This window comes from Entelurus aequoreus, linkage group LG05, assembly GCF_033978785.1.
Source record: "Entelurus aequoreus isolate RoL-2023_Sb linkage group LG05, RoL_Eaeq_v1.1, whole genome shotgun sequence".
In the NCBI taxonomy this organism is placed as follows: domain Eukaryota; kingdom Metazoa; phylum Chordata; class Actinopteri; order Syngnathiformes; family Syngnathidae; genus Entelurus; species Entelurus aequoreus.
Genome location: NC_084735.1, coordinates 19,971,076 through 20,043,164, shown reverse-complemented (window position 1 = coordinate 20,043,164; position 72,089 = coordinate 19,971,076). Strand labels below are relative to the sequence as shown.

At 41.5% G+C, this 72,089-nt stretch overlaps 2 protein-coding genes and 1 long non-coding RNA gene across 9 annotated transcripts in view; 2 read left to right on the top strand and 1 right to left on the bottom strand.

The window, feature by feature from the left end:
• Window positions 1-36,842: 36,842 nt before the first annotated feature.
• LOC133649644 (uncharacterized) lies at window positions 36,843-38,216 on the bottom strand. The gene is made up of 5 exons (XR_009826105.1): window positions 38,054-38,216; window positions 37,552-37,715; window positions 37,311-37,407; window positions 37,118-37,199; window positions 36,843-36,946 (listed from the first exon to the last, which is right to left on the bottom strand). It is a non-coding gene; the product is annotated as an uncharacterized LOC133649644 (long non-coding RNA).
• Window positions 38,217-38,293: 77 nt separating this feature from the next.
• Window positions 38,294-59,913, top strand: dpy19l3 (dpy-19 like C-mannosyltransferase 3). 2 transcript variants are annotated; one of them, XM_062047322.1, is made up of 20 exons: window positions 38,294-38,697; window positions 42,220-42,330; window positions 45,318-45,425; window positions 45,748-45,872; window positions 45,926-46,016; window positions 46,092-46,213; window positions 48,340-48,485; window positions 48,560-48,683; window positions 48,746-48,880; window positions 48,945-49,076; window positions 53,332-53,433; window positions 53,501-53,574; window positions 53,642-53,800; window positions 57,392-57,511; window positions 57,586-57,706; window positions 57,775-57,831; window positions 57,905-57,987; window positions 58,056-58,188; window positions 58,803-58,961; window positions 59,032-59,913. In XM_062047322.1, exons 1-20 carry the CDS (start codon window positions 38,622-38,624, stop codon window positions 59,194-59,196), a joined length of 2,343 nt encoding a protein of 780 aa, XP_061903306.1. In that variant the 5' UTR covers window positions 38,294-38,621; the 3' UTR covers window positions 59,197-59,913. The 2 variants fall into 2 exon arrangements, with proteins under 2 accessions (XP_061903306.1, XP_061903307.1); XM_062047323.1 differs by lacking the exon at window positions 42,220-42,330.
• A 4,133-nt stretch (window positions 59,914-64,046) lies between these two features.
• ints8 (integrator complex subunit 8) overlaps window positions 64,047-72,089 on the top strand; it is a 37,918-nt gene continuing 29,875 nt past the window's right edge. Inside the window, exons 1-6 of one of the 6 annotated variants that reach the window (XM_062046275.1) lie at window positions 64,047-64,114; window positions 70,599-70,740; window positions 70,808-70,982; window positions 71,051-71,191; window positions 71,261-71,332; window positions 71,407-71,458. In XM_062046275.1, coding sequence (XP_061902259.1) covers window positions 64,091-64,114; window positions 70,599-70,740; window positions 70,808-70,982; window positions 71,051-71,191; window positions 71,261-71,332; window positions 71,407-71,458 — 606 coding nt within the window. In that variant the 5' untranslated portion in view covers window positions 64,047-64,090. Of the gene's footprint in view, window positions 64,216-70,598; window positions 70,741-70,807; window positions 70,983-71,050; window positions 71,192-71,260; window positions 71,333-71,406; window positions 71,459-72,089 lie in introns of all 6 variants that reach the window. The other 5 variants (XM_062046279.1, XM_062046280.1, XM_062046276.1 and 2 more) reach the window with 5 other exon arrangements.

The window sequence follows — 72,089 nt, the reverse complement described above, 5'->3', positions numbered from 1 at the left end:
AGGTCTAGGGTCTGGTACTCCTCCCTCAAACCAGTGACAGCGTATGGTATCCGCTTCCTGAGGGGGGCGGGGGCTAGGGCTGGTAGCTGTGCAAGTGAGGAGGCACAGCTGCGCCCAGCCAGACTGCTACCTCCTGGAAGGGCTATGCTACAAGTGAGTCACCATGAAAACAAGAAAGTTTGATCATATTACGCCTATACTGGCTCAGCTGCACTGGCTTCCTGTGCACTTAAGATGCGACTTTAAGGTTTTACTACTTACGTATAAAATACTACACGGTTTAGCTCCAGCCTATCTCGCCGATTGTATTGTACCATATGTCCCGACAAGAAATCTGCGTTCAAAGAACTCCGGCTTATTAGTGATTCCCAGAGCCAAAAAAAAGTCTGCGGGCTATAGAGCGTTTTCTATTCGGGCTCCAGTACTCTGGAATGCCCTCCCTGTAACAGTTAGAGATGCTACCTCAGTAGAAGCATTTAAGTCCCATCTTAAAACTCATTTGTATAATCTAGCCTTTAAATAGACCCCCCTTTTTTAGACCAGTTGATCTGCCGTTTCTTTTCTTCTCTCTTCTCCCCTGTCCCTTGCGAGGGGGAGTTGCATAGGTCCGGTGGCCATGGATGAAGTGCTGGCTGTCCAGAGTCGGGACCCCGGGTGGACCACTAGCCTGTGCATCGGTTGGGGACATCTCTGCGCTGCTGACCCGTCTCCGCTCGGGATGGTTTCCTGCTGGCCCCGCTGTGGACTGGACTCTCGCTGATGTGTTGGATCCACTGTGGACTGGACTTTCACAATGTTATGTCAGACCCACTCGACATCCATTGCTTTCGGTCTCCCCTAGAGGGGGGGGGGGTTACCCACATATGCGGTCCTCTCCAAGGTTTCTCATAGTCATTCACCGACGTCCCACTGGGGTGAGTTTTTCCTTGCCCGTATGTGGGCTCTGTACCGAGGATGTCGTTGTGGCTTGTGCAGCCCTTTGAGACACTTGTGATTTAGGGCTATATAAATAAACATTGATTGATTGATTGATTGATGAGATTTCTATGACTCAGCGGCTTGAAAGAATTTTGGCACTGGGGGCTACAGCGAAGCGTTGTTCAGCCCCAGCGTCGCCGCCCCTTCTGCCCTGGAGTTGCCTCCGCCATACCATGCTGTCCTCCTGCCAACTGCTGCTCCAGCTCTGCAGACGCCAACGGTGCAGCCGCTATCTGCTGCTCCTGCTGTGCTGCCGCCATCTGCTGCTCCTGCTATGCAGACGCCTACGGTGCAACCGCCATCTGCTGCTTCTGCTCTGCAGACGCCCACAGTGCAGCCGCCAACTGCTGTCCTTGCTCTGCAGACGCCAACGGTGCAGCCGCCATCTTTGTCTTCAGCGGGTCCGTCCACGATGGCGCCGCCATATTTGTCTTCAGCGGGTCCTTCCACGCCACCATCTGACTCTTCTCCGCTGGTTGCGAGGGCATATGGCCAGGCAACCCTCCGCCTAGTCCTCCCTACGCCCTCCCGTGACTTTGGACCTTTTTGTTTTTCTAGAATGTCTGGTATCCGTTTTGTGGGGGGCGGGATTCTGTCACGGCTGGTTACACCAGGCCGTGCCTTTATATTGGGTTTTGTTAGTGTACTCCGGTGTATTGTGTTAGTTCCTGTCCTGTGCTTTAATTTTGACGGCTCTTCCGGTTTGGTTGTTTTCCCATGGCTGCTTCACTTCTGACCGAGAGCATTTGACCTAAACCGTTTTCTGTTTGCAATCAAGACTATTTAGGGTTAATCCTTTTTCTACCTTTGTTGTCAGGACATTGAGGTAGTTATCTGTTCACTGGACTACAGAGGAGCGTTTTGATGTTATGCCTAATACGCACTACTTCGTGGACGCAGTCTGCTCCACATTTCCCGTGGGTGTTTTGTTTTGTTTTTCTTCATAGTCTATTCGGGCAGAGTACTTCTTGTTGCTCTCGCTTTTTACTCGTTTATCAATAAATACCCCTTTTTACCTCACGCTCCTACCTTGTTCATCTGCATCCTCAAAATCACTAAACAACCTCCAGCGTCTCCCATGACGCACCCTTTATCATCGCTTGACAACACAATGAAGCAGCAAGGGGTAGAGCTTTGTAATCTTCCCTGACAGGCAAGCAGACCGCTGGGCTGAAGGTCTAGCTGACTGCAGAGCCAGAGACGAGGCAGGAAGTGGCGTTGTGGGAAAACCCGCTTGGGACAAGGCAGGAAATGGCGTTGTAGGAAGATCCACTTGAGACGAGGCAGGCAGCGGCGTCGGAAGACTAGTTGAAGACGATGATGGCGGCGTCGTGGAAATACCCGCTAAAGATGATGATGGCGGAGTCGTGGAAAAACCCGCTGGAGACGAGCATGGCGGCGGCGTGGAAAGACCTGCTGGAGACGAGCACGGCGGCATCGTGGAAAGACCCGCTGGAAACGAGCATGGTGGTGTCGTGGAAAGCCCCGATGGAGACGATGACGGCGGCGTCGTGGAAAGACCCGATGAAGAAGATAATGGCGGCGTCGTGGAAAGATCAGCTGAAGACGATGGCGGCGTCGTGGATATACCCTATGAAGACGATGATGGCGGCGCTGTAGAAAGACCCGCTGGAAACGCGCATAGTGGCGTCATGGAAAGACCCGCTGGAGACAATGATGGCGGCGTTGTGGAAACACCCGCTGAAGACGATGATGGCGGCGTCGTGGAAAGACCCGCAGAAGACGATGATGGCGGCGTCGTGGGAAGACTTGCTGAAGACGATGATGGCGGCGTCGTGGAAAGACCCTCTGAAGACGATGACGGCGACGTTGTGGAAAAACCTGCTGAAGACGACGATGGCGTAGTCATGGAAATAACAGCTGTAGACAAGCATGGAGGCGTCGCGGAAAGACCGGCTTGAGACGAGCATGGCAGCGTCGTGGAAAGACCCGATGGAGACAAGCAAGGCTGTGCCATGGAAAGAACCTCTGGAGACGAGCAGGGCGGCTGGACTGTCGGCATGTCTAGAGCTGGAGCAGCAGGCGGCTGGACTGTCGGTGTGTCTAGAGTTGGAGCAGCAGGCGGCTGGAAAGTTGGTGTGTCTAAAGCTGGAGGCGAGGCTGAACCTGACGGCAGAGCTGAGACATGCGCCAAAGCTGGAGTGAGCTTGGCTGGAGCGAGTGGCGAAGCTGGAGAGAGCTAGGCTGGAGCGGGCACCAAAGCTGGAGCAAGCGACGAAGCTAGAGCAAGCTTGGCGGGAGCGGGCGTCGTCACACAAAGCTGATCCTCCTTTTCCAGCTTAATCAACACCTTCGGTACCACTCATCCATCCATGCCGTTCTGTACGTGGCTGGACAGGCGTCATGGCTGCTCGGCCAAGCTCTGCTTGAGCGGGCGTGGCTGATTAGGCAAGCTCAGCTAAAGCGAGCGTCGGACCTTGCCTATGGGGAGGCATGGACTGGCTAGCTGCATTAGCCTTATGAAAAATGTCCCAATTGTCAGCAGCCTTGAGTTAATGTCCTCAAGTGAAGGCTGCCTGGCAGACAAGATTGAGGAAAAAGTTACTGAATGACTTGTGAGGTCATTAAAGCGCACCTATGGCGTGGTGTCATTGCACTGTGACTGGTTAGAGTCCTGGATAACAGCCCACAACATGGACAGCTTGGGAACATGATTAATGGGGTTACCAAGCTGCGAAGGAGAGGGGGCAGAGGCTATCCGTACCACACTTGGATCCGTGGAAGGAATTGGTGCAGTCTGCGCGTCTGGCTTGCGAGGCGAAGCCGCTGAGGAGGGCTTCCGCCTCCGTCGACCCGCACGAGATTGCGATGGGTTGTGGTCCCCGGGACAAACGTATCATCGGGACCCCACATCAATGTCTCGTTCTCCTCTGGAGAATGACGAAGGCTTTCCACCTCCATCGTACCAATGATTGTCACACACACACTAGGTGTGGTGAAATTAACCTCTGCATTTGACCCATCCCCTTCTTCACCCCATGGGAGTTGAGGGGAGTAGTGAGCAGCACCGGTGGCCGCGTCCGTGAATATTTTAAAGAGAAAAGTGTGTGTAATAAACATGTATTTGGCCGGAAGTACTTCAAAGAGGTAACAACCTGTGAACTCTTGCTCACACACCAACATTATTATAGTTTATTATGGTTATTATCTAGAAAAATATTTTATGTATTTTATTTGTAATAATATTGTTTCTATTCATTATTTTAATAATTTCTCCTCACATTGTTCGCCTGTTAGCTGCTGATGATTTCATGACTCCTGACAAGGCTGTCCTGTCCTGTCCTGGTCTCACCAAACTCTCTCTCATCACTGTCAATCTTGAGTAGCACACACCACGTGATATTCCCCCAAGGGGGCGCCAGAGAGAGTCAATTAGTAAGTTTCCATGCACTGATATAGTCGGATTTCTCAAATAACAAGATTTCTTTTATTTTCACATGTAAAGTTCTAGTTTCCAAGCTTTATCTCTAATATGACTGTTGGCTATTTGCAGTGCACCTTTTGTACACTAGGGGGCAATTGTGGTCATATAACCGGCACATTTCCTTTACTTACTGTTATATTAATTTCACCTCATTGAAGCAGCCTTTTAAGATTGTTTTGTAAAGGTTTGTGTCGTAGAATTTCTGACCTTTTGACCTATATTTCTTGTCTTTTAAGAATGTCCGCTCATTTTCAATCCTCTTGTATTTTGTGCCATTGAATGGACCAGTTGTGGGACAAAAGTGAATATTAAGTTGTGCCAACCTGTCTACAGAATGTCTACAGAATGTGTTGACTGTCTAAAGGATTCGAGTTGTTATGGAACAGATAGGGAAAACAACAAGACATTGACGCATTTAGATAACAAACAATGACGCACAAGAGACATATAAAAAATGGCAGAACACCGGAACTGGACAGTGATTTTGGCTTGTGTGTGTCTTGTTTGCTCCGGAGTAACATGTGGTCTGTCTGCACGGCCAACTTAATTCAACCTGCACTTCTGATAATGGGTAAATAAATTTGTTGTACTAAACTACTTTTGTTGCCTGTTTAAGCTTCGGACAATCCACTACACAAATTGGCGTCACGAACAGGATGGTTTAGAAGCTACAGGTCGACAGCCGCTCCCGCTCTCTCTGTCAGGCAGACAGTGTGCTGCACGTGCGCATAACAAGGTAAGCGTTTTGCTTAAAGTGTAAACATTTTCTGCCTGGAGAGAGCCGGATCGATAAGACTAATTGCTGAATCTATTTTTGATAAAAGATAGGTTTAGTCAGGTTCTCCAAAAACAACCTGGAATGGGGTAAATTATGGTTGGATTGAGTTGTTTTATATGTGATCATTTGTCTGTGTGTTTGTTGAAAACTTGTGATCTCTTGTTTTTAACATAAGGGGATTGTTATTAGAATTTTGGTGGTTTGGAGTGTAGAAGCATAGACGATGTGAGACGAAAAATTTCTTTTAACCTCTTCATCCTCTGTCGTTGTTGGCAGAGGATGCTTTTTTCTGCAAGTACATTAGGTTAGCCGGAGTTAGACACAGCGAAATTTAAGGCAAGGTTGGCTAACTGGTGTGACATTTGGCCCACACAAATTTATGACGTCTATGAAGGTCCTACGTATCTGTCTATGTGGAAACTGCAGCCGGGTAAAAAGCCTGATATAAGGTGATCGTTCAGTGACTCCGGTAAAGGAGATCAACTGAGCCAAGTTGTCACGAATTTGGAAATTTGCTGCAGTATAGATGGATAGAGTTAAGGGCTCCATATGGTAGAGCCTTGGTGAAACTATATGGACTGACCAGACACGATGTACTGTAAGATTGGGGGGTGATTCCTGGTGATTCTACAGCGCCTTAGGCTGGTTATCCGTGTTGGTCAGGAAGGAAAAGCAGGGTTTGCTCCGCTAAACGGGTTAATCGCCGTTATATGAGTAAGAATGACCTGCGTGTGTTTGTTAATGAGACGGCCGATTCCACAAAAGCACGCGTGCATTAGTTGTTTATATTGGTCCGGACCAGGGGGGCGTGGTTTGTGGGATAAAAATGTGTGTTCTTTTTTATTTATATATATATATCTGCGTATTGTAATAACATTTGTGTAGCACCTGGTTTCTTATCTGTTTTAATTCCCCTCTGAAAAAATCAACCTCTCCCGTCACGCTTTTTTCGCACCCACGCTGATCTGCAAGAGCTGGGAAATTGTCCAAAATGTGTGTGTTTGTGACGAAATAGACAAAGTTATGTACAGAAAACATATGAGTGAATGATCCATCCATACAATTATCTTCTTCCGCTTATCAAGAGGTTGGATCGCAGAGGCAGCAGCCTAAGCAGGGAAGCTCCCCCTCTTTGGCGCTGCGAGCGAATTCCAGTCATTTGAATTTGTTTTAAACTATACTGGTGATTGTGACTGTGCGATATTACAGTTGTTTTACACACTGAGATTTTGAGTACGGGAAAAAAGGCTCTTGCTCGCTGGTAAATTCTCTGTGTGAGTGACTGTGTGACGCATATAAAGAAAAAGGAGTCTCAGCTGGGAGACATTTTGAGATAAGAGTGTGTCAGAAGTGGCGAGGCTGTGTGAGTGTCAGCTGTACGAGGCATTGGTTCGAAGAGGTGTGACACTGTTAGCATAGCATTGAGCTAGTTTAGCATTGAGCTAGGTTTAAAGAATAAATAAATAAATAAATAAAAAACTATATATATATATAGTGGACAGCTGTACTCAATCTGAAGAGAAGGCTGACAGGTTGGTTTTGATAATAGGAAAAATAAAATATACTGTATATGAATAAATAAACATTTAAATATCAATACATACATTTGGACTGGGACATTGAAGCATTGTTAAATTCATTAGTCATTAATTATGTGTGTAATATACTGTATTGAACAGCCTTGCTGCTTATCTGATCCATCCAGTTCCTGGGTGGAAGTTGAGACAAACACACACACACGCACATCATAGATTAGGACACATTGTAACTTTGAATTAATAGTTATACAACAAATAAATTAATAATATTGAATTTAAATTTGATACAGATAAATTGATTATACATTGACATTTTAATTTTTTTTTAGGAATAAACACACAATAAAATAAAAGATACATTTATATTCTAAAACATCTAAGGGCATCTGTGCAAACTGTGAAACATGTAGTCTGAAGAAGTACAGATAAGAGCCACTCAGCGCCATTGTCAAAACAAAACGTAGAGAAGCGTTAAACAAATTCTAATCAGAAGGAAGACAGACCAAAATATGAGAACTTAAGTAAACAGACAGCAAGTAAACCAGAAATAATAATGTAAATAAATAACAAAGAAAGCAAATTTCTATGTGACATTGGTGCATGTAGAATTACAAATAGAGAATAAAACTAAATGGAAATAACTGTCTGCAAGATGAGCATGACGTCATGAATTGTGCTCGGGTTAGTAATAGATAGATAGATAGACAGATAACACGTTATTGATTCCTTCAGGAGAGTTCCCTCAGGAAGAAGAAGTAAAAAGTAAACAGTAACTAATAAGGGTATAAATGGAAACAAAATAGAAAAATATTACAAGGAGTTCTAAAAATAGAACAGTGCAAAAATATTTAGTTGTTCTGGTGTCTTCAGGAGACATGGAAATGTACAACTGTGTGAGGCGTGTATGAGAAAAGGCAAAAACAGTGTCACGCCTTAGCTAATTGCTGACCTTTAATGTGCCTCATCTACATAGTTGATGACACGCCCTTTAGTGAATTGGTTGGTATGCTACTGGTTCCCTTAATAAATCTAGTTTGGCCCGACAGAATCCTTATTTAGCGTTAAGATCACACTGGGGAAGGTGGCAACCAGACTAGGAAGTGAGTGTGTCCATTTAGAGGAGGGGGCGGGACTTGATTGATGGATAAAAGACAACCAATGTTGCAGTCAAAAAATGTTTACAGTACATGTGTAGTGTCTGTTGCATGTTTTATGCCCCATTACAGACCAGAGACACAACACATGTGTCTTTGCTGTTGGTTGTGTCAAACACGTACATGTCGTTGTGTAACTCTCCTACTCCTAAACCACTGCACTCAAAACATTTGGCAAAACATGCAAACCGACTGGATTGCATTTGCTATTATGTTAGTGCTTGTTGTTTAGCCGGTAACTCAGTACACACCTTTCGTGCACTGGCAAACACAGGAGTGTAAAATTTGCGCAAAACTGGTTAAAAACCATGGCAGAGAGGCACAAAATGAGACATTTGGGAAATAGTTTTAGTTTACGTGTGGCATTTATTTTCACACAAAGTGCTTTGCAGACTTAAAAACAATTCCCAGATGATCCACCTCCCTTCATGTCTGCACCAGGTCGTCACTAGACCACGGCCACCTGGATGCTGACACAAAGTCCCCCCACAAACATGGCCGATATAATCCCCGATGCAGAAGGTTCCCGCTGAGGAACGATGGAAATTAAAAACAATAAAACCTTTACAAATGGTAAAAAACATTAGAATTAAGGATCAAATATGAAATTATGAAGATACAAATATATTCACAGTAAATATATAATAAATAAACAGAACTGAATAAAAAGTTAAGTATGCATAAATAAATAAAATAAATGTTAAATAAAAAAAACAAATAAGAAGAAGGGTTAAGCCTGCTGTTAAAAACATGAAGCTGTTCCATAGACGGGGGCCATAATTCGTCCCTTTTCCACCGCAGGAACTTTTACAGAAACTTTCCCCATTTACCCAAGTAAATCAATTTCCCCCTTTGTTTCCACCAAAAACTACCCGGGTAGATTTAGGCCTAACCCCAATGTTCCCCCTCACCCACTACCACTAGCCCACACCCACTGCCACTACACCCTCGAAATGCAGCAACAAGGGGTAGAGCTTTGTAATCTTCCCTAGGAATTGGGACACCACTTGCTACGTCACTGCATAGTTAACGTTTGGCCACGTAAGCAACTACGTCGTTACGTTTGCACGTATGTCCCACCTAGGTTTGTCCCCATACCGATGTTTTGGTACCAGTACCAATATTTTGGTACCAAAATGTATATTGATATGTATTTCGATACTTTTTGATTCTTCTCAAAATAAAGGGGGCGGCAAAAAATGTCATTATTGTCTTCATTTTAACATAAAATCTTATGATGAAACTCATGATTAAACATACAATTTTTATAGCACTCAAAAACACTTTACAACATTTCATATTACATAATGCCTGCCATAATCTGGATTGAGGTCAGAATAGAGTAGGAAGTTTTGTTGACATTGTATTAAATGCTTCATGATTTGCTACCAATTTTAAACTGAGTTTTAAGACAAATACAATGATTAGTAAAAGTACACAGATAAAAAGACATGTAGCAGGTAAAACACACATTGTTAAAGATAAAACACAAATGAAATATTTGTGACGAAATTCAGTCAATTCACTTGCATTAGTTTACGATATCACTCTTCCTTTCGACACTGTTTCTCCTTGTATGCGATGTGTGTGTGTGCGTTTTGACACATGAATGAGCCTCGGTGCAACAACGTCACCGCCGCACGGCATATTATGTTGATTGAAAAAAAAAAAAAAACAGTATTTTCCAAAGGCAGTCTTAACCTTTTTAATACATTAGTACCGCAGTACCTTGTTAGTAGCAGTACCGTACAACCCTGGTCCCAACAAATAAGACGGAGAAGAAGCCGCCATCGACGACTGTTGTCTCTTTTGAATTTTTAAAAGGTGTGTTATGTTAATGTTTAGCTTTACATTAGCTAGCGTGGCTAGCTGACTAACGTTACAAACTAATATGTATTATTTAGACTTAGACTTAGACTTAGACAAACTTTAATGATCCACAAGGGAAATTGTTCAACACAGTAGCTCAGTTACAATGATGGAAAGGACAATGCAGGTATAAATAGACTAATATAAAAATAAAAAAAATCTAACATATATACGAATATATACATATGTGTACAGAGTAATTTATATACAGATATATTATATTATGTCTAACATATATACAATATAAACCAATGACCATGTACAATATTACAGTATATACAGTCTATATGACAGCAGCAGCATAAAATAGAGAGTAGGTCCAGCAGGAAATAGAAAATAGACATTATAAACAAAGAGAAGTAGCTAACATGTCAGGTGTCAGGTAATAGGCAGATCATCTATTGCTGTATGGCGAGTGATTATACAGCTGGATGGAGTGTGGAATGAAGGAGTTCTTGAATCGCACAGTGCGGGAAGGAAGTTGAAGGAGCCTGTTGGAGTATGAACTCCGCTGTCCCTTAATTGTCAGGTGGAGTGGATGGGCAGGATTGTCCATGATGGCCAGCAGTTTGTCCAGTGACCTCCTGTCCCTCACTGACACAAACGCCTCCAATTGCGTGCCAATAGTTTGGCCGGCTTTCCGGATCAGATTATCAATCCGGTTTGAGTCCCTTTTGCTGGTGCTGCTCCCCCAACAAACCACTGCAAAGTACAGTGCACTGGCCACAACAGACTGATAAAATATCTCCAACAGCTTGCTGCACACATTGAATGACCTAAGCTTTCTCAGGAAAAAGAGTCTGCTCATGCCCTTCTTGTAAACAGCTTTGCAGTTGTCCTTCCAGTCCAGTCTGCTGTTCAAGTGGACTCCCAGGTACTTGTACTGCTCCACTACTGCCACCTCCCGGCCCTGGATCTTGATGGGCTCCACCGGGGTCACTTTCTTCCTGAAGTCGATGACCAGCTCCTTAGTCTTGTCCACATTAAGGACCAGATGGTTCGCCTGAGACCACTCCACAAAGTCAGCGATCAGTGTCCTGTACTCCAATTCCCGTCCCTCTCCGATACACCCGACCACAGCAGAGTCGTCAGAGTATTTCTGCAGGTGGCAGGACCTGGAACTATACTGGAAGTCTGAGGTGAACAGGAAAGGAGACAGGACGGTCCCCTGTGGAGCACCTACACCACTGACCACAGTATCCGACAGGGAGCTCCCCAGTCGCACAAACTGGGGCCTGTCAGACAAGTAATCAGTGATCCAGGAGACAATGGATGAACTGACACCCATCCTGAGCAACTTGTCACTCATCAGAATTGGCTGAATGGTGTTAAAGGCACTGGAGAAATCAAAAAACATGATCCTCACAGTGCCCTTCCCACCATCCAGGTGAGAGTGAGCATGATGCAGCAGGTAGATAACAGCATCGTCCACTCCTACATGGGGCTGATATGCAAACTGTAGAGGATCCAGGGAAGGAGCCACCAGTGGCCTCAGCTGATCCAGCACAAGTCTCTCGAGGACCTTCATGACCTGGGACGTCAGGGCTACAGGTCTGAAGTCATTTGAGCTCGATGGGATGGGCTTCTTGGGCACCGGCACAATGCAGGATGTTTTCCATAGCACTGGTATCCGTTCTAGCTTCTTACTCAGGTTGAAGATGGAGTGCAGGATCCCAGTTAGTTGAGCAGCGCAGGTCTTCAGGACCCAGGGGTTGACTCGGTCAGGGCCTGCTGACTTGGCTGGATTGACTTTCTCCAGCTGCCGTCTTACAAGTCCAGGTGTCAGACACACCGGGCTGGCTTCCTCAGTGGGGGAGGGGAGAGGGGGGGAAAAACGGCTGTGGCAGGTAAAAGAGAAGGAAGGGGATGTAGAGGTGTGAGAACAGGAGTAGTGGGGGGAGGGCCAGTAAGGGGTGCGTTGCTAAATCTGTTGAAAAACAAATTCAGCTCGTTGGCTCTATCTGCACCCCCATCCAGCAGTTTGGCTTTATTGTTGAAGCCTGCGATGGCCTTCATACCCTTCCAAACCTCACGAGTGTTGTTTTGTTGGAGTTTAACTTCAAGCTTCCTTCTATAGGCATCTTTCCCTTCTTCAAGATTAACTTTGAGCTGCCACTGAATCCTCTTCAACTCGTCCCGATCACCGGATCTGAAGGCTCGCTTCTTTTTATTTAGCAGCACCTTTAGCTGGCTGGTGATCCAGGGCTTGTTATTTGGGTAACAGTGGACAGTTTTTGTCGGGATGATGGAGTCCTCACAGAAATTGATGTAGTCAGTGATGCAGTCTGTGATTTTGTTGATATCTGTCCCATGAGGCTTACACAGTACTTCCCAGTCTGTAGTCTCAAAGCAGTCTTGTAAGGCTATGCCTGCCTCAATACTTCTCATTTGCACTGATTTAGTTGAGATGGGCTGCCTCCTCACAGCAGGAACGTAATGAGGTGTTAAAAGCACCAGATTGTGATCAGACCGTCCTAGGGGGTCAGGGCAGTGGCTCTGTATGCATCTTTTGAATTAGCATACAGTAGGTCCAGAGTTTTATTTTCCCGTGTTGCACAGTGTACATATTGATGGAAAGTGGGTAAAATAGAGTCCAGAGAAACATGATTAAAGTCACCCGAAATGAGAATGAGGGCATCGGGATGTTTGGTCTGTTGCTTAGCAACAGCGGCGTGAATGGTGTCACAAGCAGCAGTTTCGTCAGCAGAAGGAGGAACATACACTCCAATGAAGATTACAGAAGTAAATTCCCTTGGCAAATAATATGGCCGAATTCCAACAGCCAGAAGTTCAATGTCCGGCGTACAAACACACTCATTTACAGTAATATGAGCAGGATTACACCACCTCTCGTTCACCAAGATGGTAATCCCTCCGCCTTTTTTCTTACCGCTCAGGAGTGTGCTTCTATCCGCCCGTGAGGTTGTGAAGCCGGGTAGAGACGCGCTGTGGTCCGGGAAGTCCGCGTGTAGCCAAGTCTCCGTAAAGCACATGATGCTGCACACAGCGTACTCCTTTTGAGTTCGGACGAGCCCAAACAATTCGTCCATTTTATTCGCCAAAGACCGCACGTTCCCCATGAGGACAGAGGGGATGGCAGGCTTAAATTTCCTTCTGCGCTCCTTCATCTTTATGCCGGCACGGCGTCCCCTGCGCTTTTTCCGTACTTCCACGGGAAGGTCCGGCCGCGTTCCCCATAGCGCTGGTAAGGAGAGCGCAAACAGCTCCTCGCGGGTGTAAACAAAAGGTCTACTGCTCCGCTGATAAAAGCCAAACACAAAACGGCCCGAAAAGAAAAAGAAAAGTAACGAAAACACACAAAAGCGCCCAAGAACCATAATTAGTGGTTTATGGAAGGTAAGAGATTAAAAAAAGGCAAGAAAAGTTAATAATAATACCAAAAATAAAGTAAAATGGAAGGAATTCAAAGGAGCTACTGTGATGTGCTGCCACTCTTCCAGGCGCACTCAAAGCAATTGAGGAATTGGGGAATTTTCTCTGGCCCTACATGGGCGAGTCAGCATCTGAAATCCCTCACAGGACTAGATTCATACACCCTACCCCTCGTTATGCCCACGGCCCTTACATGCAAACAGTAATTGTAGGGATAGGACTAAAAAGTAGGGCGAGGGGGGTGTATTGGGACTATGCCTTAGTTCTTCAGGAACTTTTCACAGTTCCTGCCTGCTTGGTAGGACTTTTGGAAGGTTCCTGGAACCTTATCAGGTGCAGGCTGGGCTTTCCAACGCTGATTGCTTGAACACAGTTGGTGGCGTTCCTAAAACGTCCTTTTTGAACACAACAGCCACCATTACAGAATGTTAGACGACTTGTTTATTTCCCATTTCTTGTGTATTTCTACTTCAACAAACTTGACAACAGAGAGAAAGAAGAACGATCTTGCAATGTTTTTTGTTTTTTTTCACTCAGCTGTAGTACATTACAACCTGTGAACTCCCACTCACTCACCAACATTATTATATTTTATTATAGTTAGTATTTGGAATAATATTTGATGTATTTCACTCAGCTGTAGTACATTACAACCTGTGAACTCCCACTCACACACCAACATTATTATATTTTATTATAGTTAGTATTTGGAATAATATTTGATGTATTTCATTTGTTGAGGTGGCGACTTGTCCAGGGTGTACCCCGCCTACCGCCCAAATGCAGCTGAGATAGGCTCCAGCACCCCCCGCGACCCAGAAAGGGACAAGCGGTAGAAAATGGATGGATGAATGGATGTATTTCGTTTGTAAGAATATTGTTTTTATTATCTATTATTTTAATAATTTCTCCTCACATTGTTCGCCTGTTAGCTGCTGATGATGTCATGACTCCTGACAAGGGTGTCCTGTCCTGTCCTGTCCTGTCCTGTCCTGTCCTGTCCTGTCCTGTCCTGTCCTGGTCTCACCAAACTCCCTCTCGTCACTGGCAATCTTGAGTAGCACGCACCACATGATCTTCCCCCAAGGGGGCGCCAGAGATAGTCAATTAGTAGATTTCCATGCACTGATATAGTCTGATTTCTCAAATAACAAGGTTTCTTCTATTTTCACATGTAAAGTTCTAGTTTCCAAGCTCTATCTCTAATGCAGCGTTTCTCAAAGTGTGGGGCGCGCCCCACTGGTGGGGAATAGAGACATGACAGGTGGGGCGTGAGGAACGGGAGGAAATTTCACTTTAATTTTTTTATTTTTTTTAATTATATTTTTAGATTTTTTTTTTACTATGCTTTCATTTTCTATACACACTGTAAATCACTTTGTGATTCTGTCTGTGAAATCCGCTATATAAATAAATGTAAATTACTTATTTTTCCTGTAGGTTTAAAATTCTAGGTAGGAGCGCAAGTTTAACAGACATAGCAACAGTAACTAATGGGGGCGGGGCTAAGCGGAAGCTTTGTGAATGGCGAGTCACTGTGCGAGGATTTGCTGTTTTGGAAATACATAAAAAATAGAGCCACTGCTGATGAGCTGTTCAAGATAATGGACAGTTTCCTCAAAGAACACGACCTTAAATGGGAAAACTGTGTGGGTTTTTGCTCTGATGGCGCAGTTTTGGAAAAAATAAGTAATGGAGTATTGTTATTAGTTGCTTTCCCCAAAAAGCAATTGAATTGCTATCAGGAAAGGTAACTTTCATGCTACTTTTTTAGAAAAATCTTAAAATGTGTGTCGTGTGTAGTGTTTTGTATCACAGGGTACTACTGTATGTACTACTTGAAGAGAAAAAATGCCATCTGTGCAATGGTAGACAAACACGGTTGTATTAAAAATGTCAAAGTCAAGTTGTGTGGCACTTGTTGAAAGAGAACCACTGTTCTAGATGTTAGTTATGTTAATGTCCCATTCTATACTGTCCGTCAATTAAAAGTCTTCCAGAGAGAGAAAGCTTTTTTTTGTTTGCAAGGATAATGTCAAAATGAGACATCGGGGGAAATAGTTTTAGTTCAACGACTCATCAAATCAAACGTTATTTTTAAAGCACTTTTCATATGTAAAAGAAATGCAACACAAAGTGCTTTGCGGACTTCAAAACAATTCCCCATGACCCACCTCCCTCCATCATCAGACACACACTCACATTGTTGACTGCATGGCTGAGTACAGAGGAGCCAGGTGAAGAAACAAGAAAAAAAAATATTATGAAGATAAAATACAAACCCCGTTTCCATATGAGTTGGGAAATTGTGTTGGATGTAAATATATACGGAATACAATGATTTGCAAATTCTTTTCAACCCATATTCAATTGAATGCACTACTAAGACAAGATATTTGATGTTCAAACTCATAAACTTTATTTTTTGTTTGCAAATAATAATTAACTTAGAATTTCCTGGCTGCAACACGTGCCAAAGTAGTTGGGAAAGGGCATGTTCACCACTGTGTTACATGGCCTTTCCTTTTAACAACACTCAGTAAACGTTTGGGAACTGAGGAGACACATTTTTGAAGCTTCTCAGGTGGAATTCTTTCCCATTCTTGCTTGATGTACAGCTTAAGTTGTTCAACAGTCCGGGGGTCTCCGTTGTGCTATTTTAGGCTTCATAATGCGCCACACATTTTCAATGGGAGACAGGTCTGGACTACAGGCAGGCCAGTCTAGTACCCGCACTCTTTTACTATGAAGCCACGTTGATGTAACACATGGCTTGGCATTGTCTTACTGAAATAAGCAAGGGCGTCCATGGTAACGTTGCTTGGATGGCAGCATATGTTGCTCCAAAACCTGTATGTACCTTTCAGCATTAATGGCACCTTCACAGATGTGTAAGTTACCCATGTCTTGGGCACTAATACACCCCCATACCATCACAGATGCTGGCTTTTCAACTTTGCGCCTATAACAATCCGGATGGTTCTTTTCCTCTTTGGTCCGGAGGACACGACGTCCACAGTTTCCAAAAAACAATTTGAAATGTGGACTCGTCAGACCACAGAACACTTTTCCACTTTGTATCAGTCCATCTTAGATGAGCTCAGGCCCAGCGAAGCCGACGGTGTTTCTGGGTGTTGTTGATAAACGGTTTTTGCCTTGCATAGGAGAGTTTTAACTTGCACTTACAGATGTAGCGACCAACTGTAGTTACTGACAGTGGGTTTCTGAAGTGTTCCTGAGCCCATGTGGTGATATCCTTTACACACTGATGTCGCTTGTTGATGCAGTACAGCCTGAGGGATCGAAGGTCACGGGCTTAGCTGCTTACGTGCAGTGATTTCTCCAGATCCTCTGAACTCTTTGATGATATTACGGACCGTAGATGGTGAAATCCCTAAATTCCTTGCAATAGCTGGTTGAGAAAGGTTTTTCTTAAACTGTACAACAATTTGCTCACGCATTTGTTGACAAAGTGGTGACCCTCGCCCATCCTTGATTGTGGATGACTGAGCATTTTATAGAATCTACTTTTATACCCAATCATGGCACCCACCTGTTCCCAATTTGCCTGTTCACCTGTGGGATGTTCCAAATAAGTCTTTGATGAGCATTCCTCAACTTTATCAGTATTTATTGCCACCTTTCCCAACTTCTTTGTCACGTGTTGCTGGCATCAAATTCTAAAGTTAATGATTATTTGCAAAAAAAATATTTTTTTTATCAGTTTGAACATCATATATGTTGTCTTTGTAGCATATTCAATTGAATATGGGTTGAAAATGATTTGCAAATCATTGTATTCCGTTTATATTTACATCTAACACAATTTCCCAACTCATATGGAAACGGGGTTTGTATATCTTCACAGTAAATCAGTGGCGGATGCTGGTCTCTCAATGGGGCAGTGGCGTGCAGTCACTAGAGGCAGGGGAGGCGGGGCCTCACCTGCCATCATGGAAAGAAAAAAAAAAGAAAAACAAAAAAAAATTAATTAAATTGTTATATGTATCCAGTGATTATACTAAAGTTATTTTCCATTTAACTTCACCAGTTTTAGATTATTTTTATTTTTATTTTCACATTTGCCGTTCAAATACTGAGAAGAGACGGTGCCGTGATCAGCAGCCAGTTGAGGCACTTGTGCCTCACCATGGATTGCGACTCGGCTAACTGCTGGCCTGCTGTGCAGTGATACCGTATTGCTATATGAATTATATTATACATTTCCACAGTTTAGTTAGCTGAGGTATATAATGTACAGTGTATTTTGTCAACAACTGTATGTGTGTAACGTATTTTTAGTGCTGAGCGATCATAAATCTGCTGCGGAGACACACTGTGGGAGGCTCGTATCATAACCCCGCCTCCTGGTGCCAAGCACCTCCGCCGCAGAATGCACTGGCCGACGGGAGCACCGCGGCCACACCAACCAAAGCCCACACCCAAACCCTCCACGTGCAAGACCGAATCCACCCAAAAAAAGGCACTTAACAAGAAGCCAAAAAGTGCAAAAACAACAATGCTCGCGCTGCAGGAGCCGCGAACGACCGCAGGGACACAAAATTAGGTACACCTGCACTGCAGGTTCATATGTTTTTAAATTTGACTGTGATGATGCAGTCGTGCCTCACCAGACATTAACCTCACCGCACGCCACCGCCATGAGGGGAAGCTCAATTTCGGCCTACATCGTAAAATGTGTTGGTTTATTCATACGTAAATTCTACCCTCCGTTCCTTTTTAAGAAAGTGATCTGTGACCCAGTCGTACCAAGAAGGAGTCTTTTCCAGGGATTTGACAAGTGTCCTCTCAATAGCCAGCAGAGCTAGGCTGCTTAAACGGCCTTGGCCCATGGTGTTGCGGGTGTAAGATTTGAGCCGCTTTAATCAGGAGAAGCTCCTCTCTACACCTGCAGATGTAGCTCCAATCTAACCACTAATGACAATAGTTTGTACACCTGTGTGCATTATAAATGTGTATTTCTTGCTCAATAAAATCAATAAAACATTAAAATGACCTGCCATTATGTGCAGCTTGCTAGTGCAAAGTGTGTCCGCCTGTGAGTGCTTTGAGATGGTGGAGGGGCTCAGCAGCACCCGCTGCTCGGTAGGGACAGAAACTGCAGAGTGAAAGAAGTCAGTCTCCAAACACAAAAAACACCAGAAATAGAAGCTCTATTTGTCGCTAGTAATTTTTAAGAAAGAAAATGTCGCTAAGAGGATCAGGAAAGTCTCCGGTTCAACTCAGAACAACAGAATGAATGTTGAAAAATGCTCTCACAGAAGTTTACAACACAAGATCGCTGATTCGCTCATTTCGCTGTCAATCAAAAAGGGAATCAGCCTTAGACAGATCATCCGATCATCATGCAGAAGTTGAGCGTCCGGGCCGGCCGAGGCCAGCCCACTGCCCCGCAGACCTCCAGAGACGCTGAGCGTCCGATGGGCGGGACAAAGCCCAGCATTCATCCAATGACTCGTCTCGTTTCGTTGCAGTGTATGAACTCTGTGGACGGCCAGCGTCTACACTGTTTAAAGCACCGTGAAGCTGCTGGAATGAGAAAGAGGAAAGTCGCGTCGTTACCAGTGATAAGAAGCTGATTCTGAACAAAAGAGCGCGTTGTAGCGCATATTTAGTCAATAACATGTACACACACCACTATATATTTAATCACTTATTTTTTGACATTTTAGGGGAAGCTGAGCTTCCCCTGCAGTCTTAGAGCAATCACCACTGCAGTAAATATACAATAGAACAAAATAAAATCTAGCATGAATAATAAAAACAAGTATTAATGTGTTATGCCCATTTGATTGTAGACTCTTACTGACACCTTGTGGCGATAGGAAAGTACTACGCGTGATTTGTTTAGACACTTCCGGGTTGACGATTTCAGGAAGTCAATTTATGAGACAAATGAGAAGCAGACAAGTTGTGTTAGCCCTTACAAGCCTAGGAAAAGATAAGTCTGTAAGTAAACTGTTTAACTTGTTTATATACTTCAATATTAAGGGGGAATCAGTTCAATTTGATAGGAAGATGTTGATGGAAAAACGATTTTAATGGATGTTTTGAGGACATAAAATGGCTGCCAGTCATATATTTCCACCAGTGAAATATTTTCAACACTCAGAAGTATTGTTTGATGATAGTATTGTATATTTGTGTAAAGCTAATATTTACATATTGTGTATTACATTTCAGTATGTTATTTGAATCACATAGCTTATACATTTGTCATTGTGTGCATTTCAGTTTTACAAGTAAAGTGCAAGACAAAAGTAAAGATAAGTACAAGACTAAAGTAGTGTGCAAGATCAACAACAATAAAGAGCCTAAATGGATTAATTTGCTTTGGGACTTTATTGGAACATCTTGGATTGTTAGAGGTCTGCCAAGCTGTAAAACCTCAATACATATAGTGAGGGCAGAATGTAATGACTTCAATACAATTAATAAATGTTAAATAAATGCCAAATCAAAAAGAAGGACTTTAAATCTGCTCTTAAAAACATGTTGTTCCATAGTGAAAAGATGCCATTCTCTGACTTTGTGTCCTGACATCATAATTAAAATAGAAATAATAATTAGGGGACGAGTGCTGGAGGATCCCAGGATCTGCAAGGTTTTGTGGGATAAAAGCAAATCTGAAAGATAAGAAGGCCCAATACCATAAAACATTTATGAAACAAAGGAAGAAGAACTTTAAAATTGAACCTGAAACACAAAAAGATCCAATCTAGTGATTTTAAAACTGGTGTAATGTGGGCCCGCTTTCTGGTCTTCACTAGCACATGTACAGCTGAATTTTGTACTAATTGTAAAGATGCAATAACCTTTTAAAAGGACCAGAAATCAGGCATTACAATAGTCAATACGGCTTGTAATAAAATCATGCATTCACGTCTTTTTGTTGTTATGAGAGAGAATACAGCAAACTCTGGCTATGTTTTTAAGAAGGTAAAAATGTGTCTGGTGTCTTCAGGAGACATGGAAATGTACACTTGTGTGAGGCGTGTATGAGAAAAGGCAAAAACAGTGTCACGCCTTAGCTAATTGCTGACCTTTAATGTGCCTCTTTAACATAATTAATGACACACCCTGTAGTGAATTGGTTGGTATGTCTGTTGTGTGTTTTATGCCCCGATACAGACCACAACACGTGTCTTTGCTGTTGGTTGTGTCAAACACGTACACGCCGTTGTGTAACTCTCCTACTCCTAAACCACTGCACTCAAAACATTTGGCAAAACATGCAAACAGACTGGATTGCCTTTGCTATTATGTTAGTGCTTGTTTTTTAGGCGGTAACTCAGTACACACCTTTCGTGCACTGGTAAACACAGGAGTCTAAAATGTGAGCAAAACTGGTTAACAACCATGGCAGAGGGGCACACAATGAGACATTTGGGAAATAGTTTTAGTTTACGTGTGGCATTTCATTTCACACAAAGTGCTTTGCAGACTTAAAAACAATTCCCCGTTGACCCACCTCCCACCATGTCTGCACCAGGTCGTCACTAGACCACGGTCACCTGGATGCTGACACAAAGTCCCCCCACAAACATGGCCGATATAATCCCCGATGCAGAAGGTTCCTGCTGAAGAACGATGGAAATTAAAAATAATAAAACCTTTACAAATGGTAAAAAACATGAGAATTAAGGATCAAATATGAGTAAAGGAAATCATGAAGATACAATTATCTTCACATTAAATATATAATAAATAAACAGAACTAAATAAAAAGTAAAGTATAAATAAATACATAGAATGAATAAATGTTAAATTAAAAAGAAGGGTTAAGCCTGCTGTTAAAAACATGAAGCTGTTCCATAGACGGGGGCCATAATTTGTCCCTTTTCCACCGCAGGAACTTTTCCAGAAACTTTCCCCATTTACCCAAGTAAATCAATTTCCCCCTTTGTTTCCACCAAAAACTACCCGTGTAGATTTAGGCCTAACCCCAATGTTCCCCCTCACCCACTACCACTAGCCCACACCCACTACCACTACACCCTTGAAATGAAGCAACAAGGGGTAGAGCTTTGTAATCTTCCCTAGGAATTGGGACACCACTTGCTATGTCACTGCATAGTTAACGTTTGGCCACGTAAGCAACTACGTCGTTACGTTTGCACGTATGTCCCACCTAGGTTTGTCCCCATACCGATGTTTTGGTACCAGTACCAATATTTTGGTACCAAAATGTATATTGATATGTATTTCGATACTTTTTGATTCTTCTCAAAATAAAGGGGGCGGCAAAAAATTTCATTATTGTCTTCATTTTAACATAAAATCTTATGATAATCAATCAATCAATCAATCAATCAATGTTTATTTATATAGCCCTAAATCACAAGTGTCTCAGATTAAACATACAATTTTTATAGCACTCAAAAACACTTTACAACATTTCATATTACATAACGCCTGCCATAATCTGGATTGAGGTCAGAATAGAGTAGGAAGTTTTATTGACATTGTATTAAATGCTTCATGATTTGTTACCAATTTTAAACTGAGTTTTAAGACAAATACAATGATTAGTAAAAGTACACAGATAAAAAGACATGTAGCAGGTAAAACACACATTGTTAAAGATAAGACACAAATGAAATATTTGTGACGAAATTCAGTCAATTCACTTGCATTATTTTACGATATCACTCTTCCTTTCGACTCTGTTTCTTCTTGTATGCGATGTGTGTGTGTGCGTTTTGACACATGAATGAGCCTCGGTGCAACAACGTCACCGCCGCATAGCAGCATATGTTGATTGAAAAGAAAAAAAAAATACCAGTATTTTCCAAAGGCAGTATTAACCTTTTTAATTCATTAGTACCGCAGTACCTTGTTAGTAGCAGTACCGTACAACCCTGGTCCCACCATTACACAACAAACCCGACAGCAATTGAGTTGTTTTTTTCATCGTTCCTCATGCTTTGGTTGATGAATAAACAAATAAACAACACAGAGAAGAAGCCGCCATCGACGACTGTTGTCTCTTTTGAATTTTTAGAAGGTGTGTTATGTTAATGTTTAGCCTTATGTTAGCTAGCGTTACAAACTAATATGTATTATTTAACTAATGCAGAAATTGGGGAATTTTCTCTGGCCCTACCTGGGCGAGTCAGCATCTGAAATCCCTCACAGGACTAGATTCATACCCCCTACCCCTCGTTATGCCCACGACCCTTGCATGCAAAGAGTAATTGTAGGGATAGGACTAAAAAGCAGGGCGAGGGGGGTGTATTGGGACTGGGGCTTAGTTCTTCAGGAACTATGCACAGTTCCTGCTTGCTTGGTAGGTTCCTGGAACCTTATCAGGTGCATGCTGGGCTTTCCAACGCTGATTGCTTGAACACAGTTGGTGGCGTTCCTAAAACGTCCTTTTTGAACACAACAGCCACCTTTACAGAATGTTAGATGACTTGTTTATTTCCCATTTCTCGTGTATTTCTACTACAACAAACTTGACAACAGAGAGAAAGAAGAACGATCTTGCAATGTTTTTTGTTTTTTTTCACTCAGCCGTAGTACATTACAACCTGTGAACTCCCACTCACACACCAACATTATTATATTTTATTATAGTTAGTATTTGGAATAATATTTGATGTATTTCATTTGTTGAGGTGGCGACTTGTCCAGGGTGTACCCCGCCTACCGCCCAAATGCAGCTGAGATAGACTCCAGCACCGCCCGCGACCCCGAAAGGGACAAGCGGTAGAAAATGGATGGATGTATTTCATTTGTAAGAATATTGTTTTTATTATCTATTATTTTAATAATTTCTTCTCACATTGTTCGCCTGTTAGCTGCTGATGATGTCATGACTCCTGACAAGGGTGTCCTGTCCTGTCCTGGTCTCACCAAACTCCCTCTCGCCACTGGCAATCTTGAGTACCACGCACCACATGATCTTCCCCCAAGGGGGCGCCAGAGATGGTCAATTAGTAAGTTTCCATGCACTGATCTAGTCGGATTTCTCAAATAACAAGGTTTCTTCTATTTTCACATGGAAAGTTCTAGTTTCCAAGCTCTATCTCTAATGTGACTGTTGGCTATTTGCAGTGCGCCTTTTGTACACTAGGGGGCGATTGTGGTCATTTTACAGGCACATTTCCTTTACTTACTGTTATATTAATTTCACCTCATAGAAGCAGCCTTTTAGGGTTGTTTTGTAATGTTTTGCAAAAATATTTAGTTGTTTATTAATTGTCTCTGTCTAAGGTAACTGCAGTGTCCTAACAAAGTATCGCTGCATGACACTGAACCGGCTTTGTGACTGTTTCCATGCTAGTTAAATAACAATGTCATCACCTTCAAGATATACAGTGTGCGTTCTGCTGCAGATCAATTCTGATGAGATTTTCAGACCGACTCATAAATAATGTTTTAAATGTGACTGGAGAGAAAAATTCACCAGGAAATCATGACAGACAAAAAAAGTAATTTGCAGGTTTTTATTGATTAAAACACCCAGAGTGTAGATGAACAATCAAAAATTGAACATCAAGAGTATGTGAACGAAACCAACGACAAACTCTTTGACTTGTTTATCATCAAGCAAAAATGTAAAAAAAAAACAACAACAGAGCCAAACAAGAAAACAAACACACAAATGTCCTATAAAAAGTAGTTTTTTTTACAGAACTTAGTCGTAGAAATCTTGTTTTTCTGTCTTCCACCGTCACACTGACAAGCGCTGGTCTGCAGACCCCACCCTCCACTCTCTAGCTTCAGAAAATATTTATTTAATAGCAGTAAAGAAGCAAATTTGGGACCGATTAAAAAGCTTATTGGCCAATTTATGGCATGCAGAGTCAGTTTGCTCATGCCTTGTATGATTAAGGGCCGCTGTTGACGTTTACATCTACTTGACGCAAACATATGGCTTGTCGACACTGCAGGCGTTGGTGCCGCACGTTCCAGCTGTGAGAAACCAAAACAACTTGTGAAATCTTCTACCAATCAGATCCAGTGTACAAGTTGTTGTTCTACATACCAGGTCCATCAATGTACGCACAGTCAACACTTGGTGAACTTCCACAGCCCTGCAAGACAATCACGTTTCATTGATTCACTTTAAAAAAAAAGAGACACTACCTTACTTGGAATCTGCACCCATAAAAGAGTGTATGTGTTGTGTTGGCAGCAGTGATGCAGTGCTAGAACATGGGAATGTGTGGACAGTGGTCCCCACTTTTGTGCACACACCCCAAAGACAGACAGAACCACAACCTGGTAGACAGCCCGCAAAAGACCAATGCAGGGACGAGGCAAGGCAAACCCAGAAGACCGTCCCTAGCAGGGCAGCTCAAAGCCCAGAGTGTTGGTGAAAGCAGTCTAGCCAGACCAGATAGCCACAAGTACTCACAGAGTCACAACTGAAAGCCCACCACATAGCAGCTTGACCTCAGACCGCCACCCACCCTTCCCCTTCAGTTGACTTTGCTACTGGTCACACCTGGCTGGCGAGATCTATCGAGGTGTCTACGAAGACATTGCCATTAGCGTCTTCGATCAGATCAACAACGAAATTTTTGTTTGTATCATTGATGATCACCAGTTGAGCACCAAGGCCCCTGCAGTCTTTCTGATGAGACAAAGTACAAAACAGGATCACTCAGTTGAATCCTCTTATTGGCACAGTTTACAACGTGAAATCCATCCATACCTGTGCTTCTTCATAAGACACTGGATTGTCTTTTAAGATGTAACATTCATTGTTAAAGGGTGTCCAGCCAGTAAGACAGCTGCCTGCAACACAATTGTTCTTTGAAAAACAAACAGGAAATATGTGAAAAAAGTGTCTTGCTGTATTAGCTACCAACCAAATACTCCACTGATCCCACACAGGAGGAAGAAGACGCGAAGAGAAAAAGCCATCTGTGCAATGATAGACAAACACTGTTGTATTAAAAATGTCAAAGTAAGTCAAGTTGTGTCGTCTTACCTTTGCAGTGAAGATGTTTGATACTGAGGACAACAACGAGCCATCCTTTTATATGCTAGCTTGACACCGCCCTGGAAAGTTTGGTATGTTATTTACCTGACGATTATCCCCAACAAAACAAACGTTAAAAGTCGGACTTAATTAGGCTTATTAAGTTAAACTATTAAAGTTAAGACAATTAAAATGAAAGCCTAAATTGTTAAGTTGAGGATAAATCGGCGACTTGTGGTGGGGTGTGGCACTAACACCTCCCAAGTTGTTTTTACTTAATGATTATGCTCTAATCATTGTAAATACAGGTTCGGTAAGGTTAGGAGGCAGTTTTGGAAAAAATAAGTAATGGAGTATTGTTATTAGTTGCTTTCCCCAAAAAGCAATTGAATTGCTACCAGGAATGGTAACTTTCATGCTACTTTTTTAGAAAAATCTTAAAATGTGTGTCGTGTGTAGTGTTTTGTATCACAGGGTACTACTGTATGTACTACTTGAAGAGAAAAAATGCCATCTGTGCAATGGTAGACAAACACGGTTGTATTAAAAATGTCAAAGTCAAGTTGTGTGGCACTTGTTGAAAGAGAACCACTGTTCTAGATGTTAGTTATGTTAATGTCCCATTCTATACTGTCCGTCAATTAAAAGTCTTCCAGAGAGAGAAAGCTTTTTTTGTTTGCAAGGATGATGTCAAAATGAGACATCGGGGGAAATAGTTTTAGTTCACCGACTCATCAAATCAAACGTTATTTTTAAAGCACTTTTCATATGTAAAAGAAATGCAACACAAAGTGCTTTGCGGACTTCAAAACAATTCCCCATGACCCACCTCCCTCCATCATCAGACACACACTCACATTGTTGACTGCATGGCTGAGTACAGAGGAGCCAGGTGAAGAAACAAGAAAAAAAAATATTATGAAGATAAAATACAAACCCCGTTTCCATATGAGTTGGGAAATTGTGTTAGATGTAAATATAAACGGAATACAATGATTTGCAAATTCTTTTCAACCCATATTCAATTGAATGCACTACTAAGACAAGATATTTGATGTTCAAACTCATAAACTTTATTTTTTGTTTGCAAATAATAATTAACTTAGAATTTCCTGGCTGCAACACGTGCCAAAGTAGTTGGGAAAGGGCATGTTCACCACTGTGTTACATGGCCTTTCCTTTTAACAACACTCAGTAAACGTTTGGGAACTGAGGAGACACATTTTTGAAGCTTCTCAGGTGGAATTCTTTCCCATTCTTGCTTGATGTACAGCTTAAGTTGTTCAACAGTCCGGGGGTCTCCCTTGTGCTATTTTAGGCTTCATAATGCGCCACACATTTTCAATGGGAGACAGGTCTGGACTACAGGCAGGCCAGTCTAGTACCCGCACTCTTTTACTATGAAGCCACGTTGATGTAACACGTGGCTTGGCATTGTCTTACTGAAATAAGCAGGGGCGTCCATGGTAACGTTGCTTGGATGGCAGCATATGTTGCTCCAAAACCTGTATGTACCTTTCAGCATTAATGGCACCTTCACAGATGTGTAAGTTACCCATGTCTTGGGCACTAATACACCCCCATACCATCACAGATGCTGGCTTTTCAACTTTGCACCTATAACAATCCGGATGGTTCTTTTCCTCTTTGGTCCGGAGGACACGACGTCCACAGTTTCCAAAAAACAATTTGAAATGTGGACTCGTCAGACCACAGAACACTTTTCCAATTTGTATCAGTCCATCTTAGATGAGCTCAGGCCCAGCGAAGCCGACGGTGTTTCTGGGTGTTGTTGATAAACGGTTTTTGCCTTGCATAGGAGAGTTTTAACTTGCACTTACAGATGTAGCGACCAACTGTAGTTACTGACAGTGGGTTTCTGAAGTGTTCCTGAGCCCATGTGGTGATATCCTTTACACACTGATGTCGCTTGTTGATACAGTACAGCCTGAGGGATGGAAGGTCACGGGCTTAGCTGCTTACGTGCAGTGATTTCTCCAGATCCTCTGAACTCTTTGATGATATTACGGAGCGTAGATGGTGAAATCCCTAAATTCCTTGCAATAGCTGGTTGAGAAAGGTTTTTCTTAAACTGTACAACAACTTGCTCACGCATTTGTTGACAAAGTGGTGACCCTCGCCCCATCCTTGATTGTGGATGACTGAGCATTTCATAGAATCTACTTTTATACCCAATCATGGCACCCACCTGTTCCCAATTTGCCTGTTCACCTGTGGGATGTTCCAAATAAGTCTTTGATGAGCATTCCTCAACTTTATCAGTATTTATTGCCACCTTTCCCAACTTCTTTGTCACGTGTTGCTGGCATCAAATTCTAAAGTAAATGATTATTTGCAAAAATAATAATTTTTTTTATCAGTTTGAACATCAAATATGTTGTCTTTGTAGCATATTCAATTGAATATGGGTTGAAAATGATTTGCAAATCATTGTATTCCGTTTATATTTACATCTAACACAATTTCCCAACTCATATGGAAACGGGGTTTGTATATCTTCACAGTAAATCAGTGGCGGATGCTGGTCTCTCAATGAGGGGAAGCTCAATTTCGGCCTACATCGTAAAATGTGTTGGTTTATTCATACGTAAATTCTACCCTCCGTTCCTTTTTAAGAAAGTGATCTGTGACCCAGTCGTACCAAGAAGGAGTCTTTTCCAGGGATTTGACAAGTGTCCTCTCAATGGCCAGCAGAGCTAGGCTGCTTAAACGGCCTTGGCCCATGGTGTTGCGGGTGTAAGATTTGAGCCGCTTTAAACAGGAGAAGCTCCTCTCTACACCTGCAGATGTAGCTCCAATCTAACCACTAATGACAATAGTTTATACTCTTGTGTGCATTATAAATGTATATTTCTCGCTCAATAAAATCAATAAAACATTAAAAAGATCTGCCATTATGTGCAGCTCGCTACCTAGTTGAGCGTCCGGGCCGGCCGAGGCCAGCCCACTGCCCCGTAGACCCCCAGAGACGCTGAGCGTCCGATGGGCGGGACAAAGCCCAGCATTCATCCAATGACTCGTCTCGTTTCTCTGCAGTGTATGAACTCTGTGGACACAACACTATATATTTAACCACTTTTTTTTTTGACATTTTAGGGGAAGTTGAGCTTCCCTTGCAGTCTTAAAGCAATCACCACTGCAGTAAATATATAACAGAACCAAATAAAATCTAGCATGAATAATAAAAACAAGTATTAATGTGTTATGCCCATTTGATTGTAGACTCTTACTGACACTTTGTGGCGATAGGAAAGTACTACGCGTGATTTGTTTAGACACTTCCGGATTGACGATTTCAGGAAGTCAGTTTATGAGACAAATGAGAAGCAGACAAGTTGTGTTAGCCCTTACAAGCCTTGGAAAAGATAAGTCTGTAAGTAAACTGTTTAACTTGTTTATATACTTCAATATTAAGGGGGAATTAGTTCAATTTGATAGGAAGATGTTGATGGAAAAACGATTTTAATGGATGTTTTGAGGACATAAAATGGCTGCCAGTCATATATTTCCACCAGAGAAACATTTTCAACACTCAGAAGTATTGTTTGATGATAGTGTTGTATATTTGTGTAAAGCTAATATTTACATATTGTGTATTACATTTCAGTATGTTATTTGAATCACGTAGCTTATACATTTGTCATTGTGTGCATTTCAGTTTTACAAGTAAAGTGCAAGACAAAAGTAAAGATAAGTACAAGACTAAAGTAGTGTGCAAGATCAACAACAATAAAGAGCCTAAATGGATTAATTTGCTTTGGAACTTTATTGGAACGTATTGGATTGTTAGAGGTCTGCCAAGCTGTAAAACCTCAATACATATAGTGAGGGCAGAATGTAATGACTTCAATAAAATTAATAAATGTTAAATAAAAGCCAAATCAAAAAGAAGGACTTTAAATCTGCTCTTAAAAACATGTTGTTCCATAGTAAAAAGATGCCATTCTCTGACTTTGTATCCTGACATCATCATTAAAAAAGAAATAATAATTAGGAGACGAGTGCTGGAGGATCCCAGGATCTGCAAGGTTTTGTGGGATAAAAGCAAATCTGAAAGATAAGAAGGCCCAATACCATAAAACATTTATGAAACAAAGGAAGAAGAACTTTAAAATTGAACCTGAAACACAAAAAGATCCAATGTAGTGATTTTAAAACTGGTGTAATGTGGGCCCGCTTTCTGGTCTTCACTAGCGCATGTCCAGCTGAATTTTGTACTAATTGTAAAGATGCAATAACCTTTTAAAAGGACCAGAAATCAGGCATTACAATAGTCAATACGGCTTGTAATAAAATCATGCATTCACGTCTTTTTGTTGTTATGAGAGAGAATACAGCAAACTCTGGCTATGTTTTTAAGATGATAAAAATGTGTCTGGTGTCTTCAGGAGACATGGAAATATACACCTGTGTGAGGCGTGTATGAGAAAAGGCAAAAACAGTGTTACGCCTTAGCTAATTGCTGACCTTTAATGTGCCTCTTTAACATAATTAATGACACACCCTGTAGTGAATTGGTTGGTATGTCTGTTGTGTGTCTTATGGCCCGATACAGACCAGAGACACAACACATGTGTCTTTGCTGTTGGTTGTGTCAAACACGTTCACGCCGTTGTGTAACTCTCCTACTCCTAAACCACTGCACTCAAAACATTTGGCAAAACATGCAAACAGACTGGATTGCCTTTGCCATTATGTTATCAAAAAGGGAATCAGCCTTAGACAGATCATCCGATCATCATGCAGAAGTTGAGCGTCCGGGCCGGCCGAGGCCAGCCCACTGCCCCGTAGACCACCAGAGACGCTGAGCGTCCGATGGGCGGGACAAAGCCCAGCATTCATCCAATGACTCGTCTCGTTTTGCTGCAGTGTATGAACTCTGTGGACGGCCAGCGTCTACACTGTTTAAAGCACCGTGAAGCTGCGGGAATGAGAGAGAGGAAAGTCGCGTCGTTACCAGTGATAAGAAGCTGATTCTGAACAAAAGAGCGTGTTGTAGTGCATATTTAGTCAATAACATGTACACACAACACTATATATTTAACCACTTATTTTTTGACATTTTAGGGAAGCTGGGCTTCCCTTGCAGTCTTAGAGCAATCACCACTGCAGTAAATATACAATAGAACAAAATAAAATCTAGCATGAATTATAAAAACAAGTATTAATGTGTTATGCCCATTTGATTGTAGACTCTTACTGACACCTTGTGGCGATAGGAAAGTACTACGCGTGATTTGTTTAGACACTTCCGGGTTGACGATTTCAGGAAGTCAATTTATGAGACAAATGAGAAGCAGACAAGTTGTGTTAGCCCTTACAAGCCTTGGAAAAGATAAGTCTGTAAGTAAACTGTTTAACTTGTTTATATACTTCAATATTAAGGTGGAATCGGTTCAATTTGATAGTAAGATGTTGATGGAAACACGATTTTAATGGATGTTTTGAGGACATAAAATGGCTGCCAGTCATATTTACACCAACTAAATATTTTCAACACTTAGAAGTGTTGTTTGAGGATAGTGTTGTATATTTGTGTAAAGCTAATATTTACATATTGTGTATTACATTTCAGTATGTTATTTGAATCACGTAGCTTATACATTTGTCATTGTGTGCATTTCAGTTTTACAAGTAAAGTGCAAGACAAAAGTAAAGATAAGTACAAGACTAAAGTAGTGTGCAAGATCAACAACAATAAAGAGCCTAAATGGATTAATTTGCTTTGGAACTTTATTGGAACATCTTGGATTGTTAGAGGTCTGCCAAGCTGTAAAACCTTAATACATATAGTGAGGGCAGAATGTAATGACTTCAATAAAATTAATAAATGGTAAATAAAAGCCAAATCAAAAAGAAGGATTTTAAATCTGCTCTTAAAATCATGAAGTTGTTCCATAATGAAAAGATGCCATCCTCTGACTTTGTGTCCTGATATCATTAAAATAGAAATAATAATTAGGGGACGAGTGCTGGAGGATCCCAGGATCTGCAAGGTTTTGTGGGATAAAAGCAAATCTGAAAGATAAGAAGGCCCAATACCATAAAACATTTATGAAACAAAGGAAGAAGAACTTTAAAATTGATCCTGAAACACAAAGAGACTCAATCTAGTGATTTTAAAACTGGTGTAATGTGGGCCCGCTTTCTGGTCTTCACTAGCACATGTCCAGCTGAATTTTGTACTAACTGTAAAGATGCAATAACCTTTTAAAAGGACCAGAAATCAGGCATTACAATAGTCAATACGGCTTGTAATAAAATCATGCATTCACGTCTTTTTGTTGTTATGAGAGAGAATACAGCAAACTCTGGCTATGTTTTTAAGAAGGTAAAAATGTGTCTGGTGTCTTCAGGAGACATGGAAATGTACACTTGTGTGAGGCGTGTATGAGAAAAGGCAAAAACAGTGTCACGCCTTAGCTAATTGCTGACCTTTAATGTGCCTCTTTAACATAATTAATGACACACCCTGTAGTGAATTGGTTGGTATGTCTGTTGTGTGTCTTATGCCCCGATACAGACCAGAGACACAACACATGTGTCTTTGCTGTTGGTTGTGTCAAACACGTACACGCCGTTGTGTAACTCTCCTACTCCTAAACCGCTGCACTCAAAACATTTGGCAAAACATGCAAACAGACTGGATTGCCTTTGCTATTATGTTAGTGCTTGTTTTTTAGGCGGTAACTCAGTACACACCTTTTGTGGCCTGGCAAACACTGGAGTCTAAAATGTGAGCAAAACTGGTTAACAACCGTGGCAGAGGGGCACAAAATTAGACATTTGGGAAATACTTTTAGTTTACGTGTGGCATTTCATACATAAATGAAATGCCACACAAAGTGCTTTGCAGACTTAAAAACAATTCCCCGATGACCCACCTCCCTTCATGCCTGGACCAGGTCGTCACTAGACCACGGCCACCTGGATGCTGACACAAAGTCCCCCCACAAACATGGCCGATATAATCCCCGATGCAGAAGGTTCCCGAAACGTATGTTTCTTGTGTAGACGAAGCAGGGAGAACAACGTTTAACTACTTATCCACTCTTGTTGCTCACACGACACAATTGTCGTGTGCATAGCTCAGACTTACTTCCTGTTCCTGGCCAAAGGGCTTAGCCTTATGGGTAATGCAGTATACAAACATTCACTTCCCCGTTGGCATGTTTTTTTGTATTTATGTAATAGTTACCTAACCAGGGTAAGACAATTGAAAACACATTTTAATTTGTAATGCTGACCTTTCAAAAACGCAGCATTTACATGTTAGAGATGTTGAAGTGTGATGATAATCTCTCATCGCCTCTCATGTACAAACAAAAATTAGCTCTCAACAGTTCACAAATGCTCTTAACGTGCGGGGGTAAATGTGTTAGAACATAAATGAATGTTTAAACTTACTTCAAGTGTAAAACATACACAGAGAATGTCTGCAACTTCTGGACGACAGAGCAGACAGCAGACAATCAGGTTATTTTCTTTATGTTATTAGTTATAATTAAAACATTACAGTAATTGGACAATGATCTCTGAGAATGTAAAATTAAAAAAAAAACAAGAAGTCCTGAATGGACTCATTAATTGTTACTGACGCAATAACGCTAGAACTGCTGTCTGTGTTTTTCAGCAAAGTTAAGAAAAAAAATGATGGCTTATTCGGTGAAGAAATAATGCCCCCTAGTGGTCATGTGGCCCAAAGCAGCCACTTGGTTTGTGTTTTGCAGAAGTGTCCACATTTTTCTTACTGAGGGCCGAAGGATGCGGAGGACACTTTGTTACTGATATTTTCATACATTATAAAAATGTTCTTTAAAAAAAAAAAGTTTGATTATTAATCAAATAAAAAAGGCAGTTTAACTTTTTCTCTTTATATTATATGATTCAAATAATAAAAAAATATTTTAAAAAATTGCCATTATTGGTCTTTTATTTAAAAAGAAAACCACGCAATTGTCATATTTGAACAATTCAATTATTATTTTTTTTCTTTTTACTTTTTTTTTTTTTCCATGATGGCACGTGATACCCCGCCTCGCCTGCCTCCCCTGACTGCACGTCACTGTTGTGGATATATGTTTGTTTAATTAAAAAAATTAAAATCAGTAAGTAATGCGCAAGCGCAGTGGCACACATCGCCCATACCAGCCTGGATTTTACTCCGTATCGGATCGGAAAGAAAATCAGTGGCGGTATTTTAAAACACCACGTGTACAGAATGGCGAGTGTTCTGTATATTCGTCGAATGAAGACAAATAAAAAAATATTGTTTTACTTTATTTATCAAGTTATGGCGACGGCGTAGCTCCTCCTCCCAAGCGTGCACAACTTCCGGGTTGTTGCCACTCGCCTGCTTTGCGACAGCTGTCACGCCAATTTTGTTCCCATTAGAAAAACCTTCCTACCCCCATTTACTTCCGGGGTCATTTCCGCTTACGTCATTTCCTCTTACGTCTTTGACAGCAATCGATAGCACTTCGTTTGACTCTTTTTTATAATACAGCGTTAACAAAACGTCTGTATTAATCGGACAAGTATTAATCTGACAAATTAATTTGAGGATATTCCTGACTGCACATTTGACTCGTGGGCATATGCGGAAATTAATAACAGTGTACAATAAGTTAATTAATTATCAATCAACATTATTAAACTTTATTAAAACTAAATTTATTCGTTAAATTCAGTTTTTTTTTAGTTCTCTGTGTAAGTGAAGTAAATTAAAATGACATTTACGTGCACATATGTACCTCAGTGAAGTCAGATGACCCGTGGTCAGACAAACGACAGTATTTAGAATAAGAACATAATAATAAAGAAAAACCTTGTGTATTTCTTCAAGACTTTAAAATGAGGCAAAAAACTGCAATGTAAAATGTTTTTTTATTGTTTACAAATGTTTTGTTCCAAACATTGCGCGAGCTGCACCTAAAGAATGGGGAACACAGATAAAGGACAAAGCGTCAATTATAATCACAAGTGGTGGTCACCTCAGAAGTAGACATGTTATAGTGAAAAGCTCTTAAACCACATCAAGGTACAAACCAATAAAGGTTTTTAGATTATTATTTTTGAACCAGTTATTTTTCCCCCATCTTACATATTTCTCCAATCATTTTTTTTTATGGAGCAACATAGGTATGCTACAATTTATTCACTTTTGTGTCATGGCATACCAGTACTGTATTCAGTTAATCTTTGATGACGCAGTCGATGGCCTGGACTGAGTTTCTGGATACCCTAAAGACTGGCTGAAGAATGCCCTGCAATAGGCCGCTCACCTTGTCCGTCCAATAACAGAACCTCTGGCCATGCCTTTGGGGAAATTGAAGAAAAGCTCTTCAGATTACAGTTACTAATCCATCCATCCATCCATCCATCCATTTTCTACCGCTTGTCCCTCTTTGGGGTCGTGGGGGGTCGGTGTAGCCTATCTCAGCTGCATTCGGGCGGAAGGCAGGGTACGCCCTGGACAAGTCGCCACCTCATCGCAGGCAGTTACTAATCATGATAAACAATACATCAGATATTTCAAGAAGTTGTCCTACCCTTCAATGCCAAAGCGCTCCATTAGAAGGACACACCACCAACGCCGGATTGACTGCATGTCCAGCTAGAGCAGATATAACAATGAGTTCATTATTTTTACCTCTCAGAGCCGCTTATTTTGAAATCTTTTAAATATCTAAATCCTTACCACACTGTAGTGAAAAGTAGTGTCCGTACAGAGCCAGAGGGAGTACTAAAAATAGAAAATGGTAATTTTTCTGAGCACATGTAATAATGGTGTAATGAAAAAAATATTTCTCTACTTTGTAATAATCTACTAAATTGATGAAAAGAGCCGTCAACATCAATACTGGAAATGTGATAAATAGGAATATCTCTGGAAGCAATAATTGCAACCAAATATTTTTGTAATTTGATACTGTGTTTCACATCATTGTGGGGGAAGTTTAACCTACTCTTCTTCTTTAAAAATGCTCAACTTACCATGAGCATGAAAACACCACAGTCATTCCCCGAGGTCTGGCGTGGGATCTCCTGGTAATACACATTAGCACCATGAAAATGTATACAGCCTTTGGGTTTACTACAAGACATTTATATTTTATAGAGTAAACCTATTACCTGCATGTCTTTTCCAGTGAGCTCACTCCAGCTTCCTGGGATGATGTGCTGCGCAATGCTCCTGCAGTAAAAAAGCCAAATGTGAATAAAATAAAATGCAATAAGCCACTTGGCACATTAAAACATGAAGACAAATTGTAAATAAACAAGTGAAAATTCTATTAGAACACTGCCAAAGCATGAACAAAATCACGTTTCACCAGTACTGGTCCATGACTCTGTGGTTGGGGACCCCTGTTGCACACCACTGGAACATGGCCAGAATGGGAACATAGCCGAAAGAAGAACATGTCTAAAACATGAGCATAGCGGGGAAGGGAAAGATGACTAGAACAGAACCATAGCCAAAACCAGAACATGGCTGGAACAAAAAGTGGCCAAAATGGAACTGTGGCCAGGATTATTATAAAGGGACCTAAAGATGGATCTGTACACCTCATCACCAAAACCAGATGGCCAAAGGGCAAACTGAGAGTCCAGCAAGAGAATTTCTCTCTTTGCCGGCCTCAACACCTATAATGGTCAATTCAGAAAGAGGCATAAATAATGTAATTGCACAAGAATTATAAGATATCTCCAGTATTTTTCTTTTCAACACTTACACAGAGAAGGTAATGCTCTGGCCCGTTGTGCTTGCTCCACGCTGGGAAGAGGAGTGCATCCTTTAGATGTGCATCCCTCTGTAGTAAACATTTATGAATATTTTAGAAAGAAATTTCAGATTAGTGTAGCTATTATCATTCAAATTTCATTGTAATCACTGGAAGGCTTGACATTGGATCGACGTCTTTGTGCTTCCACGTTGGTACAATATACATGTTGGCAATGAAGACATCTTTGCCCTGGAACAGTTTTGAATCCAAAAACATGAGGATATGTGAGGTTTTATATTAACCATTGAATCAGATTTTTTTATGACAAAAAGCAGCCTCTGTTGTGCAGCTCTAAGAAATCATACATGTCTCTGAGCAGCTTCCTGAACCAGCTGGAGGCAAGCATTTCCAATCTGTCATCACATTACAGATGTAACAAAGTTATACATATCCATGGAATAAGCAGTCAAGTGAAACAAACATAACAGTTACGGTACTGACCGTGGAGTCCATGTCTCTGAGACCAAAACTCTTCTCGGGTTAAACACACCCCTCCCTCTTTAACGATCAGCTCCATAGCTGGACGATCGCAGGCCAAAACATACTCGAGCTGTTCATGAGAAAATTTTACATTACTCGACTTGAAGATAACCATGGCCACTTCACAAAGCAATAAATGTATATATTTTTAATATATACTGGCTCCAATGTCAAAATTTTACTCAATTTGAAACCTGCTCACCAGTTGTTTCTGGTCGGGGTGCAGCTCCTTTTTCCAGGGTGATGTGGGGCCAGCAGATGTATGGTCCGTGAAACAGTGACACTGGACATGTGTCAATCATACAAATAGTTAGAAAGCTACATGTATGGACACATAAACACTTTTTTTCTGAAAAAGTATAAATAGGCATATTATGATACAGGGGAGGGATATTAAGATCTCTGAACAAAAATGCCTGTAAACAGCATTCAGTTTGACATACTCGGGCGCAGAGGTTTCAGTGATGCATACGGGGTCATCATATGCTTGGGCTTTCCATCCAGGGTCTCCAGCCTAACCATATTGTTTGGAAGAACCTCCATAACTCTGTAACATCAAGGGAATGAGTCCTGGCTTGGTCATCACCAATATGACAATCATGAAACATTTTACCAGTAACGTTGTGGTTAGAATTCAACATTGCATTCAAGCATGTGAGTACATTCAGACTGAATTACAATCCTAGAGTACAATAGTCAAAGACCACCATTTAGTTACCTCTTTCTTAAATAATCGGTCAGAGTGAGACAATATCTGTTCCCCTTAGACGACTTTTTCACAGGTCCAAAGAGGTCCACACCTAGAGCATGAATTCCAGTTCTCAGTTTAGCAAATATTTGAATTTAGACTGCATGAGTTTTTGTATAGTTGTGCGTGAAAAGGTGAGGGATGTGTGAATAAACCCACTCACCAACCATGTACCAAGGTGATACGACCTTGATGGGCTTCAGCTCAGGCGCCTCGGTCTTTCATTTTTCAAAGCGCTGGCAGTCAGGACATGTGCGCACCTAAAAGCAATAATAAAGGGAAACATATTGTAGATATGATTTGATTCCACAACACTTTGCGACCTACTACTAACTACTAACCTGAGTGTTTCAACTAAAAATAAAAATTAAAAGCAAATATCTTCCTTCTAGGAGCTTGCTTACCCAATCCAATGTGTCCTTTGTGATGGACCGCCAATAAAACCGGGGAGCAATCTTCGCTTGCATCCTCCGTGGTCCAAAATGGCCTGCATGGGCTTCGGTTAACACAGCCACTTTCTCCTCCTCTGTCCAAATGACCCTTCTGTTCCCATGGTACAGGACCTCTTCTACACAGGACAACAGCACACACAATATTGTAGTGAAATGGTTTCAACAATAATGTTGATTTAAAGTACAGACATTTAACATTATTATATATTAATTAATATTAGTGAAATGGTTTCAACAATAATGTTGATTTAAAGTAGTACAGACATTTAACAGTATTATATATTAATTAATATTAGTGAAATGGTTTCAACAATAATGTTGATTTAAAGTACAGACATTTAACATTATTATATATTAATTAATATTAGTGAAATGGTTTCAACAATAATGTTGATTTAAAGTAGTACAGACATTTAACAGTATTATATATTAATTAATATTTTTTGCACGTTACCACGAAGACAGAAGTTCCCAGCAGCGGCCCGAACACTCCGCTTGAAATGTTTCGAAGCATGCTGGTGTTTGACATAAGTCCCCTGGGAAAGATAAAGACGAATATCATTCAGTGACACCACCATTTTCAGGAGATTTGGATATCGATTCTATCGATCGCTGTCAATGACGTAAGAGGAAATGACTATATTATAAAAAAAAATAAAAAAAACCAGCGACGGGCAGTAAGAGGAAATGACGTACGTAAGAGGAAATGACGTAAGCGGAAATTACCCCGGAAGTAAATTGGGCCTAAAAGGTTTTTGTAATGGGAAGAAAATTGGCGTGACACAGCCACTGTACAAGAGTCTCGATAATAGTTGGCGCACGATAAATATAGGTGTTGAAATATGTTGAATTCACTCCAAATACGAAGGGTAGTGTTGTAGTGTTTGGCACTTAAATCGGCTAACAGGGAAGTGTTGACTGACCGGCGTTAGCTAGCCTCCTGCTAGCTAGCATGTTGCCTTTCCAACAACGTCAGATAATAACATTCACTACTTTGTTTTAAGATTTATTTTTAAAGCACCATGGCCGGGTTGCGATGTCGTAAAGTAGATACTTCAGGGGATGGCAAAGAGGAGAACGAGCCCACACAAACCGACGGTAAGTATGGCTTTTAGCTAACAAGAGTTGTTTACTGTTAGCCTCTGCTATCTTATAGATCAGTGTTTTTCAACTAGTGTGCCGTGAGATGATCTAATTTCACCTATTTGGGTTAAAAGTATGTTTTGCAAACCAGTAATTATAGTCTGCAAATGATGTGCTGTCTAGAGCTCGGCAGAGTAACCGTGTAATACTCTTCCATTTCAGTAGGTGGCAGCCTGTAGCTAATTGCTTTGTAGATGTCGGAAACAGCGGTATGCAGGGTGCAGGTAAAAAGGTATCTAATGCTTAAACCAAAAATAAACGAAAGGTGAGTGCCCCTAAGAAAAGGCATCGAAGCTTAGGGAAGACTATGCAGAACGAAACTAAAACTGAACTGGCTGCAAAGTAAATAAAAACAGAACGCTGGACGACAGCAAAGACTTACTGTGGAGCAAAGACGGCGTCCACAATGTACATCCGAACATGACGTGACAATCAACAATGTCCCCACAAAGAATGATAAAAACAACTAAAACTCAACACAACTAAGTCAGTCTAGCCTACTCAGTGGCCTAGTGGTTAGAGTGTCCGCCCTGTAGGTTGTGAGTTCAAACCCCGGCCGAGTCATACCAAAGACTATAAAAATGGGACCCGTTGCCTCCCTGCTTGACACTCAGCATCAAGGGTTGGAATTGGGGGTTAAATCACCAAAAATTATTCCCGGGCGCGGCACCGCTGCTGCCCACTGCTCCCCTCACCTCCCAGGGGGTGATCAAGGGGATGGGTCAAATGCAGAGGACAAACTTCACCACACCTAGTGTGTGTGTGACAATCATTGGTACTTGATTGCTGAAACAAAGCAGATGCGGGAAATATCGCTCAAAGGAAGACATGAAACTGCCACAGGAAAATACCAAAAAACAGGAAAAGCCACCAAAATAGGAGCGCAAGACAAGAACTAAAACACTACACACAGGAAAACAGCAAAAAAGTCAAAATAAGTCAGGGTGCGATGTGACAAGTGGTGACAGTACACCTACTTTGAGACAAGAGCTATATTGATACATGCTTGGTTATGGTTTAAAGTTATATCCAACAATTGCGACAACGACTTTTTACTGCCAACTGAGTTTTGTTTTTTAATGTCTGCTGGTGGTGTGCCTCCTTTTTTGCGTTGAAAAAATGTGCCTTGGCTCGAAAAAGGTTGAAAAACACTGTTATAGATAGTCCAGGGGTGTCCAAAGTGTGGCTTGGGGGCCATTTGTAGCCTGCAGCTCATTTTTAACGGCCCTGCACAAGATAAAATACTAATAAGAAAAGAAAAAAAAGTGAAATAAAATGGCAAACAAATGTAACAATATTGATTGTTTTTTTCTTAATACATGGGATTCCTTTAGCGAAGGATAATGGGTAATTTGGGTGTCATAACCTTGTTTATTCGCCTGCGGCAGCTTATTCGCCTGCAGCATCCATCCATCCATTTTCTACCACTTGTCCCTTTTGAGGTCGCGGGTGGTGCTGGAGCCTATCTCAGCTGCATTCGGGCGGTAGGCTGGGTACACCCTGGACAAGTCGCCACCTCAAAGTAGGGCCAACACAGTTAGACAACATTCACACTCGTATTCACACACTAGGGACTATTTAGTGTCGCCAATCAACCTATCCCCAGGTGCATGTCTTTGGAGGTGGGAGGAAGCCAGAGTACCCACAAGCAGTGACAGGGAGAACATGCAAACTCCTCACAGAAAGATCCCGAGCCCGGGATTGCACTCAGGACCTTCGTATTGTGAGGCACATGCACTAACCCCTGTGCCACCGTGCTTCACCTGCAGCGGTTTTCTTAATATATTTCGTACTTTTGCTTCGACAATGGCGTCAACTTCGGGAAATTTGAAAGAGAACGTGAAAGTTTCCTTACAGACAGACGTCAGATGGGGTTTGCAAAGCCAGGTATTTACAGAAATTGAAGGATATTGACGATAAAGATCCGTATGAGATGGGAAAAGGCGAATGGACTACTGATTTGGAATCTTACCCTATCGTCAACTATTTGGTGAACAATGTAAGTGCCTACACTCTGGATAAGCTCAAGGGCTACAAGTCGCTCGAAGCGTACAATTACTATGTGTGTGGATGGGTACAGGAAATTAATCTGGCTACAAAGGAAGAAAAATGTGTGCTCATCGCTCGTGATGTTACCCAGTCTGGGTGGGTAACATCATAAAGGTCTGCTCTTTTTCCTAATATTTATAAACAACAACTGTGTAAGACTAAAACACATTCAATCACATTATTCAATTACATTATAACAGCCCTTATTGACGTTATTGTCGAAGCAAAAGTACGAAAAATATTTAGAAAACTGCCTCGGGCGGATCAACAAAGTTATGACACACAAGATGCCGGCTGCCGCAAGTTTACCCATAATCCTTCGCTAACAAAAACCCATGTATAGAGAGCCGTGCTTGGTTAAAAGTGTTTGCATAAACGCTTCACTAAGTTTTGACACACAAGATGGCGGACGTCATCGGATGACGTCATCGGGAACCTATCTATAGCAGTCAGTAAGGATGTCAAGGTATGAACATTTCTTACCACGGTTATTGTTACCGAAATTATCACTGTTATCATTATTATCGCAATATTTTTAAATGTGCTAAAATGTTTTATTAACTACTTATCTTGAAAAAAATTTTAAACAACATAACACATTTTAAATGTATGTATGCACCTCAAGTAGAAAATTGAATGTGCTCATGAAAGCAACACAAGCATTATAAACAAAGTAATATGGCAGAAACAAAATAATACTATAAATAAATAGAAATAAATGTAAAAATTGTGCAAGATGGCAACTTATGGACATACGACGTAACTGCACTTTTTCAGCCTAAAATTGTCTTTTTAAAAATTCCATCCATTCATCCACCCATTTTCTACCGCAAAATTGATTCTTAAAAAAAAAGAAGTATTTTTTAGTTGCTTTTTGAAAATTATGAATCGATTTAGAATTTGGTTGAACAACAATCTCGATTCAGATGTGAATCTTTTTTCTTGTGCACCCCAATTATATGACCTTTTTTTAACACTTTTATGAGTGGGGCCTTTTTGGATCCCCAATAATTTTAGTGGGATTCTTATTTTAATCTGCCATCACTCAAAAAATAGTAATGAATTAAAATATTTTTATCCATGAATTATTGACTTATTTAAGGCTCCAATTATTTCACATCAAATATTCCACTTTGAACATTTTTTTGTGGAAAATATTGCATATTTTGTGTTTTTGCCATACAAAATAGGGTTTTGACAAAAAGGGCAAAACAATATCTTTATAGATAGCCATTCAAGCATTGAATAAAAAAATGTACATATTGTATTGGTTCTGAAAATGAAACATTTCAAAATGTCCCCCGCATGCATTGATTTTTCAGTTTGGACACCCCTTCTCTAGTCCATCCAACGAGTTGGGAGTCCGGAAACTTGTTAAACTCTTCGCTCCCTCTCTCTCTGTCTTTCACATCCATCCAATCCATTTAGATGTTAAAGGAGAAGAAGAGGAAGAGTTGAAAGATGACGACGACGACGAAAAAAAACCGGAGGATTCGACCAAGGCTGTGTCAACTGTGAGGAAACCAAAGACTTCTGCTAGTACGTTTGCACGTCAGTCATTTGCAACACCTCTATATTCAACATCAACATGATATGAGCCAGTACTTAAGTATCAAAAGTCCTATCTTCACTTGGAGTGAATGCATACTAACTGTAGATACACTTTGTCCTTAACCTTACAACAGCCATAGAAACTAATAATTCATAGATGATTTATACATTTTCAATCATACTCATTGAGCCAGACGAGCATTGGCAGGACAAGTAAACTCCACATAGCGAATCATTGCAACGGAGATCCAAAACCGAACTGTGAGTCTTTGTGTTTGCATACACGCTCCGCTTAGTTTTGACACACAAGTTGGCAGACGTCATCGGATGACGTAATCGGAAACCTATTTGTTGTTATTTTTGTGCAAAATTGGTCAGACGTGCGTCGTGTGGTGTTGCAGAAACCGCACAAATTCAAGACAAGGAACCACAAAGTACTACGGTATTCCTAAGGTCATTGTAAAGCAGGCAAAAGAAACTAAGCGGCTGTCGACGGCAAGGCGCAACCTGTGGCTGGCTAGAATCAGTGAAGCTGGATTTACTCCTGCTGCAGCAAAATGACACTATAAAGTTTGCTCTGATCATTTTGTAACATGGAATGTGCGTTGAATGATGTTGTTTTACTTGTCGATGATAAAGGCTTTTGTAATGTAATGGAATAATGTGATTGAATGTGTTTATTAGTCTTACACAGTTGTTGTTTATTAATATTCGGAAAAAGAGCAGACTTTTATGATGTTACCCACCCAGACTGGGTAACATCACGAGCGATGAGCACACATTTATCTTCCTTTATAGCCAGATTGTTTGTTCATGTATAGATGTATTTATAGTCAAAATATTAATTAAGATTATTTTTTATCAATATTGAAATCACGATTATTAATCCTGATAATTACTTATGTTAGGTAAAACAGTGTTTGGGTTGGGTGTGAACGCAATGCCATCATGTAATTTGTAATATCTATTAAAAAAGCTATAGTTAAACGTTATCCATATGTTTAAAGACAATTATTTGTTTTTGTTCATTAATAGTATCAACCTGTCAGCTTTTTCTCATTACACGATTCCTTTATCTCTATTTTTACATTTTGATAGAGAGAGATCTTTTTTTAAAAGTTATATACATTAACATGCACTAATGTATGTACATGTGTATGCTGTATCGGGACAGATACATTAAGAGTTTGAGCAGGAATCTGTCGTATTGGTATTAATTATACACCATTAAACATTAACAAAATGCTATGTTACATGAATCGTTTTTAAAGTAATAACTTTGTAATGAAAAAAACAAGTAATTTAACACAACATAGTGTTTACTTTTTGATATCCATATAAAACACAAAGCAGTTTGGCTAATGAAGATGAAGTCTAATAAACAAGCTTTGTTCTTCTCCAACAACACCATGTGGTTCAGTGCAACAGTTTGGCCAACAAAAATAAACAGGAGCGATACCTCCCACTTCTAATACACAATCTTTGTGCCTCACTGACAACAGCTTGCGTTCATCAAATATTTTTCTCCTCCAAGGTATACTTTTAGTGTGGGACAAATGCGGTTGTCTCCAATATTGTTCACACCTGTCGTCATCTAATAACAGCAGTGTGCTCTTAAACGCACGCCGAGACTCAGTGGAAGTCGAAGCGGGTGAAAGGAAGCAATCGGCTCCGTTTACTCGAAGGGAACATCTCCAGAAATAAGTCTGTGTAGTTGCCGGCATGTTTTCTTGAGCTTAACAGCACTAGTGCTCATAGGCTGACGCTGCGTCATTTCAGTTTCCAGGAAGTGAGCAGTGTTGCCTAAAATGCATTAATAAATGAAGTTTTTTCGGTAATTAAAAATTTAAACCATATTATTAACCGCCTGGAATTCTACCACGGTTTATCATTATACCATTTACCGTTACATCCCTAGTAGTCAGTGCTCAAAAACATAACAATGAATCCAAATCAATGTTGTCATGAATTATTGACCTAATTAAGGCTCCAAAATTCCACTTTGAAATATTTTTGGGGGCAGAATATTGCTTTCCATATAAAAATATGTTTTCTTTGAGCAAAAGTGCATAAAAGAAACATGAAAAAATAGTATTGTATGTATATATATATATATATATATATATATATATATATATATATATATATATATATATATATATATATATATATATATATATATATATATATATATATATATATATATATACACAGTATATATTAAATATACATTAGTATAGTAGTAATGGTTTAAATGAAAATGTTTCAAAACATGTTACAGGTTAGAAAAGCTCCTTCTGGTTGCATGGACACAGCCTAAAAATGTCTGTTTAAAAATTCCATCCATCCACCCATTTTCTACCGCAAAATTGATTCTTAAAAAAAAAGAAAAAAATGTTTTATTTTATTTCTTTTTTTTGTCGCTTTTTGAAAATTATGAATCGATCTAGAATTTAGATGAACAACAATCTCGATTCAGATTCAAATTTTTTTGTGCACTACAATTATGTGACCTTTTTTTTTTTACACTTTTATGAGTGGGGCCTTTGTGGATCACCAAGAATTTTAGTGGGATTTTTTTTTTAATCTATCATCGCTCAAAAAATAATAATTAATTAAAATAATTTTTTCCATGAATTATTGACCTATTTAAGGCTCCAATTTTTCCACTTTAAACATTTTGTTGTGAAAAATACTGCATATTTGGTGTTTTTGCCAAAAAAAAAACGGTTTTGACAGAAAGGGCAACACAAATATTTTTTTATAGATAAATAGCCATTCAAGCATTGAATTAAAAAAATTGTACTTATTGTATTGGTTCTGAAAATGAAACATTTCAAAATGTCCCCCGCATGCATTGATTTTTCAGTTTGGACACCGTTTCTCTAATCCAGCCAATGAGTCGGGATTCGGGAAACTTGTTAAACTCTTCGCTCCCTCTCTCTCTGTCTTTCACATCCATCCAATCCATTTAGATGTTAAAGGAGAAGAAGAGGAAGAATTGAAAGATGACGACGACGAAAAAAAAACGGAGGCTTCGACCAAGCCTGTGTTGACTGTGAGGAAACGAAAGACATCTGCTAGTACGTTTGCACGTCAGACATTTACAATTATTATTTGCTTATTCAACATCAACATGATTTGAGCCAGTACTTAAGTATCAAAACTCATATCTTCAGTTGGAGTGAATGCATACTAACTGTAGATACACTTTGTCCTTAACCTTACAACAGCCATGGAAACTAATAATTCATAGATGATTTATACATTTTCAATCATACTCATTGACCCAGACAAGCATTGGCAGGACATGTAAACTCCACATAGCGAATCATTGCAACGGAGATCCAAAATCGAACTGTGAGGAATTTTTGATTAATTTAACTTTTTATTTACTGTCTCCAGTGAGTGTATTCCAGCGTGTGCTGAGGAATATCTTTGGATGCCTGGCGGCGGTGGCGTGCGGCATGCTGTACGCCATCTACCTCTCGGCCTTCCACGAGAGGAAGTTCTGGTTTTCCACGAGACAGGTGAGTGACAGCCGCTCTCTTCCCATGCCACGTCCTCACGTGTTGTCTCTCAGGAGCTGGAGCGGGAAATCACCTTCCAAGGAGGCAGCGGCGTTTACTATTACTACTACAAGCACATGCTGGCGGCAACGTCTTTCGAAAAAGGTCATCCTTTTCCTTCCCGGTGAATACAAAACGAGGAGGTCAACAGACCTGATGGTGCTGTTTTGTGCGGAACAGGCTTCTACGAGCTGATGACTGACGACGGCACGCTTGCAGGACAAACCATCAACGCTGTGGAGCGTCTGTCTCTGTATCCCGAAATGATCACAAGCTACCTTTTCAGACTTGTAGGCAGCCAGGTCAGTATCATGGAGATCGTTCAGAACGTTGACTGATGCTTTGTCGACTAAGGGCGTACTCATGTGAGGCCAATCGGACCGTGTCATGGCCCACTTAATACAGAAAGCACGGAACTGATCCACGTCAAAGCATGTCACACTTTTCCTCATTTGGCAAAATTAGATGAGGAGGGCATGCAATGCACATGTGCAACGTCACTGAGTCATAGCGTGACTGTAAGTTACTGTAAGTTCTCAATGACAACCTTAATCACATAATTCATGATAGAGATCGACTGATGTGTTTTTTTCAGGGCCAATACCAATTGTTAGTAGTCGATGAGGCCGATAATTGATATTTAAGCCTATATTCATCTGCAGTGAACGTTTTTTAAACATGAATATTTTAAGTCAGTAAACGGCTGGACAAGGCTTTAAGTTGTTGAGTTTTTTTTAATTTTAGGAAACCTGTGACCAGTAGCGACATGATTATTTCTGCGGCGGTAATGTTGCAGACAGACAACTATTTTTACCGACCAGTAGCAACTCGAGATGTCCGATAATGGCTTTTTTGCCGATTACTGATATTCCGATATTGTCCAACTCTTAATTACCAATTCCGATATCAACCGATACCGATATATACAGTCGTGGAATTAACACATCGTTATGCCTAATTTTGTTGTGATGCCCCGCTGGATGCATTAAACAATGTAACAAGGTTTTCCAAAATAAATCAACTTAAGTTATGGGAAAAAAATGCCAACATGGCACTGCCATATTTATTATTGAAGTCACAAAGTGCATTATTTTTTTTAACATGCCTCAAAACAGCAGCTTGGAATTTGGGACACGCTCTCCCTGAGAGAGCATGAGGAGGTTGAGGTGGGTGGGGTTGGGGGGGCGGGTTGAGGGGGTCGGGGGGGTAGCGGGGGCGGGTATATTGTAGCATTCCGGAAGAGTTAGTGCTGCAAGGGGTTCTGGGTATTTGTTCTGTTGTGTTTATGTTGTATTACGGTGTGGATGTTCTACCGAAATGTGTTTGTCATTCTTGTTTGGTTCACAGTGTGGCTCATATTTGTAACAGTGTTAAAGTTGTTTATACGGCCACCCTCAGTGTGACTTGTATGGCTGTTGACCAAGTATGCATTGCATTCACTTGTGTATGCGAAAAGCCGTAGATATTATGTGATTGGGCCGGCACGCAAAGGCAGTGCCTTTAAGGTTTATTGGCGCCCTGTACTTCTCCCTACGTCCGTGTACCACTCCGTACAGCGGCGTTTTAAAAAGTCATTCATTTTACTTTTTGAAACCAATACCGATAATTTCCGATTATTACATTTTAAAGCATTTATCGGACATCTCTAGTAGCAACATAATGTTTTCTGCGGCGGTAATGTTGCAGACAGACATTTCTTTTTACCAGTTCAAATCGCTGTACAGACAGGTCGAAATAACTAATCCCAGACCAAGCCATCAAGCCACTGTGCCTACATTTAACTCACCACAGAAGAGGCTACACAGTTTAAACCAATCAGAAACCACGTAAGGCGGGTCTTGGCGTTTTTTCTTTCTCACGCATAAGCTGTACGTTGTTTCTGATTGGTTTTAATTGTGTGGCGTCTTTCGTACACGGATCTGAATACTCAGATTGAAATACAAACAAACCAATTAGTGCATACACGCGCGAATTGGATTACACACGCACAGATTGAGATACATGGCGGCATGGCGTAGTGGGTAGAGCGCCCGTGTCAGAAACCTGAGGGTTGCAGGTTCGCTCCCCGCCTCTTACCATGCCGTTGTGTCCTTGGGCAGGACACTTCACCCTTGCCCCCGGTGCCGCTCACACCGGTGAATGAATGTTGAATGAATGATAGGTGGTGGTCGGAGGGGCCGTAGGCGCAAATTGGCAGCCACGCTTCCGTCAGTCTACCCCAGGGCAGCTGTGGCTACGAAAGTAGCTTACCACCACCAGGTGTGAATGAATGATGGGTTTTTAACATGTAAAGCGACTTTGGGTACTTAGAAAAGCGCTATACAAATCCCAGGTATTATTATGTTTGCAAATAATTTTGCTACAATAATACTTCTATCTTAGAGTGGTACGCCCTGACTTAGACTTGGATGTTCCTCTGTTCATGCAGGATTCGATGGAACCCATCTTATTCTACGTGGCCTTGCTGTTCGCCCTCCAGGCGGTGTACGCCACGGCGCTCTTCGTGTGCAGCTGGGTAATGAGCGGCACCTGGGTGGCCGGCGTGCTGGCGGTGGCCTGGTATGTCATCAGCAGGTCAGTCCTGTTCATGGTAAGATGTGGAGGTTTGATATATGAACGTGACGGGAGCGCGTGTCCATGCCGCTTAGAACCGACGTCACCAGAGTGGACCAGGCGGTTCCTCTGCGGGAACACTGGGCTCTGCCGTTCTACTCCTGTCAGGTGGCGGCGCTGACCGGCTTCCTGTGCCACAACATCCGCTCAACCGCTGAGGTGGGACTTTGAGAAATGCACCTTCGGACTTAAGTGACGGCTGACAGACGTCTTCCTTCCAGATGTGGTGCTATCTGACCATGAGCGCCACCACCTTCTCCTTCCTGCTGCTATGGGAACACAGCCACTACGTGCTCTTCGTCCAAGCCGTCTCGCTCTTTCTACTCGACTCATTCGACCTAGTGCCGCCTCGTAAGGTGAGCACGCATTTTTTAATTTTTCCCCTGGTGCACCATTCACCTTCTCTCCCTTCTTTGGCAGATGTCCGACATTCACAAAGTCTACATCAGCTCCTTGCTGCTGGCCTACTTATTTCGCTTTCACAACACGTCGTTGCTCGCCTCGCCTCTGCTCAGCCTCCTGATTGGCTCCGTGCTTGTGAGGTACCTCCAGGTAGTGTAGCTGGCCCCCATCAGCTCACCTTTATCGCCTTTTATCCAGAATAGCATAATCCAGGGGTGTCTAAAGTGCGGCCTGCGGGTAATTTTCATTGTTTTTTATTGGCCACCTGCATATTCTTAAAATATAATACTTCTTTATTAACCCTTGGGGATTCCCCAAATGTGGTTAATGTTATAGGCCCGGGGACCCAAAAGGGTTTCAGCCATAAAAGTCTGAAAAGTAAGTCATATATTTTTTTTTTTTACTTTCAAGATCTATCCACCCATACAAAGTTTTTTTAATGTTTTTTTGTTTTTTCTTTAATGCTAGGGGTGTCAAACTCGTTTTCACTGAGGGCCGCATCGCAGTAATGGCTGCCCTCAGGAAACCGCTTGTAACATTAAATAATACGACTATAAAGGATTGATCAAGCTATAATTACCCAATTGTCTATGCATTTACCGTACATATATTTTTTTACATACATCGTAAAAAAAACTTTTTAGATTTTACGGTAAAGAAACTGGCCAGAATTTCACCGTAAAATTTACGGGGGTTTTATAGAATAGTAAAGTAAATGGAGAAATTTTAAATATGGCATGGTTAAAAAGTGGTATACGACTGTTTTTTATTTTTACAGTTTTTTTGGTAAAATCTACTGTGATTTCTAGGGATGTATACTGAGTATCCGTATTTTTTTGTTCCAGCTGACTGATGTAATTATGACACGCTGTCACAGTTCAGCTGCCACTGCTACACATTGAAATCAGCTTGGAATAATGACAAATAAGGAAGCAACACCATACAAAAGTTTTGTAAAAACAATATTTCCTTCTCAAAAGTCACGCTTGCTGTGTCAGTTTGAAGTGAACGCACTTTACTCAGGAGGAAACACCACCGTGTTTTATTTACCTTTTCTACAGACTCATTAATTCACAGGCCAATATGAATCCACTCAAAAAAGTATACAATTGAGGTAATATAATAATCCATAATGTTGCTTTAAAGCAAGATAGCATCCACTGTGACTGACAGGTCTCTGGTTGCCGAATGACATCACTTCATTGCGCCGTGTTTGCGTGTCATCAAAACACATCTGGTTTAAATGTTTTTCAGTTTGTTTTCTCTCTTGACAACAAACTGGACGATCGAGAATTTTACATTTGCTCAATGAGTCTTTTTATTTATATATTATATAATACACACACACACACACATACATCGGTAACTGTCAACACTCGATATGGCTTCCGGTCCATCACTCAAATACGTCTGTGTGCATCATAAACACAAGTAACAATTCCTATGTTACAAACTGCACACCCACACAACATGTTAATTGATTGTATTGATTTGCATGACATATTTGGTATGATATATCATGTAAAAATGTGCTCTGCACCTACATGCCATATATCAGGGGTCCTCAAGTACAAATCTTGAAGGTCCACAAATGTTATTTTGAAACAGGCTGGGTCCGTTTATTATCGGTCAAGCTTATATAGTAGCAGGAGGTAGGTAGTAGTTTAACATTTTCTTAAAATTAACAAAAATAAAATAAATATCCAATAAAATACATGAAAGATTTTCTTTGAAACAAAAATAAATAAGAACTTAAATAAAACTTTCAGTTTTAACAAAAAATAAATACTTTTAAACACAACCCTCCTATCCCTGGTAAACAAATGACCTCAACAGATCTCATTCATGTGCCACTGCAAATATAACTAGACAACTGTGTGCCTGCAGCGAAAGGTTCCATGCATGTGGCATGAGAGCTGTATGACCCAGGTGGTAACAGCCTATCAGCGCGTCGTTGTGATAGAGATGACAACCCATACTCTGATTGGCTGATTCCGCAGCTAATCAGAGCGGCGTTCTCTCGCTCTCACTCCGTCTCTCTCTCTTCCTCTCTCTGAGGGAGAGCGAGAGAGAGAGACGGAGTGAGTGAGACGCGGAGAAGTGTAAACGAAACGTGGAGATATTTGACTAAAAACAACAAAGAACGTTGACTTGCGCTAGCGATGACTCAAAGATAAATACAATTATTATATTTTTTTATAATAATTATAATTATTTAAAAAAATATATATATATATATTTAAATATATATATATATATATATATATATATATATTTATTTATTTTTTTACTATAATTCGTGCTGGGTCCGGACGGACACGTCGCTGGGTCCGGACATGGACCGCGGTCCGCCTGTTGAGGATCACTGCCATATATAAATATTATTTACGGCTGAGTGTAATTGTAATGAATAGAAACACAGTGATGGATCTGTGTGGTCTTTACAAGAAGATGACATAACTGCATTTCACCTTACACTGCACACACAGTTGACTTCTTTAAAACTTAAAAAAACAGGTGTTGATAAAAGACTTCCCTGCCCTGAGATGTTACAGTACATCATGTTGGAGGTGTTATCCTTATGGCTTAATTTGTGCTAATATAAATGTTAGTTAAAATGCATTTTTTCACATATTTATTTCCACAATCATTAAGGAATATTGATTGGGGACAGCGTGGCGAAGTTGGTAGAGTGGCCGTGCCAGCAATCGGAAGGTTGCTGGTTACTGGGGTTCAATCCCCACCTTCTACCATCCTAGTCACGTCCGTTGTGTCCTTGGGCAAGACACTTCACCCTTGCTCCTGATGGCTGCTGGTTAGCGCCTTGCATGGCAGCTCCCGCCATCAGTGTGTGAATGTGTGTGTGAATGGGGGAATGTGGAAATACTGTCAAAGCGCTTTGAGTACCTTGAAGGTAGAAAAGCGCTATACAAGTATAACCCATTTATCATTTATTTATAAGGGTATCACACTGATAAAATCTTAACAATATACATACTTTGCCATTTCTACAGTGTAACATTTGAATAATAGCTTGTTTTGAAATTATAAGCTAAGCAGATATTTAGGTATTAATTCTTATTTAATTATTTTTTGAATGTATGATAGTATTATATCATAATATTTGTTGTATTTTTAGATAATATTGCAGTTGAGAAGATAAGCAGTTGCATGTAGTACATGTATTTTTTGCCTGTCAAAAGGGAAAGAACAAATACATTTAGTCCATCCATCCATTTTCTACCGCTTGTCCCTTTCGGGATTGCGGGGGGGCGCTGGAGCCTATCTAAGCTGCATTCGGGCGGAAGGCGGGGTACACCCTGGACAAGTTGCCACCTCATCACAGGGCCAACACAGATAGACAGACAACATTCACACTCACATTCACACACTAGGGCCAATTTAGTGTTGCCAATCAACCTATCCCCAGGTGCATGTCTTCGGAGGTGGGAGGAAGCCAGAGTACCCGGAGGGAACCTTTAGTCATTAAAGATAAAATACCTTTGACGCATATTATTTCCAATCTTTTGCGGGCTACATAAAATGATGTGGCGCGCCAGATCTGGCCCCTGGGCCTTAAATTCGACACCTGTGTTTTATGCCTTTTTTGTCAAAGTAAAAAAAGGCCACAAACCATGCAATATTTTCCCATAAAAAAATGTCCACGTCAAATATTTCATGTGAAGTGATTGGAGCCTTAAATAGGTCAATAATTCATAATAACATTGCTTTTGATTCTAAATTACGCTTCGGGATTCCCCAGGAGGAAGTCGCAAATGTTGCTCTGGAGAGGGAAGTCTGGGGGTCTTTGCTGGAGCTGCTGTCCCCGCGACCCGATTCCGGATAAGCGGTTGAAGATGGATGGATGGATGGATTAGTTGTATTAAAAATCCACATAGTAGTTCCCTTCTCCCTCGAGGGTCCTACTGATAAATGTGTTATATTAAGTCCTATATTAATTTATACTTTCAACACTTACATTTCTAGATCAACTTCATTATCTGTTGTTATTAAGTTTTTATTATCTATTTGTTTTTGTATGTTTTATACCCTTTTTGTTAAAGAAACACCATTGTTATCTTTGGCAAAAACACAAACTATCCAATATTTTCCCCATAAAAATTCAAATGTCAAATAATTGAAGTGAAGTGATTGGAGCCTTAATAGGTCAATAATTCATAACCACGTTGAGTTTGATTTTTGAGCATTCACTGTATTTTTGTCACCTATAACACATAGTGAATATGTTTTCTTCTCTCACACCCACTGGAAGAAGTTTGGACACCCCTGGTATAAACAATCTGCCCTATAACTTTGTAGTTCTCCCTTGGTGTGTTTTGCGCCCCTTAGCGGTGTCAATGTGAGGTACAGCATTCCAAGTGCTTTCTCTCCTGTGATTTTGCAGCAAAAAATGAAGAAGGGCCCTCTTTTGGCCAGAGTAATGAAGCTCTTCCTTCACTTCCACCTGGTCTTCTCCACCGGCATCACCTTCAATTATCTGATCAAGGTAGTACTTCAAGATAAGCTGTGGGATTCCGATGACTTGATTGCAATCTGTTTTCTTTTATTTGCAGAAAGTGCTACCTGGAAGTGATGGTGAATTCATCTTGAAGTTCCTGGAAGTGAAATTTGGGCTCAACACAACAACGTAAATGACAGACTGTGTTTTTGGGGATGATGACGTGTTCTGATGTTCTGCTGTGCTTCTCTGCCAGCGACTTTGTGACAAACCTCCTCCTATGCCAAGAAAGCCTGCAATTTCCTGGCCAGGAGTTGTTCCTGCGCCTCACGCAGGCCTCTGTCCTTCCTTTCTATCTGCTGGTCCTGACCGTGTGCCTGCTGTCCACAGTGGAGACCATTTATAGAAGACTCAGGTCAGTCTAATTCATTTTTGACTGTTCCTAAGGCGCCAACCTTCACTACGCCGTCTTGCTTCTCCCTTTCTAAACCCTCCTGCGTAGCGTGATGTGTACTTTTACACACAAAGGTTTTGTAAATGTTTATTTACATACATTAATTGTTTCCAAACGGTGCCTTAGATGCAGCAGTAAATTGGCTGATCAAACAAAACAGCGGAAGCTGGCTCTCCAATCAGCTAGACAGACTTAACTCCACGGTGACGTTTTGGGGAATTTACGAAACTGAAACAGTACGAAAAGAATGCCTTCGCAAGTTAGTAATACTTAATACAGACACTTGTAAAGGCATATTAGCTAATGCTAACAACGCTAGGTTCATTACATTACGATAGCACGTACCGATATGCATGAAAACACTCCTACAGACATCACCCATGGGACGGTTTAGTAAGTATAAATAGTTTGTTATATTGTAAAACGAACAAACGTTTGTTTGTAGTGATCAATGAAGAATGGGACGGTCCTTTTACTTTCGGTTTAAAGCTCTAAAAAGAAGGGTACCGCAGCGCCTGCAGTGAGCAAACTCATCCAAAAGATGAGAACATCACAAATAAAAAACATTTTCAATATCTTTGCTTCCTTTTTTAATTTTTTTAAACTATTAGCATTATGGCTGTCAGCAAAGAAAAATCCATGAATTAGCTGCACCGTTTTATAAGCCGCAGGATTCAAAGCGTAGTAGCGGTTTAGAATTTACAATATGTCTCATCAGCCCACTTTCACAAAAGCCTTCTCCTCTAAATTCAGGTCCATATTTACATTAAAGTGACAGTTGTAACACATCAAATAGTTCCTCTCCTATAACATTCGCCATCTCTCTTCAATTTCCCGTGTTCACAAGGGACGGATGTTTTATAGTCGCAACAAATAATCAATTAAATCAATTAATAAATCAATCGGCTCTTTGCACTTCGGCACTTGGCGATCACTTCAGCAGCATTGTTGTTGCTTTTTTGTTGCTAATTGATATCCATTTAAAAAATATATATACCGTATCTTTCGGACTATAAGTCGCTCCGGAGTATAAGTCGCAACGGCTGAAAATGCATAATAAAGAAGGAAAAAAACATATTTAAGTCGCACTGGAGTATAAGTCGCATTTTTGGGGGAAATGTATTTGATAAAACCCAACACCAAGAATAGACATTTAAAAGGCAATTTAAAATAAATAAAGAATAGTGAACAACAGGCTGAATAAGTGTACGTTATATCAGTGGTCCCCAACCTTTTTGTAGCTGCGGACCGGTCAACGCTTGAAAATTTGTCCCACGGACCGGTGGGGGGGGGGGTATTTTAAAAAAAAATATATATATATATTTTTTTAACATATAAAAACATATAAAAATATATATATTTTTTTTTTAAACATAAATAAATACAATCATGTGTGCTTACGGACTGTATCCCTGAAGACTGTATTGATCTATATTGATATATAATGTATATATTGTGTTTTTTATGTTGATTTTATTAAAAAAAAAAAAAAAAAAAAAACTTTTTTTTTTTTAATTTCTTGTGCGGCCCGGTACCAATCGGTCCGCGGCCCGGTGGTTGGGGACCACTGCGTTATATGACGCATAAATAACCAACTGAGAATGTGCCTGGTATATTAACGTAACATATTATGGTAAGAGTCATTCAAATAACTATAACATATAGAACATGCTATACGTTTACCAAACAATCTGTCACTCCTAATCGCTAAATCCCATGAAATCTTATACGTCTAGTCCAGGGGTCGGCAACCCAAAATGTTGAAGGAGCCATATTGGACCAAAAATACAAAAACAAATCTGTCTGGAGCCGCAAAAAATTAAAAGCCATATTACATGCAGATAGTGTGTCATGAGATATAAATTTAATTAAGAGGATTTAAAGGAAACTAAATTACCTCAAATATACCTACAAATGAGGCATAATGATGCAATATGTACATCCAGCTAGCCTAAATAGCATGTTAGCATCGATTAGCTTGCAGTCATGCAGTGACCAAATATGTCTGATTAGCACTCCACACAAGTCACTAACATCAACAAAACTCACCTTTGTGCATTCATGCACAACGTTAAAAGTTTGGTGGAAAAAAATGAGACAGAAAAAGAAGTGGCACAAAACACGTCCTGGAAAGTCGGAGAAAGTTATACATGTAAACAAACTACGGTGAGTTCAAGGACTGCCAAAATTAGTAGGACAAAACGACGCTTGCCAAATACTCGAATCAGTGAAGCATGTTTGATATAAACAGTGTGCTTTATAACAATTAGAGAGGTTTGTGTCATGTTTGTCCTCCTACAGAAACCATATTAACACAAAAAAAAAATGTTTTCCCCTCATCTTTTTCCATTTTTCATACATTTTTGCAAAAGCTCCAGAGAGCCACTAGGGAGGCGCTAAAGAGCCGCGTGAGGCTCTAGAGCCGCGGGTTGCCGACCCCCGGTCTAGTCTCTTACGTGAATGAGCTAAATAATATTATTCGATATTTTACGGTAATCTGTTAATAATTTCACACATAAGTCGCTCCTCAGTATAAGTCGCACCCCCGGCCAAACTATGAAAAAAAACTGCGACTTATAGTCCGAAAAATACGGTGTTTAAGGTTGGGTTTTGGTGGAACAGTAAATACTCATGTTTAAAAAAATAAATAAAAATGTGTGTTATTAATCGTGATTACAATATCAATCAAAAATAATCATGATTATTATTTTTTTCCATAACTGCCCAAGCCCTACTATATGGGTGGTATTTCATGTTTAGAGGACTCTAATAAAGTTCAAAACATTGACTGTCGTGAATAATTTGTTTATGCTCGAACTATGACAATATTTGTTTTATTAATAATAATCTTACTTCATGAAAGTTTGTTTATCACGGACAAGCTTGGTCAGCTGTGATAAACGAGGGACTGCTGTGGCTCATTTAGTGAACTTTCTGGGATCATAAAAGGACGACGACGGCGTAGTGACCCCGCAGGAATATATTTTTATACCGTATTTTTCGGACTATAAGTCGCAGTTTTTTTCATAGTTTGGCCGGGGGTGCGACTTATACTCAGGAGCGACTTATGTGTGAAATTATTAACACATTAGCGTAAAATATCAAATAATATTATTTATCTCATTCACGTAAGAGACTAGACGTATAAGATTTCATGGGATTTAGCGATTAGGAGTGACAGATTGTTTGGTAAACGTATAGCATGTTCTTTATGTTAGTTATTTGAATGACTCTTACCATAATATGTTACGTTAACATACCAGGCACGTTCTCAGTTGGTTATTTATGCCTCATATAACATACACTTATTCAGCCTGTTGTTCACTATTCTTTTTTTTTTTTAAATTGCCTTTCAAATGTCTATTCTTGGTGTTGGCTTTTATCAAATACATTTCCCCCAAAAATGCGACTTATACTCCAGTGCGACTTATATATATTTTTTTTTCTTCTTTATTATGCATTTTCGGCCGGTGCGATTTATACTCCGGAGTGACTTATACTCCGAAAAATACGGTAAGTGATGGTGTGACACACTTCTCTTCCTCGACGCAGTGGTCAGACGATGCGAAGCAACCTAAAGCTGGAAGACATGCGCGTTGGAGAGCGTCCCGAGGTGGTCTATCACGTTTTCCACACGGTCCTTTTCGGAGGCCTGACGATGCTCTTCGACGGGTGAGTGATAAATGTTCCTCGGATATACCCCCCACGCCCTCCTCGCTTCAAGTGTGCCCTCTCTTCTCACGCAGGATGAAGTACGTGTGGACGCCGTACGTCTGCATGTTCACCGCGTTCGGCGTGTGCTCTCCTGGCCTCTGGATGACCGTCTTCAGGTGGCTTAAGGTCAAGTCCATCCACCCTGTCGTGCTGGTGAGCGAGCGCAGTCACTTTCTTGACAGCGCAGCACCGTGTTTGCATTTTGCTCTGCTTGCTTGCAGTCGTTAATCCTGAGCACGGCCGTTCCGACCATCATCGGCTTCAGTCTGTGGAGAGAGGTAAGACTCTGGTTCGTCTTCCATTCCCTTCCGATACATTTTTAACACCTGCGTCCTTTTTTCCGTGCTGCAGTACTGCCCCCGCGTCCTGGCCGAGTTATCCGACCTGCCGGAGTTCTATGATCCAGATACCGCAGAGATGATCCGCTGGATCAGGCAAGTCGTCCCACATGTGTGTATGAAAGTCTCAATGGCGGCCACAAACATCTCCCATCTGTCTTCAGGACTCAAGTTCCGGCGGCTGCTGTGTTTGCAGGAAGCCCTCAGCTGCTGGGAGCGGTCAAGCTGGGTTCTGGTTCGGCTGTAACCAGCTTACCGCTTCACTCGGACATGGACTTGCTGAGGAGGAGCGAGGACGTGAGTGCGGGGCCTGGCCCGTTGTATAAACACTAGGGGTGTCAAAAAAATACATTTCCGAATGTTTTGCGATTTTTATTCATAACCATTCTTAATCGATTAAAAAAAAATCTAATATGATAATAAAATACTAGAGATGTCCGATAATATCGGGCTGCTGATGTTATCGGCCGATAAATGCTTTAAAATGTAATATCGGAAATTATCGGTATCGGTTTCAAAAAGTAAAATGTATGACTTTTTAAAACGCAGCTGTACGGAGTGGTACACGGACGTAGGGAGAAGTACAGAGCGCCAATAAACCTTAAAGGCACTGCCTTTGCGTGCCGGCCCAATCACATAATATCTACGGCTTTTCACACACACAAGCGAATGCAACGCATACTTGGTCAACAGGTCACACTGAGGGTGGCCGTATAAACAACTTTAACACTGTTACAAATATGCACCACACTGTGAACCCACACCAAACAAGAATGACAAACACATTTCGGGAGAACATCCGCACCGTAACACAACAGAACAAATACTCAGAACCCCTTGCAGCACTAACTCTTCTGGGACGCTACAATATACACCCCCCGCTACCCCCCCTGGACTTTGTGTCCCTGCAGACCTACCAGGTGTACGCCATGAGATCCGCAGAGGACGTCTACAAGATCCTGACCTCGCACAAGACAAACTACGTGATCGTGGAGGAGTCCATTTGTAACGAGCTCAGTTCAAACAAGGGCTGTCGCATCAAAGACCTGCTGGACGTCGCCAATGGCCACGTGAGTCCATTTTTATAACACACGGGTCCATTCGCGTCTCAAAATGTGTTTTGCGTGTCCCTCCTCGCAGGTGATATACGACAAAGGGGAGACGTACGCCTTCTCTAAGCACAGACGCTTCTGCCAAGAGATCAAGATGAACAACTCGCCCTACACCAACTACTTCACGCGCGTCTTCAGGAACCGCTCCTACCACGTCTACAAAGTCAACACGGTCATCTCCTTCCAGTCCTGACAGGAGGGTTTGCTGTTCACCGTGACTTTGTATGGACCTTCACGCATATGCTGTAATAATCACTGTTCTGTATGTCATTTCTGCCCAAACATGGACTTACTGTACTTCTAAATGCAGTACCTGTTACAATTACCCATGTGTTCATGATGTCACAATAAGGCGACAATGAAGTATTGTTTCCATCTTTCCCTAAAGCGGGTGTGTCAATAATGCCATTATCATTTTTAAAAAAAACTTAATATGAGGGGGAAAAAATTAAATCTTTACGCTAACATGTTTTTTTTCTATATAACTTCTAAGCATATTGGATTAGTCTAAGCCTTTGCATCCTACTGTATGTGCTCTTCAGTTAGTACAACACCAACAAGCTTAGTACTCGCATTGTGTCGCTTTTGTTGACTTTTCAGCCAGCTGAACGATTCGATTCCTTGGTTGTCTGAGCCGTGCCTCAATAAAGCAGGGTTCCGTTTGAGGCTGTTGCTGACATTTTGCCTTCAAAGTAGCGCCTCTCGGTCCTTATGCCTTATGTTCTAATTGTGTTGTTTTGTTTGTGTTATAAACTGACTTTCTGACCACTGAGCCCTAATATTTGTCTGCGTCTGTGTGTGAGACAACATGTTTATTTGTGACGGACCCCACATTAAGTTGTGTTGTAGCAAGCTAGCTATCTTTTTTTTTTTTTAATTAAAAAGCTGGATATTTATGACTTGCAACATATGGAGGTTAAGTTGTCTTTTTTTGTTCACTGAAATTTTTGCATTTGGATTTTGTGAAAATAATTGTTTTGACATCAAGTTATGCTGACAATTGAAGTAAAATGTGTTTCAGTAAGAAATTAAATGCAGAAATAATTGTCATAATATTTGTGTCACGTGACTGCAAACTTAACACATCATTGGCTGGTTCCGAGACAGGAACGCTTGCTTCCGTCTTAATTTACCGGAAGTGGGTCTTGTTTGATTGATTGAAGATTTTATTAGTAGATTGCACAGTACAGTGCATATTCCGTACAATTGACCACTAAATGGTAACACCCTAATAAGTTTTTCAACTTGTTTAAGTCGGGGTCCACGTAAATCAATTCATGGTAAGTTGGTGAGTTTACAACCAACGACTATTTCTGCACTGAATTTTAAAACACTGTATTTTAACTGAATTGTTAAACGGTAATTATGCTCACATTTATGAATTTATGTTTACAAAACTCCTCTCTGAGCTGCCACCTTACCGTGGTAGAGGAGTTTGCGTGTCCCAATGATCCTAGGAGCTATGTTGTCCGGGGGCTTTATTCCCCCTGGTAGGGTCTCCCAAGACAAACTGGTCCTAGGTGAGGGATCAGACAAAGAGCAGCTCGAAGACCTCAATGAAAAATAAAACCTATGGACCCAGATTTCCCTCGCCCGGACGCGGGTCACCGGGGCCCCCCTCTGGAGCCAGGCCCGGAGGTGGGGCACGATGGCGAGCGCCTGGTGGCCGGGCCTGTCCCCATGGGGCCCGGCCGGGCACAGCCCGAAGAGGCAACGTGGGTTCCCCCTCCAATGGGCTCACCACCCATAGCAGGGGTCATAGAGGTCGGGTGCGATGTGAGCTGGGCGGCAGCCGAAGGCAGGGCACTTGGCGGTCCGATCCTCGGCTACAGAAGCTAGCTCTTGGGACGTGGAACGTCACCTCGCTGGGGGGGAAGGAGCCTGAGCTAGTGCGCGAGGTGGAGAAGTTCCAACTAGACATAGTCGGACTCACTTCGACGCACAGCAAGGGCTCTGGAACCAGTTCTCTCGAGAGGGGCTGGACTCTCTTCTACTCTGGCGTTGCCGGCAGTGAGAGGCGACGGGCTGGGGTGGCAATTCTTGTTGCCCCCCCGGCTCAGAGCCTGCATGTTGGAGTTCAACCCGGTGGACGAGAGGGTAGCTTCCCTCCGCCTTCGGGTGGGGGAACGGGTCCTGACTGGTTTGCGCTTACGCGCCAAACCGCAGCTCAGAGTACCCACCCTTTTTGGATTCACTCGGGGGAGTACTTGAGAGTGCTCCCCCGGGTGATTCCCTCGTTCTATTGGGGGACTTCAATGCTCATGTTGGCAGCGACAGTGAAACCTGGAGAGGCGTGATTGGGAAGAATGGTTGCCCGGATCTGAACCCGAGCGGTGTTTTGTTATTGGACTTTTGTGCCCGTCACAGATTGTCCATAACGAACACCATGTTCAAACATAAGGGTGTCCATATGTGCACTTGGCACCAGGACACCCTAGGCCGCAGTTCCATGATCGACTTTGTAGTTGTGTCGTCGGATTTGCGGCCTCATGTTTTGGACACTCGGGTGAAGAGAGGGGCGGAGCTTTCTACCGATCACCACCTGGTGGTGAGTTGGCTGCGATGGTGGGGGAGGATGCCGGACAGACCTGGCAGGCCCAAACGCATTGTGAGGGTTTGCTGGGAACGTCTGGCAGAGTCTCCTGTCAGAGAGAGTTTCAATTCCCACCTCCGGAAGAACTTTGAACATGTCACGAGGGAGGTGCTGGACATTGAGTCCGAATGAACCATGTTCCGCACCTCTATTGTCGAGGCGGCTGATTGGAGCTGTGGCCGCAAGGTAGTTGGTGCCTGTCGTGGCGGTAATCCTAGAACCCGTTGGTGGACACCGGCGGTGAGGGATGCCATCAAGCTAAAGAAGGAGTCCTATCGGGTTCTTTTGGCTCATAGGACTCCTGAGGCAGCGGACAGGTACCGACAGGCCAAGCGGTGTGCGGCTTCGGCGGTCGCGGAGGCAAAAACTCGGACATGGGAGGAGTTCGGGGAAGCCATGGAAAACGACTTCCGGACGGCTTCGAAGCGATTCTGGACCACCATCCGCCGCCTCAGGAAGGGGAAGCAGTGCACTATCAACACCGTGTATAGTGAGGATGGTGTTCTGCTGACCTCGACTGCGGATGTTGTGGATCGGTGGAGGGGAATACTTCGAAGACCTCCTCAATCCCACCAACACGTCTTCCTATGAGGAAGTAGTGACTGGGGAATCTGTGGTGGGCTCTCCTATTTCTAGGGCTGAGGTTGCTGAGGTAGTTAAAAAGCTCCTCTGTGGCAAGGCCCCGGGGGTGGATGAGAACCGCCCGGAGTTCCTTAAGGCTCTGGATGCTGTGGGGCTGTCTTGGTTGACAAGACTCTGCAGCATCGCATGGACATCGGGGGCGGTACCTCTGGATTGGCAGACCGGGGTGGTGGTTCCTCTCTTTAAGAAGGGGAACCGGAGGGTGGGTTCTAACTATCGTGGGATCACACTCCTCAGCCTTCCCGGTAAGGTCTATTCAGGTGTGCTGGAGAGGAGGCTACGCCGGATAGTCGAACCTCGGATTCAGGAGGAACAGTGTGGTTTTCGTCCTGGTCGTGGAACTGTGGACCAGCTCTATACTCCCGGCAGGGTCCTTGAGGGTGCATGGGAGTTTGCCCAACCAGTCTACATGTGTTTTGTGGACTTGGAGAAGGCATTCGACCGTGTCCCTCGGGAAGTCCTGTGGGGAGTGCTCAGAGAGTATGGGGTATCGGACTGTCTGATTGTGGCGGTCCGCTCCCTGTGTGATCAGTGCCAGAGTTTGGTCCGCATTGCCGGCAGTAAGTCGGACACGTCTCCAGTGAGAGTTGGACTCCGCCAAGGCTGCCCTTTGTCACCGATTCTGTTCATAACTTTTATGGACAGAATTTCTAGGCGCAGTCAAGGCGTTGAGGGGATCTGGTTTGGTGGCTGCAGGATTAGGTCTCTGCTTTTTGCAGATGATGTGGTCCTGATGGCTTCATCTGGCCAGGATCTTCAGCTCTCGCTGGATCGGTTCGCAGCTGAGTGTGAAGCGACTGGGATGAGAATCAGCACCTCCAAGTCCGAATCCATGGTTCTCGCCCGGAAAAGGGTGGAGTGCCATCTCCGGGTTGCGGGGGAGACCCTGCCCCAAGTGGAGGAGTTCAAGTAACTCGGAGTCTTGTTCACGAGTGAGGGAGGAGTGGATCGTGAGATCGACAGGCGGATCGGTGCGGCGTCTTCGGTAATGCGGACGCTGTATCGATCCGTTGTGGTGAAGAAGGAGCTGAGCCGGAAGGCAAAGCTCTCAATTTACCGGTCGATCTACTTTCCCATCCTCACCTATGGTCATGAGCTTTGGGTTATGACCGAAAGGACAAGATCACGGGTACAAGCGGCCGAAATGAGTTTCCTCCGCCGGGTGGCGGGGCTCTCCCTTAGAGATAGGGTGAGAAGCTCTGCCATCCGGGGGGAGCTCAAAGTAAAACCGCTCCTCCTCCACATCGAGAGGAGCCAGATGAGGTGGTTCGGGCATCTGGTCAGGATGCCACCCGAACGCCTCCCTAGGGAGGTGTTTAGGGCACGTCCGACCGGTAGGAGGCCACGAGGAAGACCCAGGACACGTTGGGAAGACTATGTCTCCCGGCTGGCCTGAGAACGCCTCGGGATCCCCCGGGAGGAGCTGGACGAAGTGGCTGGGGAGAGGGAAGTCTGGGCTTCCCTGCTTAAGCTGCTGCCCCCGCGAACCGACCTCGGATAAGCGGAAGAAGATGGATGGATGGATGGATGGATGGATGGATGGATGGATGGATGTTTACAAAATTCAAATGCGAAAACATTCAGTGTTAAAAAAGCTTTCATATTAAAGACACAAATTGAACTCCATACAACACAACTACAAATGTGTCCCATTTTGGAGTGTTTTCACTCGCCCCAAAAAAAATTAATTTTACGGAGACACGTTTTTTTACACCGACATAAAACAACTGTTTTAATACACGACGTGTATATATATATAAAAAAGTAAAATCGTTACCGTATAAATATGCGTAAACGCAACGCAGTTTGTAACTTCCTGATGACGAACCACAACCGGAAGTGAGCGAAGGGGATGGCGAAGCGCAGAATGAATTATGTGAGAAACAGCAGTCCGTGTTGCTCTCCCTGCTTCCTGGGGTCAATTTTTAGATATTTATACAATTTTTTATTCTGCTAGATCATTGTTTATCCACTAAGGTAAGCCAATTCGTCCATAGTTTGTGAGCTCGCTAGAAAATGAAGTGTAAGGAAAACACGCCAGAGGTAGAGAGGTGCGCTTGATTTAAAAATATCGGTTGCTGTGTACTGTCTTAGCAATGCTGTGCGCGCACCTCCATTGACCACATAAACAAAGCCCCGCCCAGTTGGGCCGCAGTGGACACTTAAACAACCGTACTTGCGCCAAACTCCACATTGGTTTTGAGATAAATTGCATCTTTTTTAATGTACACCCTCACCTTATAAATCAATAGTGTCCAAATTGCAGCTCGGGGCCTGTTTGCAGTCCGCAGATTGTTAAAAATAAAAATGTATTATTTATTATCAATGAGGTACGTTATTAGATATTACACACGTTTGCGTCGTCATTTATTCCATAACTTAGCACATAGCATATTATAGCGTTACTAGGAGTGATGCCAGCTTCCCAGCATGCTTTGCAGCACCTTTTTAGTCAATAATTGTTCAAACTATGTGTTTATCGCTGAACTATGTTATTGTCGATTATTGATATTATTATTTTTACAACGCTTTAAAGGACTTGATGTTGCCTTCTATTACTAATGAAAAGCAGTACTAAGGGTTGTCAAAAGTAGTTTAGTTTATTATTTCTTCGGTCAGTGGTCAACAATTTAAACAAAAAGTTTTACATAAACAAACAGTTGTACATTCATAAATTGAAAATGTTGCAGACCGACAGGGTTTAGGCTGAAGTTGAACACTTATTGCGCCTAACCCCTATAAACAATGTCAAATACAGGATGAGCTTCCTAAAAATATGAAATTTCCTTTGCACAACATATTATAAATACACCTTGTACACAACATAAGGACTGTTCAATTATATACACAGTAAAGACATGTGAAATATCCTTGTACACGTGTTAGTTAAACTTTTGTACCAATTATATACTATATACAAACAATTATACATCCATTATTATTTATATCCCACATTTAGTTTGTAATTAACAATAATCATAGTATTAACTACTGTGTTGATTCAAGAGTGATATATTTTTCCAAGACATTGGTCTTAAAGTGTTTCTTAAATGTGTGAATGGAACTGGAACATTTTAAGGAATCATCCAAACTGTTCCACAGATGAACCCCCCTGACAGAAACACATCTACTTTTTAAGCTTGTTCTTGTGTTTGCTTTCTGAAAGACAGCTGAGCCTCTGAGGTCATAGGGACTCTTGTACCTATATAGTATACATATATAAGTACCGATACTTCAGTACCAAGTTGATACCAACAAGCAAAGGATACAACGATACCTGTGTACCTGTGTTTAGCCTATTTGACGTAACCTGTATAATAACCAAGCTGTAGCGACATTGTTATTGTAAGAGCAAATACTGAGGAACTTTTTTCTAGCGTACTCTGTCAGGTTCAAACACTGATGACATCTATTAAACAGACAAGAAGCAAGGAATCATGCAAAAGACAAAGTTACATTTTGCTCAATTGAGGAGGATTTTTTAGGCTGTACTCTAGTTACAGATCCAAACTACGCTCTAAAGTCCAGCCCACGTGCTTCCTCTATTTATTTGGGAGGTCCCTGGTTACATCACTGAAGCTGTCGCTGAAGGAAGGGGGTAATCTCGACAGCTCCAGTTAGACACAATATATGACTATTAATTTCATTTCATTTCATTTTTATTTATCTCCTTCATTGATGTGCATCTTTGATCGATAGACAATTATACCACGATTATTCAATTATACAGTAACACACCAATGCCTGAGAAGGAGCAGGATGAAGAAAAATCTTATATTTTCCTGCCCCCTTCAACATAATACGTAGTCTTACTTAATTATATCATATAAACCAACAATTACATCCAAATATAACGAAAACAAACAAAAAAACACAAGTGCAAAACTTCATGAAGTACAAACCGAACAAAAAAACCAAAAGAAGTAATATACACCTCACGGGATGATACAAAACAAATACAAAACCAGGAAAAAAATAAGTAAAATAATAAATATAAAGCAAAATGTAAACACTTATGGCTGTCCATATGATTTTATTGTTCTGTTTTTATATATTTTTTTCAATTGGAATATATTTTTACAATCTTTTATCTCATTGTAAAGAGAATTCCATAGTTTAACCCCCACCACTGATATACACATTTGTTTTAAAGTTGTCCTTGAATACTGATGTTGGAAATGACCTTTTCTTCTATGCTCTTCATTCTCACAAGTGATGACAAACATTTTTTGTAAATTTGCTGGTAATGTTTTACTTTTAGCCTTAAACATGACACATAATGTCTGTAACTTTACTAGCTCCTGCAATTTCAATAAACCCGAATTAATAAATAATATGTTAGTGTGTTCTAAGTAATCTACTTTATGAATAATCCTTATAGCTCTTTTCTATTAATGAAATGCAAATGTGTTGACTCTCGTGATATCGCCCTGTCTCTGCTTTGTCTGGGTCAAGGCACTCGATGTACGGCCTTGGCAGTCAGCAGGCCGATTCTGGAAACAAACACTGTTACGAGACTGGCTTTGCACAGATAGAAAAAGTACAACTTCAGCACAATTGATAATAACTATAGCAACGGCCCTTAAGCATAAGAGTTGTGTGATAATATATACATAATTATTCTAACAACTCACCCATTGGCGTGCCAGCTACGGCGAGGGACAAGCTAGCTTTTGCATCAGCACCCAAATCACGTTTGAATTTGTAATGCCAAACACAACGCGATACGACACCAATCTGTGCTGACTGAAAAAACAGTATCTGTAAAGTGTTGGCCCACATTTCATGTTTTGTTTGTACACTGCTAGCTTGACAGCATATGTACTGTAGTTGTAATAACATGCATGATTTGCTGCGTGAATCATGATCAATATTAAAGTGATTAATTAGTTATCTGTTTCGTCCAGCTGGCAGGGGAAGATTTGTTCCTGTTTATTTTGGGTAAGCATGCCATTTATGTCGGCATAGCTTGGCTCCAAGTTCCTCATTTACTCTCTCGGCTTCCGTCTGCTCCAACGTTTCAACCTTCCTCTGTGCTCGCTTCCAGAGGCAGTTGTTCATCCTCTGTATATTTAGCTTCAAAAAGATCAGGTTGTGAATCCTCATTTGTCAAAAATGAGTCATCTCCGTTGTCTGTTACCCAGTGTGCCATGATTAGAAAACACTTGCGGAAGTAGGAACACACATTTGTTGTCAGACGTACGCCGCTATGGAAACGGAAATAAATGCATTGAAGAAATTAGTCCTGGCAATGCTTAAAATGACCAAAACACTGTAAATATTGTACATATTACATATTCTTGTGAACTTGTCTGTTACTACATTATATATAGACTTTCAGTTACAGGTGGGAATCTTTGGGCACCTCACGATTCGATCACTATTACGATTCAGGAGCTACAATCGATTATTGAAGAAATTAGTCCTGGCAATGCTTAAAATGACCAAAACACTGTAAATATTGTACATATTACATATTGTTGTGAACTTGTCTGTTACTACATTATATATAGACTTTCAGTTACAGGTGGAAATCTTTGGGCACCTCACGATTCGATCACTATTACGATTCAGGAGCTACAATCGATTATTGATGCATCTTTAATTTATGTATATTGATGCAGTTTTACATTTTTGTTTTATTTCACTAAATAAGCGTTTATCACTGGCAACTTTTTATCAATTTATCAAATGAATGGAAATGTGTATAAAACTGGAACATAAGTGTCTAAAATAAAAGATCTGGTGGGATCTCTCGGTGAGGTGGCTCCCTGTAGTCAGCCAAATTTTAAAACTGTCTGCATTACTTTATTTACAATAAATAAAACGATTATCAACGTTTACCAATTGATTTTATAATCATATATGTCCAAATTAAGATGCATCTAAAAATCGATTATCGAAAACATGTGTTCTTGTCTGTCATAATGATTGTGAACAATAGGCTAAATTCCCCCCAAAAATTGCAGTTCTCCTTTAGCGTTAAGGATTCTTGTGATTTCTGAATATTTGTGAGGGCACCAAAGCGACTTCTCTGTGTGTGCATGTGTTGGCAGAGCAGGGCATACGGAGGACAGTTTAGCTTGTTGTTGTTTTGGTTTTGGCTTATTGTTAAATAGAAAGTAGATCCATCGCCACTTGTTATGTATGTGTGTATATAAAAGTTGATAAAGGGTTTTGAAGGCTACAACGGTCACTCCCGTTTTTTAATCATCTTTAAACACCCACCCCCACCCCCCTAAAAAAAAAACCACATCTGTATCATTTATTATTCTCGTCTCGCATAATGATTGTGAACAGTAGGCTAAATTCCCCCCCAAAACTGCAGTTCTCCTTTAAAGTTAAGGATTTCTGATTGTTTGTGAGGGCACCAAAGGGACGTCTCTGTGTGTGCACGGGTTGGCAGAGCAGAGCATACGGAGGACAGTTTAGCTTGTTGTTTTTGTTTTGGCTTATTATTAAATAGAAAATAGACCCATCGCCACTTGTTATGTATGTGTGTATATAAAAGTTGATAAAGGGTTTTGAAGGCTACAACGGTCACTCCCGTTTTTTAATCATCTTTAAACACCCACCCCCACCCCCCTAAAAAAAAAACCACATCTGTATTCTCGTCTCGCATAATGATTGTGAGCAGTAGGCTAAATTCCCCCCAAAAACTGCAGTTCTCCTTTAGCGTTAAGGATTTCTGATTGTTTGTGAGGGCACCAAAGGGACGTCTCTGTGTGTGCACGGGTTGGCAGAGCAGAGCATACGGAGGACAGTTTAGCTTGTTGTTTTTGTTTTGGCTTATTATTAAGTAGAAAATAGATCCATCGCCAACTGTTATGTACATATGTGTGTATATAAAAGTTGATAGAGGGTTTTAAAGGCTACAACGGTCACTCCTGTTGTTTAATCATCTTTAAACCCCCCCCCAAAAAAACAAAAAAACATCTGTATTCTTGTCTCTCATGATGATTGTGAACAATAGGCTAAATTCCCCCCAAAACGGCAGTTCTCCTTTAGCGTTAAGGATTTCTGATTGTTTGTGAGGGCACCAAAGGGACTTCTCTGTGTGTGCACGTGTTGGCAGAGCAGAGCATGCGGCGGACAGTTCAGCTTGTTGTTGTTTTTAGTTTGGCTTATTATTAAATAGAAAGTAGATCCATCGCCACCTGTTATGTATGTGTGTATATAAAAGTTGATAGAGGGTTTTGAAGGCTAAAATGGTCACTCCCGTTTTTTAATCATCTTTAACCCCCACCCCAAAACACATCTGTGTTCTTGTCTCATAATGATTCTGAACAATAGGCTAAATTCACCACAAAACTGAAGTTCTCCTTTAGCGTTAAGGATTTCTGATTGTTTGTGAGGGCACCAAAGGGACTTCTCTTTGTGTGCACGTGTTGGCAGAGCAGAGCATGCGGCGGACAGTTTAGCTTGTTGTTGTTTTTGTTTTGGCTTATTATTAAATAGAAAGTAGATCCATCGCCACCTGTTTAGGGCTGCAACAACTAATCGATTAAATCGATTATACAAATAGTTGCAGATTAATTTAGTCATCGATTTGTTGGATCTATGCTATGCGCATGCGCAAAGGCTTTTTATTTTTTATTTAAAACATTTTTTAAATTTTATTTTTAATAAACCTTTATTTATAAACTGCAACATTTACAAACAGCCGAGAAACAATAATCAAAATAAGTATGGTGCCAGTATGCTGTTTTTTTTCCAATAAAATACCGGATAGGATAGAAATGTAGTTTGTCTCCTTTATCCGATTATTAATCGATTAATCGAAGTAATAATCGACAGATTAATCGATTATCAAATTAATCGTTAGTTGCAGCCCTACACCTGTTATGTATGTGTGTATATAAAAGTTGATAGAGGTCACTCCCGTTTTTTAATCATCTTTAAACCCCCACACCCCAAAAAAAACACATATCAATCAATGTTTATTTATATAGCCCTAAATCACAAGTGTCTCAAAGGGCTGTACAAGCCACAATGACATCCTCGGTACAGAGCCCACATACGGGCTCATATGTATTCTTGTCTCTCATAATGATTGTAAACAATAGGCTAAATTCCTCCCAAAAAGTTCTCCTGTAGCGTTAAGGATTCTTGTGATTTCTGATTGTTTGTGAGGGCACCGAAGGGACTTCTCTGTGTGTGCATGTGTTGAACTATAAATATTGTGTTCAAAGTGTATAAACCTCAACTAAAATTAGGACTTTTGTCCAGTCTGAACCCTTTATTTATGTTGTTTTTTGTATAGAAATTTGCTTTGCTATACAAACTTTTCGAATTCCGAACCCTGTTGGTAAATCGAGGTTCCACTGTGCAAATAAAGTAAAAGACTGATTTGTGCTCAGCAGGGCAGGATGAGTGCGGAGGCGGCCGATCGGGTCGCCGCTGTGACGAGCAGCCGGCCCAGCACGCCTCTTCAGACTTCCTGGTTTGAGTTCCTCCTGGACCCCGCCTTGTTGGAGAAACACCTGCAGATGTGCTACGCAGGTCGGCGCAAGCCCAAAGCATGCTCAGGAATGTATTATTATTATTCTGACCTGTGCGTTGTCCTCAGACCCGACCCCCGTGCAGCTCATCGTCCAGTTCTTGGAGCAGGCGTCCAAGCCGTCCGTGAACGAGCAGAATCAAGTGCAGCCTCCGGCGGACAACCGGCGGAACCGCACCTTGAAGCTGCTGGCCCTGAAGGTGGCGGCGTACATGAAGTGGGACCTGGATGTGCTGGAAAAAGGGTGCGTTTGGCCGTACCGCATGCGTAAAAGGTGTCCCGATCAGTCACGTGCGCTTACCCCCACATCAGCTTGACCATCCCCGTCTTGAACATGCTACTCAACGAGCTCCTGTGCGTGAGCAAGGTGCCGCCAGGGGTGAAACACGTGGACCTGGACTTGTCCACCCTGCCCCCGACCACGGCCATGGCGGTCCTCATCTACAACCGCTGGTGAGTGCCGACGGCAGCCGCAATAAGGCAGAGATTAAACGCTGACGCCGCTGTCACGCTTTCCTAAAGGGCCATCAGGACCATCGTGCTGAGCAGCTTCCCCGAGAAGCAAACCAAACCGGGGCCGCATCAGATGAACATGCAAGTTGTCCCTCCTAAATCAGCCGGTTGGAGCCATTCTGGGCACGAAGGTTGATTATTCTGCTTCCCTGCAGGTTGAATGTGGTGCAGCAGGAGAAAGAGATGACGGACAACATCCTCAGTGTCGTAAGCAAACATCGAAATGAGTAAACCTTTGTTTACGGCAGGGGGTGTCCAAACTTTCTCCACTGAAAAATCCTAGCATGTGGGGGCCATTTTGAAATACAATATATAGATTTATTTTTATTTTATTTACTTATTTTTTTTACTTCAGGGCTCCCCTAAAGCTTGGTCCCAAGGACCCAAAAATGTTAAAAATAAGTCATATAAAAAAAAAATTCGACACTTATGCCCTGAGATCGGTAGGTTGTGAGTTCAAACCCCGGCCGAGTCATACCAAAGACTATAAAAAAATGGGACCCATTACCTCCCTGCTTGGCACTCAGCATCAAGGGTTGGAATTGGGGGTTAAATCACCAAAAATAATTCTTGGGCGCGGCCACCGCTGCTGCTCACTGCTCCCCTCGCCTCCCAGGGGGTGATCAAGGGTGATGGGTCAAATGCAGAGAATAATTTCGCCACACTTAGTGTGTGTGTGTGTGACAATCATTGGTACTTTAACTTAAAGGCCTACTGAAATGAAATGTTCTTATTTAAACGGGGATAGCAGATCCATTCTGTGTCATACTTGATAATTTCGCGATATTGGCATATTTTTGCTGAAAGTAGAGAACATCGACGATAAAGTTCGCAAATT

Bases quoted from the DNA above. Each gene is read 5' to 3' on its own strand.
- dpy19l3 (XM_062047322.1), top strand. From the start codon at position 38,622: ATGGCCGGGTTGCGATGTCGTAAAGTAGATACTTCAGGGGATGGCAAA. The intron at 46,017-46,091 runs GTCATCCTTTTC...TGTGCGGAACAG, and splicing joins GGCAACGTCTTTCGAAAAAG to GCTTCTACGAGCTGATGACT. The intron at 57,707-57,774 runs GTGAGCGAGCGC...GCTTGCTTGCAG, and splicing joins CCATCCACCCTGTCGTGCTG to TCGTTAATCCTGAGCACGGC.